We start from the raw sequence: 72,089 nt of genomic DNA, 5'->3' as shown, positions 1-72,089 counted from the left end.
CAAGTAAAGAAATGGAATGGAGCAATAGGTATCTCCCTTAAAAAAATTCTAGTCCCCACCCCCCTACACACACACACACACACTGAAGACATATAACTTTAAGTTGTCAGACTTCCTGAGACAATTATAACCCAAACTAACATTTTGCCTGTGTTGATTAAATACTGAAACATAAAACAGTAATTTTAATTATAAAAGTATTTTTCTTAGCGTCCCTTTACTTTTGTGAGGATAAAATAGGGCAGGATCTACACTATGGCTTTATAATGGTTTGGTATTGACATCTGTTGGGGCCCAGAACACATCCTATGTACCATTTTCAAATATCCTGCTTGGTGTAGATCAGGCCTAGGATAACCCCCATGTACACCAGTTTGTGCTTCCTGGAGGTAGAAAAGGCAAGTTATGCATAAGCCAAAGTAGATAAAACCAGCTTTATATTTTATAGGTAGACCAGCTTTGCTTTATGGGAAAAGAACATTCCACCTCATTAACAATTTTGATGGGGGAAATGAGTTGAAGTCACTGCAAAAAACAAAGTCGCCTGGCAATATAACACAAGAATCCTGGGGCCTAGAATGTATTGCCTTACCATGCAATCCTATGGCACAGTCATACCAGATAGACAATGACTGTCCCTGTACTGATGGGTCTTGAAGATACATTAGCATCAGGCACTCTCCATCAGCATAGCACCAGGGTTCCACTGTAACCCTGCTACTGCTGCAACTCATCCAGTACAGGGAGCCAGAAATGGGTGGTATTGGAGGCATGTCCAGGGAGGAACAGGACTTAGTCAAGATCCTAAGCTCCCTTAGAACTTAGTTCCACCCTCGACAGTGCTACATTATTATCAACTTTGGCTTGGAGACCTGATGGACCTGTACAAAATTATGCATGGTGTGGAGAATGTGGATAGGGAGACACTTTCCTCCCTCTCTTAAAATACTAGAACCTGGGATCATATGAAACTGAATGGTGAAATGATTCAGGACAGATAAAAGGAAGCACTTCTTCAAAACGATGGAATTCGTTATCACAAGATGCGTGGATGGCCACCAATTCAGATGGGTTTAAAAAGGCGTTGGATAGATTCCTGGAGGAGAAGCCTATCAGTGGCTACTAGTTCTGATGTCAATGTGCTACCTCAAGTATCAGAGGCAGTAAGGGTATATACACCAGTTGCTGGGGAACATGGGCAGGAGGGTGCTGTTTCATTCGTGTCCTGCTTGTGGGTTTCCCATGGGCAGCTGGTTGGCTGCTGTGTGAACAGAGTGCTGAACTAGATGGACTCTTGGTCTGATCCAGTATGGCTCTTCTTATGTTCTCTTATTACATCTGCGAAAGAGGTAGTGTAAGTTAAAATGCATAGGATCCTGACTATACTATACTCACACTATTCCAGTGTTAGGGATCCAAGACAGAGCTATCATTGCCTATGGACTCCTGTGTACACAAATTTTGCTTTGTAACCCACCCAGTACCAAACCTTGATCTTCATGAGGTAAGATGTGAACTCCAGTATTCCTGGTCCAACAACCACCCTGGCCCTTCCCGACTTTGCATTAGCTATCAAAGAATGTATTTGGATTCAAGAATGGTCTATTCACGTACTTTACCAATAACGTGGACATACGTTATTGACAACGTATGTCCAAGTTACAACCATCTATAGCTTTTGTTCCATTTGCATTCTTCCTGTTAGCATAGCATATACTTGAGGTACAATTTCACCATTAATTTTATGTAAATCCCATTGGCTTCAGTTGGAATTATACAGCAGTTGCTAAGTAGAGAATTGAAAATGTGATGAAAGAATGTAGGTTTGTTCCATCTCTTGCTCTTTGACCAAAACTTATTTTCCATTTTGCCTAATGATGATTTCTGGTCCATGGGTTTGATCTAGGATTAATAAAACTTGGAGAAGATCCATTGAAATCTAACTTCTCATTGATATCATTACGTCTGCTCTAAGTATGATGAAACCTGGATCTAACCCAATGTCACTTTCACATGAGTTCATTCATAAGTATATTCCTTCCTATTTCAAAATCAACCTGCGATCTTCCACACCCACTCACCCCTGTATTCCAATCTGAATATTAGTTGGAGAAATACAAATTAGTTGATTCACTTAATCCTTAAGCACCCCAAATATTATAAAGGTAGGGATACACTGGCCATAGCTAGATGGGGTGAAATCCTGGGGTTATCCCCGGGATCGTCCCTATGCATCTACATGATGCACAGGGGATCCCGGGATCAAGGAGGGATGATCCCTCCCTTGCCCCGGGATCTCACCTTCCCCTTTTGCTCTGGTTTTTCCGTGGTCTCAAGCTGAGCCTGAGACTGCAGAACATGTGGCTCCTCATGATTCCTCGCGAGGAGCTGGGAGCCGCGGATGGGGCGCAGCGCTCCTCAGGAGCACTGTGCCCATAGGGGGTAGGGGGGGAGCAGGGAAAATAATTAAAATTTAAAAATTACTTACCTTTTGCACACGAGCGTTTGTGCACTGCTGACCCTTCAATAAAAAAAAATGGCAGGCGCGACGCCTCTCCTTCTGAGGTCGTTGTACGTTGCATATAAACAGAGAAGGGATCTCGCGATAAACACATTGTGTGATCTTCCCTCCTCCGTCGCATGCTAACAAGTAGCTCTAGCTAAAGCCAATGAAAGATCTTTCAATAACGCTCAGCTTGTATCACCAGCTAGATAGCTATATGAGACCTAAATTTGTTTGGGACTAATAACCCTGTTGTGAAAAATAGATGAACTCTTTTCTTTAGAAATAGTGTGTGTGTGTGTGTGTGTTTAAAAAGAACATCATTCAGTCAAAATGAACATTTTAAAAATCTCATTGATTCCAATGGGAGCTCTTTAAAGATATACATTCCTGTCTCATTGAAATCAATCAGAATTTAAAATTGTTCATTTTGGTTGGATCATAGCCAAAGTTTCCTCTCCATTTGAAGAGCTTTTTAAAATTACCCTTGATTTTGTTTCCCCTCCCCAAGTTGGAAATTGGACTACTTCATTTTCAAAACTGAAATAAAACAAAATTTAGAGCAATTACTATCTGTGATGGAAAATGAATTATGCATGTATGCAATCTAGTATATGCATTATATACAGAAAGAGACATTAATAATGAAAACCTCATTTCTACAAAGGACAGATATTTTGGAGTGACAGGTTCTGCAATGGGAAAGTAATTACAACTTGTGTTTTTTTTTACCTCATACTCATAAAAATCTAGCACTATGTAGATACCTATAAACTGAACTTTGAATAGACTGAAAACCGTCTTCCACCAAGGCCTAAAATTATACTTTTGTTTGATAATGTTATGTTTTCATTATCAAAGAATACAATGGCAGTCTGCTCAAAAATAAATGTTTCAAATGCATCTAATAGCACGTATTTTTAAAAAGATTGAAAACGTTAAAATTTATCTAGATTAGGTTGATGATTTAAAGGCAGAAATAATTTACAATGTAGCTATTTGTATACATTCCAGTGTAACTTCACTTCAAACACAATTGGCTGGGATAAGTCCTACGAAACATATTACAACCATGCTGAATAGACTTCAATGGCTTCCATTTACTTTGGTGACTGTGTGAAAAGGAGGACAGGGCTCTAGAGTGACCAGATACAAAACAGGGCAGGGCTCCTGCAGCTTTAACTGTTGTGATGAAGAGGCAATTTCACCAGACGCTGTATGCATACAAATGACACCTGCTGAATTTCGCTTTTCTATGCAACTGTTAAAGATACAGGAGCCCTGTCCTCCTTTCCATTTGGTCACCCTACTTTATTGACACAGGTGGGTAGCTTTGACCTATGCAATGCAATACTAAAGCTGGTTACTCGAATGTAAGTCCCATACGTTCAATGAAACGCACTGTGAAGTAGGGATGCTTAGGATTGCAGCTGTGCAACATAACCCTGGCAGGTTCCCTTGGAAGTAAGGCCCTCTGACTTCAATGGGACATACTCCTATGCAAGTGTCCACAGGAAAGTAGCTGTAAAGACTGAATTGCCTGGGTTCCAGGGTATCTTACTGCATACCTTTCCGTCAGCATGCATCTTGACTCACTATCTTCATACTACCAGTTTTCTTACAGGATTAGGCAGAAGCAACTCCAGGAGCCAAATTAGGGAAGAAAGCACATGCCCGATGGCTGTTTCTGCATGCAGTTCTTAATCCATTCAGCCACAGCTCAGTTTGCCTAAGCCTGCTTCTGTATGGTTATACTTCCTAGCTGGATCTGGGTAAAAGTCTGAAATAGAGTGGGAAGGCGGCTTATGAGAAAAAGGAAGTCCCATTAATGCTGACCATAGCCAACATCTTGAGCAAGCTAGATTCACACCAATGCATAAGGTACTTCAGTTGTCCCCATATTAGGAGTGTGCCACTTCCATACAGGAAGGAGGATAATGGATGAGCCATGGCTCTCCTTTTCAACCTTGCTCCTCACTGTTGTTGTCTGTCATAGTCACCACAGCCTGGCCCTTGTTCTCACCTTCCAGGTGAGTGCGGAGACTGATCACCTCTGTCATTTATCTTGCCTACTAGAAAAGACAGCCAGCTGTTCCTTCCAAGTAGCTCAGCCAGATCCTCCATACTGCCTGTCAGGGACAGCAAAAGGTGTGATGAAGCAACTGCCTTCCCAGATACAATTCTCACCTTCATATGGCACCACTCCTCTGCATTAGAAGGAACGGGCATCTATAGCTTCAGTTGCTGTATTGGAGGGTTGTTGCAAACATTCATTTGTGTCAGCAGAGAGTTCCATCGGGCCTCTGGAACTCTCTGCCAGGGGAGGCCACGTTGTGTCAGGTTTCCCAGTCCCTAGTGCAAGCACACATTCTAGCAAACTGACACAGGACACCCAAATCAGGGAGGCTTCTTTATTGCAAGAAATCCCACGGTAAAAGCGTAATGTTTACACATTTCCAAAATCATATAGCTGATGGTCAGTAGCTAGCTATAGGCTCCAAGAAATTCCAGAACTAAAGCTAAAGTCAAAAGCTTATCACTAGTACTGTGACAAGGTCCCCATCAGTGTGGTTTCCCTTCTCCATGGTTCTGAACACAAGGGAAGGTCAATCCATACATGGGTTCCAAACCCAGACAAGGGAGGGGGATGATTCCCGACATGATTTCTCAGGCAATTAAATTCTTGGAGGGTCAAACAAACCACCCTAAGTGAGCTAGTCCAACCTTGGATCATACATTGGTAACTCAAAAAAGAACAAGGTTAAGGCCTAAACAAGATCACGAGGAAGGTAAATCCTCAAATGCAAGGAACTTTTTTGCCACAGCTTTCGCACAGCCATCTCCTCGCTGCATGAGTCCGAGCAGAGGAGAGAAAATGTCCAACGATCAAACCCAGTCTGCTGGTGCACTGAGCTGACAACTAATGGAGACACACAATCCACACAAAAAGAGAGTTCAAGTCTATGAGAAGCCTCACAGCACTTTTCATGGCAAGTTCTTAGTAATCCAAAGTTCCACTTAGGAGGGAGCATATACAGAGTGCCTCCAGAGTCTCAGACGGTGATGGATCCAAACAGAGAGGTTTTCCGGGAATGCAGAGCAGATGTTCCTAGCAAAGGCTCCTTGCCTTTGCACCATCTAAAAAAGGGAGGTGTAGGCCTTTTCCAGAACACTTGACAAGACAGGAGCTTTGGCCTCTCAGCAATGCCTCTGTCCAAACAGGGTGGCACTGCTCAGCCCACCAATCTGGGTGACCCTTCTGCAACACCCCACCCTTTCTCTATCAATTTCTCACAGACAGTTTCTTGCCCAAGGCCGAGACAAGCGGGTGGCTAGCAGGGAGGTGAGGCACTCCTATATCTCTGCACTGAGAACACTGACAGAGATCATTTCATACAAATTGTAACATTCCAGAGGCCGACCAGGCCCAAACCCTTCCAGGCTACTTCTAATTAAATCTTAGCTAAAACGTAAAAGTCCCACAGCTGTGACTTCTATCCCTGACAGGTTGGCACTCACTTTGCTGTTCTTCCACCAACAGGCAAAGAGAACAGGCCCCTGGCATGTAAGGTGATCAGTTGCTAAAACAGGTTTTAACTGTCTGGGTCTGTTTATTTCTTCTTGTTGTGTTTTTAATTGATTAGTTTTTAGTAGGGGTGTGCACGGACCCCCCGCTCCGCTTCACTTGCAGATCCGCCATTTTTCGGAGCGGGTCGCTCCGCCCCGCCCCCGCTCCGCCCACTTCCGCTCCGCTCCGCCCGGAGCTCCGGATCGGATCCGGAGCTCCGTTTTTGCCCCCCCATAGGCTTGCATTGAAAGCTAAAAAAGTAAACAACTTTTTTTCCGTTGAAGTTAGAAACCTCACGTTTGGCACCATGACACCTCATGGGCGTATACACACACACGCCAAGTTTCAAGGCAATCCCATCATCCCCTGATTTTTGGCGAATTTTTGAAAATCGGGCACCCCATTCACACCCCTTGGGATAGCTCCGTCAATTTGCATGTTACAAACCTCAAACTCGGCACCAGGGCAGCTTATCCATGTGTCCACATGCACGCCAAGTTGCAAGCAAATCCCATCATCCCCTGATTTTTGGCGCGGCTCTACCCTCTAACGCACCTCCCATAACCCTAATTCACACCCCTTTAGATAGCTCCGTCAATTTGCACGTTAGAAACCTCAAACTCAGCACCATGATAGCTTATCCACGTGTCCACATGCACGCCAAGTTTCAAGGCAATCCCATCATCCCCTGATTTTTGGGGAATTTATGAAAATCGGGCACCCCATTCACACCCCTTGGGATAGCTCCGTCAATTTGCATGTTAGAAACCTCAAACTCGGCACCAGGAGAGCTTATCCATGTGTCCACATGCACGCCAAGTTGCAAGCAAATCCCATCATCCCCTGATTTTTGGCATGGCTTAACTCACCCCAAATTGTCCCATTCTACAACTACGTCAATTTGCACGTTAGAAACCTCAAACTCAGCACCATGATAGCTTATCCACGTGTCCACATGCACGCCAAGTTTCAAGGCAATCCCATCATCCCCTGATTTTTGGGGAATTTATGAAAATCGGGCACCCCATTCACACCCCTTGGGATAGCTCCGTCAATTTGCATGTTAGAAACCTCAAACTCGGCACCAGGAGAGCTTATCCATGTGTCCACATGCACGCCAAGTTGCAAGCAAATCCCATCATCCCCTGATTTTTGGCGCGGCTTAAACTTTTTAACTCACCCCAAATCAAGTCCCATTCTACAACTACGTCAATTTGCACGTTAGAAACCTATCCTTTGGTCCCATGACAGCTTACCCATGTGTCCCCATGGACACCAAGTTTCAAGGCAATCCCATCATCCCCTGATGTTAGGGGAACTTTTGAAATTTGAACACTCCAGTATGTCAGGGATTTAAAGTTGCAATTGCAGACAGCTCAATGGGGCCAGTTCCAAGGCAATCCCAACATGCCACGAGATAACCCTAAATCTTCTGGCACATTTGAAAAAGGGATTATTGAATTTGATAAAGTCTAAGTGAGCGCAGGAAGGACTTCTCCCCTTAGTCAAAGCAAGACACATACACCATCGCTGCAAGGCGGGAAGGGGAGAATTATTATTATTATTATTTATTTATATAGCACCATCAATGGAAAGCAGGCAGGCAGCATGCATTGTAGTGCCGCAAGGATGGCTTGAGCACTAACGCATAGCAAACCAACCCATAAGTGGGCGCAAAGTGAGGCAAAGATGGCTGGTTGTTTCTTTCTAAGCCAGCAGTTACGCCTTGAGGGGCACAGAGGAGGACGATTGGGAGCAAACCAGGCACCAGGCGGGCAGAGAGGCAGGCAGAGTAGGCGAGGAGTCAGTCCTGGCAGATGCCCCACCACAGCAGCACCCCGGGGGAGGCGGGCAGGCAGGCAGGCAGGCTGCGGGCATTTCTGGGGGCACAAGGAAGTGATGGCTGGTTTCTAAGCCAGCATTGCAGTTAGTCACGCATTGCAAACGCAAACCATCCCAGCGAGTCGGTCACCGAGGAGGACAGGCTAGCAGAGGGGCAGGCAGAGTGACATGTCATAGATCTAGTATTGGGGAGGAGTCAGTCCCGGCAGATGCCCCAACACAGTAGCACCCTGGGTGGGCATTGGAAAACGCCATCTTGTGGGTCAATACTTCCCCCACCCCATGTCCTGCAGGGTTGCCTGCCTAACCCTTGTGGGGATGGGAGATGGAGAGCTTAGAGTGGCAGTGCCAGCAGCAGCCTTCGGCTTTCCCCTGGAACCAGTCGCCTTGCCCGCCTCTTTCCCCAGCAAGATCGCCTGGTGCTGCCTATGAAGATGCATCTTCATGCTGCTGGTTCCATAATGCCCTGTCGATGAACCCCTGCTTAGGCTGAGTTTGCAGTGGCGACAGACAGCAAAGCGGGGATCCGCTCCCAACTCAAAGTGGTCCCACACGATGCTTGTCTTTCGTTTCTGTGGTGACACCACCAATTGCCCGCCTGAGCTCTCTGGTGTTGCCACAGAAACAGGGGTGTGGGATGAGACTGGGGAGAGAGCCTCGGCCTGCTGCTGCTCCTCCTCAGCCCCCACATCCTGGAGGCCCACCGCCTCCTCCTCCTCCCCCCCCTCCACTGTGCTGAGGACCTCGTCTAGGTCCATCAGCGGGCTCGTGGGCTGAAAGGAGAATGAAGGAGTTGGGGATACTCCTCCTCCTCTAATGGCACTGCTGCCACGTGCCTCTTGCAAACGGGCACTTTTCCCATTCCCACCCTCAAAAAGAGAACGCCGGGCACAAGTTGCAGAAGAGAGTGGCTCTGCCTGCTGCTTGTCCTGCTTCTGTTTTGGAGCAGTCAGCCAAGGAGTTGCCCGTTTGAGTTTCACAGGAGGAGAGGAAGCCCTGCTGGCAGACTGAGCCTTGCTGCTTTCAGCACGCCTGCTTTCTCTTTTCATGATGACTAACAAAATATTAATACTACTAATACTATGTATAAGGTACTACTAAGAATATGTATAAGAAGAATATAATATGTTTAAATGTAGGGAAATGGGACAAGAACAATAAAATATACTACTACTAATATGTATGAGAATATACTACTAAGAATATCTACAAGAATATAATAATATGTTTTAGAATATTACTAATAAATGTAGGGAAATGGGACAAGAAATGGGACAACCACTACTATAAGAAGAACAAAATATGAATACTACTACTAATATGTATGAGAATGTATACTAATAGACTACTAAGACTATGTCAAAGAATATAATAATAATATGTTTAAGAATAGGGAAATGGTGTGCGTATGCTTTCCCCAAAATGCTCAATCTGTGGCTGCCTGTTGAACTTGACAAAAGCAGCCCACTCCGTCGAAGTTACACAGAGAAGAAAAAGAGAATCCAATTTTTTTGGTATATTTGGTATATAGAAGATAGAAGGAAACACAATCAGGATTTAAGAGAGGGGAGGGGGAAAAAGAACCAACCACTACTATAAGAAGAACAAAATATGAATACTAATATAATATGTATGAGAATATATACTAATGGACTATGTGAAAGAATATAATAAAATATGTTTAAGAATATAAATGTAGGGAAATGGGACAAAAAGTGTGTGTATGCTTTCAAAAGAAAGCTTTCACAAAAGCAGAACAGTCAGGCTTTAATACAGGGAAGGGGGGGGGGCAACCAACCCAACCACACACTCCAAAATTCAAAAATAAAGTTTATATTAAATCAAAGTAAGGGGAAAACACAGGGCAAACTAAGCTACAAGTCAGAAAGAAGCAAACAAACACACACACGCGCCAAACTAAACCTATATTAAATTAATCTATCTCCAAAGCAGGAGCACTAGCTAAGTAAGTGTTCCCTCCACGAACGCCAACCCACAAAGAGACACAAAACAGAAAGTTCTCAGGGTGGGTCTGCCTTAGTCCCCCCTCCAACGCTGGGATTGGAGGAGGATGCTTTCTGAGGAGATGAATTCTCATCAGGATTGGGAGTTGAATGTGCCTGTCATCGCTTCCAAAAAAATAATAATAATAAAAAAAAAAAACCCAAACCCCGATTTTTAAAAAAATATTGCACGTGAACCACAGCACGCAGAAAGTTGAGAGTGGTCTCAAAATGACCCCCATCCACGACTCTCTGTGCACAAGAATTTTCAGAACGATAGCTTAAACCCCCCCCCAGTTATCCCCGATTCTTTCCCTCAATGCAATCCTATGGGCGAAAAGCCGAAACGGAGCCCCGCGGTTGACCCTATTTTTAAAAAACTTCTAGCCCGCGACCCGTACGATGCAGAAAGTTGAGAGTGGTCTCAAAATGACCCCCATCCACGACTCTCTGTGCACAAGAATTTTCAGAACGATAGCTTAAACCCCCCCCCAGTTATCCCCGATTCTTTCCCTCAATGCAATCCTATGGGCGAAAAGCCGAAACGGAGCCCCGCGGTTGACCCTATTTTTAAAAAACTTCTAGCCCGCGACCCGTACGATGCAGAAAGTTGAGAGTGGTCTCAAAATGACCCCCATCCACGACTCTCTGTGCACAAGAATTTTCAGAACGATAGCTTAAACCCCCCCCCAGTTATCCCCGATTCTTTCCCTCAATGCAATCCTATGGGCGAAAAGCCGAAACGCAGTTTGAGCCCCGCGGTTGACCCGATTTTTAAAAAAATATTGCACGTGAACCACAGCACGCAGAGAGGTGAGAGTGGTCTCAAAATGACCCCCATCCACGACTCTCTGTGCACAAGAATTTCCAGAACGATAGCTTCAAAAACAACGTAGTTATGCGCGATTATTTGCCGCAATGCAATCCTATGGCGAAATGTTTTCAAGATGGCGACCGGAGCGCTCCGACTGAACTCGGAGCTCCGAAAAATGGTCGCTTCTCTTCGCCTTGCTTCTAGGGGGTCCGCGGTCCGCTCCTACTCCGCCTCTGGGTAAGGCGGAGCAGGCCAATCCGCTACTGCTTCTACGCTCCTAATCGGAGCGGAGCACATCCCTAGTTTTTATGTTATGTTTTAATTAAGACAAGCAGTTTTTTGGATAAGAAAGCACAGCTCTCCATGAAGACTCTCTACAGAAAAAGTGTCAATCAGTGCTCCTGATGAAGGATTTCGCGATCCAAAATGTTGAGCCTTCTTTTAAATAATTTTTTTTAAATAAAAACATTATCTTTTGACAAATACCAGCCTACACTTATCATCCTGTATAGCACCAGAGCCAGCCTTTCTTTCCACATCCTTTAGATGGTGAGCAATGGAGACTGTATGATTTGTAATTAAAAACTTCCCCTTTGAGCAGTGCTCCATAAAGTTAAATGAAACAATGCCATCTAGTGACCTGCGATATTCCCTGATAATTTTAAATATTGCATTATCTCTGATCTTTTAAAAAGCAAGATTACCAGGGGAAGGCACAGCAGACATCCTGGAGGTTGACGGCATCACATAAAGGACCTGCAAACTTCCATGAGTGGCCAGTCATGAGAGTGCAATAGATCTCTCCTGTAGAGAGGCTCTAAGATTCTGTTTGTAATATGTATTTTATTATTTTTACCTACCCTGAGAGCCAGTTTTGGTGTAAGACCAGGATATAAATATAATAAACACAAGCATATGTAGGGCCATTTGTAGAAGTAAGTGTCCCTGCTCAAATGCTCACAAACAAGGTCAAAGTGAGCATAGCTCTGCTTGCAGGGTTCATCATGCTTGCCCCAACCCTGCAAGTTCTGCTCCTGCCTCTCTTTCCCTGCCCCAAGGGCCAGGTCAGGGGACAATAGGTCAGCAGTGGTTGAGATGGTGGGTGCTCCTCAAGACCTCACAGATCATCTTTTCCTGATAGCAACTGTGGCTATCAGGGGATTCTGGGGACAGTATCCAAGGGGGCCACTCTGCCTCCATTGGTTCATTTGCACTCATGGGATCCACTGCTGGGTTAACGGGCTTGGGGGCTTCTAAAAATAAATACCCCAACATGAATGGAAACACTTGTTTCTGGAATGGAGCAGGTCAGTGGAGCTCACAAAGGGGGTTCTGCTGACCTGTCCAGATCCGGAGACTAACATTTCTGCTTGTTTCTAGGGGGTGGGTCCCATGAACACACATACAAAATAGACTACTATGCACTGTCTGGTAACTCTATCCGCAGAGTGCAAATGAGGCAAGGCAGGTGAGGCAAGGCAGGTGGCTACAAGAGAAAGGGACTTTTCAGTGGTGGCACCTCATTTGTGCAATGCCTGGCACCTACATTGTGGTTTTTCCAGCACTTTTTTGTTCTCCTGGGCATTTTAAGAAGTTGTTTAGTAGTTTATATTGCTGTTGCTTTTAATTTGGTTTTATGTGCCGAGATGGATTTATGCTTTGCTGCTGGCTTTATCTTGGGATTATTATCATTTTTGAGCTTTTCTCATTTTTGTGTGTTAATGCTTATATTTTATGTTTTTAATATATTGCACACCATCCAGAGAACTTTGGTTACTTAGAAGTGCACATCACCTCAGCTTTCCACTGTTTTGGCCTTGGAGCAGTCAAAGGGAGAGGCAGTAGCAGCAGAGGGAACTACATGAGTGCTTTTGAACCTTTTGTGACCGTTCACCCTGACCACCTCCAAAAATGTCGAGCCTTTTAGAGCATTCAGTTGGAACACTTGCAAAGGCTCAGTCCCTTTCAGGGTGAGCAGAAGGATATTTGTGCACCCTTTCTACAGTCAGGTCCAGGCACAAAGACATCAGTTTTGGACTTTTGCCAGTATTGAGCATGCTGGAACAGAGGTTGAAGCCCTAAATGCTTTCAGTATTGCAGCAGTCACAGGGTATCCCCCCCCTCCTCTAGAATAGTGGTCATAACTTTGAGAAGCTGTCCCCCTAAGGTCAGTGCCTGCAGTGGCATTTCATAAGCAACACATAATCCAGTCAGAAGCCTTTGAAATAGTTCTCTTCAGAGGAATCGGTTGAAAGTCATTCTTATATATAGGGTCATTGCGAATGTTTTATTATTCAAAACTTTCTTAACTGAGTGCTTTATTTTCCCTTGCTTTTCCGCACTATTTTTCAGAGGAAGACAACACATAACTCACTCGTGCAGAATTTCTGTCAATTTTCATAGCTATTTTATGCAATGAGCCAACACTTAATTGCTGTGGATGTTTGCAATATTCAAATTATTTTAAAGTGTCATTTGATGGCAAAATAAAAAAAGAGTAATGCTCTCCAGAGAAAATGTTTTCAATTTTAGTGACATGTTTAGTGTTATTCTCTTAGTGCCATTTCACACAATTAATTTTTTAAAAATAAATCCCATTTTCTATATTTTCCCCTCAGCAGAAAATAAATGTTTAATAAATGGGAATAAAGTTAAGTCTGACTAGGGCACCTGCAACCATAAATTTTCAGCAACCAGAGCATGGTAGATTATTGGAAAATGCAATGCTGCTATATCATTAAAGGGGGAAAAAACATTCAGCGTTCTCAATTTTTCATACTGTTTCACAATATTGGTGTGAACCGATTGCATCTAAAATATGTGTTTCGACAAAAGTAATTAAAGAGTGGACATTTTGAGTCGCTCTAAGATTTGAAACTAAAGCTTGTCTCCTTTATTACATCTCATCCATCAACTGTTTCCCACTTGGAATGACCTCAAAGCTACTCTAGTGCAGTCACCTTGAAGGCACATTCTAAAGCTCTCATTAGAAGCCAGTTCTTTATTTCCCCCACAACTTTCTTTGGCTAGAACAAGAGTGGGTGAAGCGGCTGGGTTTACCACCCCCCACCCCTTCTCCTCCTCCTTCAAAAGAGCTGAAGAATAGCAGAGCTTGGGCTCCATAATCAAATCAATGCCCTTTAGGTGCTTAATGCAAGCAAATTCAGAAGCAAATCCAAAACTGCTTTACCAAGTAATTGTGGGTTTTTTTTTAGCCATGAGAAATCATTGGGATTTGAAAGCATTACTGAATATTTTTTTAGCTGAATGTAATATTTCAGGGTTTGTTCAAGACCCTGGTGCACTCTTGATGGTGTCCCAGGGCAGGTCTAGACCAGTGTTTATCCTGGGGATCATCCCAGGATCATCCCTGTGTGTCCACATGATGCACAGGGGATCCCAGGAGCAGGTAAGGACGATCCCTCCATTTCCCTGGGATAAGTGGGACCACTTTTAGCCTGATTCTTCCCACAGTCTCAGGATTGACCCGAGACCATGGGAGGCCTGTCCCAGCTTCATTCTCCCTCCTCACAAGTAAACGCAAGGAGGCAGGAAACAGGCATGGGGCATGGAGCTCTTTCAGGCGCTCCGTGCCCATCGGGACTGGTGGGGGAGCATGAGTGGTTTTTTTAAAAAAATAAACATACTTTTTCATTGGAGCGCATGTACGCTCATCTTCTGTTAAAAAAGAAAAAAAGAAAATGGCGGGCACAACATCTATCCTTCCTCCCAGAATGTCGCACTCACATGTGGACATGGGGAGCATCTCACAAGCTCACATATCATGAGATCCTCCCCCCTCCTTCCCCTGGTCTAGAGCTGGCCCCCAGTGTCATTGACAAGTTACACCTTGTTCTCTGTGGAAGGAACTCAGGCAAAATAGTGTGCCTCACTCTTTTTTGCCTTTCCTTTCCTGTGACCTTTTCTTCTGCCACCATATGAAAAAGTCTTCTTCCCCCACTCCTCTGGCTCCCTCTACCAAACCAACCTCAAAACTTTCTGGGCCACAAATGTCCACTTTTAGGTAATGCAAGGATTGGTTTTTAGACATGTGGTGGGCTTATACAAAGTCATGTTTTGTGCTTTATGACTAAGGCTGTAATCCTATACCCACTTACCCCTGAATAAACCCCAAGGAACTCAAGACTACTTCCTTCTTAGTAGACATTTATAAAACTGTGTTGTAAAACTGTATGCATATAATGGTTTACAAGAAATATTGATCTCAGAAGACTATTACCCTAAATTTATTTGAGCCATTCTGAGTTTTAACATGTCTACTTTGTTTAATCAAAAGTCATTGTAGTAGCTGATGCAAATGCCATTAAGGCTTCTTTTAAAAACTAAAATTGTCCAAGCATGCTGTTGTGCTTCAGATCAACAATGAAAATGAGATTATAAAAATGTTGCATGAGGAATCTGCAGATGTAGATCAAGTGCAGTCTGAATGAAGTCAGAGTATTTAGGTGGAGTCGCCATGGCTAAAGAGTAGGCCTTAAGCTCACCAAGCACAGCAGATTCAGATCTGTCTGTCTCCTCAGTGTGTTTTCCTTTAGAAATCTATTGTCTACGTATGGTGGTGGAGGAAGTGGATATAAACCTTTCGTTCTAAAGAAAACTCATTTCATAACAGATCGTCTTTGAATACTGTTTCCCCTCCCTCACCTCTACACCTTCAGCACTGAAGTTAGTTGGATTAATAGACACTTCTATAGTCTCTTTTTCTGTAGGTTTGTTTCTTTAGCCAGCACTTACCTAAAAAATTGTAGATCCTTTATATAGTAAAACTAATAGCAGGTGTTGCCGCATTTTCAAGCAGGAGTCAATATTAGGCAAGTCACATTGTCAAGCTGCATTATGCAATTCATCACAATTATTTGGTGATGGAACCTCTCCATCATCAGCTCTTCTTTGCCTGGTTGCAGGTGAATCTCACCTGACGGAATGCTCTTTCATGCAACAACTCTCTTCCTATTAAAAACCAAAGCCCAGTTCAGACATTTTAACCATGGGTGATCCAAACATATACACATCAGCAATCACCCTGTTTGGTACATATGCAGTGGTGTGTGCATGTGGACTTGTTTAAGGAGCTGAAATGAATGCACATAGGTCAGTAGGACAGACCCTTCTGATGCAATATCGTCCCGTACATATGTGCACATTTATTCTACATAGTTTAGAATGATTGAATAGCCAGGGATGGGAAGTCTGTGCCCCTCCAGATGTTGTTGGACTTCAACTCCCACCAGCCCCAGCCAGCATGGCCAATGGTCAGGGATGATGGGAGTTGTGGTCCAGCAACATCTGGAGAGCCACAGGTTCCACACTATTGGAATAGGACTTAGATGTCAAGGAGGACACTACCCAAGTTTCCAAAAGGAAGTCAATGGAACATACAAAGTTGCCTTATATGGAGTCAGGCCCTTCATCCATTTAGCTTGGTACTATCTACTCTGATTGACAGCAGCTTCTCAGGCTCTGCCCCAGCTGTGCTTTGCAACTAAAGATGCTGGGGCTTGAACATGGTATTTTCTGTAAGTGTTGAGGTCTGGTCCTTCCACAGAGGATATCTTTCCTCAACTACCAAATGAGTAGTTGAGGAGGAGAATCATGTTTCACCTGCAGTCATGTTTTACATGGCATTTCCTATTTGGCACATAGAAGTGCATATATCCCAGGAGTTATTCCGTTGCAATTTGGCAGTTTCAAGATCTTGAGTAAGCAGAACTATATTTAATAAATAGCATCTTGGCTAAAAAATGGAAAGACAAGGTGAACACCTACTTCATAATCCCAATGTGTTTAAAAGCTAATGAAACAGACCTTTGTATAGGCATTTATTATGAAGAAAGGTCATCTGCAGCCAAAATATTATTAACTTACCCATATGAATTTCTGTAAGTGCATATTATTCTCTAAGCTTTTGGGAAACTGAGATGAAGTAAATTCATTTTGTTGAAAATTATTCCTTACTGTGAACTACTGTTCCCGTGTGTGTGTCTCTCTGTGTGGGAGGGGAATTGTATCTCAATTGCTTGCAGAAATGCAGGTCATATGGTCAGTACCTGAATTAATTATCTCATCGTGACTGATTGGGGTTAGACCAAATAATGGCTTGTTAGCATTCAGCACCACCAGCAAGCTGTATTTGGCACGCCAGAGCATGGACTGCCCTTTTCCATTTAACTCTCCCTCTCCCTCCCCCCCTCTCTCTCTCTCTTCTGCATGATGAGGGAATGAAATTACAAACAGGGGGAAATGGAGGTTCAGAAAATAGCAGTTGTCCTGACTTTGTATATGAACATGCATCTCTCTGACTTACTAAATTTCTCAGTTTTGGAGGACGAGCTCCTAGTTCATTTTATAGTATCCACAGAAGGCTCCGACTTTGATTGAAGCAGAAGGACTGTGTGGGAAGGTCCCTTTCTCCCTGTGCTGTTTTCCCAATTTAAATGGTTGACACACTGTTAGGCTTGCAGGGGAAAACATGGTACCTTTTTCCTCCAATGGGACTAACAACTTTGCAGGGGGACAACATTATTTAGATCAGGAAAACAGCACGGGGGGAACACTATACATCATCAAACCCAGGTGAGGCAGTAGCTGTTCTGAACCAGTGCCTGGGCATGGTAATGGACTGGATGAAGGTTAACAAACTGAGACTCAATCCAGACAAGACGGAGGTACTGTTAGCGGGTGGTTCATCTGTCCGGCAAGGTGATATTTGCCTTGTCCTGGACGGGGTTGCACTCTCCCTAAAGGATCGGGTGCATAGTCTGGGGGTGCTCATGGATCTAGAACTGTCACTTGAGGCACAGGTGAACTCAGTGGCAAAGAGCACCTTTTATCTGGACGGAGATAGCCTAGCTACAGTTATCCATGCTCTGATAAATTCTTGTTTGGATTACTGCAATGTGTTATATGTGGGGCTGCCTTTGAAAATGGTCCGGAAACTTCAACTGGTACAAAACAGGGCAGCACGGTTACTAACAGGGACTGGCTGATGAGTCCACATCACGCCAGTCCTTTTCCAGCTTCATTGGCTGCCAGTCCACGTCTGGGCCCAAACCAAAGTGCTGGTATTAACATTTAAAGCCCTAAACGGCTTGGGGCCAAACCGGCTTGGGGCCAGGCTATCTGAAGGAACGCCTCCTCCCACATGTACCTGTCTAGACCCTAAGGTCATCCTCACGGTCCTTCTCCGTGAGCCCCTGCCAAAGGAAGTGAGGCAGGTGGCTACCAGGAGGAGGGCCTTCTCTGCTGTGGCACTCTGGCTGTGGAATGAGCTCCCTAAGGAGGTTCGCTTGGCACCTACATTATATGCCTTTTGATGCCAGGTGAAGACCTTTTTATTCTCCCAGCATTTTAACAGTCTATAAATAAATTTTAACTTGGTGTTTTAAATTTGTAATTTTGCATTGCTGCTGTTTTTATCTGGTTGAGCTTTTATATTGTATTTTATATTATGGTTTTATACTGTTGTTTTATACTTTGAATGGGTTTAATTTTTGTGAACCACCCAGAGAGCTCCGGCTATTGGGCAGTATAGAAATGCAATAAATAAATAAATAAATAAATAAAATAAAATAAACCCCGTCCCTACAACAGCATCAACCAAATTTGAAGTCCTTCATAGCTGCTTTAAAGAAGATGATGGTGATGGGTGATCCAAACATGAGCCTACTGTATAACATAGTTTGGTCCTAAATTTTAAAACCTTCAAATTTTCACAATTTTGTTCTGTAGATCAGGAAAAGCACATACATGTTTGGTATCTTGCTGATATTTCTTACACATGCAATCACACCATTTTAAATAAATATATACTATGTTTAATGTGTAGTTTGGCATTGCATGATACTTATAAAAAAGAAATAGCAGTGGCTGGACCCAATCAGGATCAGGACAATGATGAGGAAAGAATGTGTTTTTTAAAAATCCTTTTCTCCCACACTATCATTGTGGCCACAAAAGAAATAAACATAAAATCCCTCCATGCCACATAGCAACTGAGGTGGGGTGCACCAGAGATAACCATGATTAATGCTAACCATGGCCGTTTCTACACCTGCCTTTTTCCCCGGGATCATCCCAGGATCATCCCTGTGCATGCAAATGACACACAGGGGATCCCGGGAGCAGGCAGGAATGATCCCTCCATTTTCCTGGGATAATCCTTAGGTGTAGAAAGGGCCCAAGATTACCTTCAATCAGGAGTTGAATAGCCTGTTTCCTAACCCTGGTTTAAGAATAAAAAATGGTTAGCCTGGTTCAGATGTAATGATGCACCATAGCTCACATTAACTAGGAAAGGAGGTTGAGGATTTCCAGAGGGGAGGGATGGGAGAGTGTACAAACCTATAGTATGTCCTCATTTGATAACAGGGGCCAATCTACACCAAGCAGGATATAACACTTTTAAAACAGTGTATATAATGTGTCCTGGGCCTGAACAGTTGTCATAACCCTTATAAACCATTATAAGCAGTAGTGGAGATCCTGCCCAGGAAATGCTTAGCATTTTGTCTACCCCGGGCCACAATGGGGAGGGAAGGGGGATAGGATGTGCTCCTGCCTTCTGTACATGCAATCTATGGGACTGGTACACTACAATACAACACAGTGCAAAAAGGATGTAGTTTGGCTTTGTTTGTATGTATACTAATGTTTCTGAAATCAATACCACTTTTTTGGTACTGAAACACGGATTAAAATGAAACAACACAAAGGCCTAATTAACTTAAATAAGTAAAATCAATTTCTCTGGTGATGCAGGGTGAGTAAAGTGCCATCCCTGCCTCCCCTGTCTCTGTAGCAGTGTGCTTCTCTCTCCCTAATGTATCACAGGTGGCCAGAGATCAGTGCCTCCTTCTTTTTATAAACTCTTGCTCTGAAACATGATTTATTTCCACCCAGGTTCCACAGGAACTTTTTGAAGTAGTATGTTTTACAGGGATGTGTTTCTAAAGGTTAAATGGAAACCAGCGCTGACCATTAAACTCTTAAAACATCCCCTCATTATGAAGTGTGCTGGCTGTCACATATCCACACATTTAATCGGAGCTAATGGAGTCTAAATTGAAAGCTATGTACACTGTGGAACGGGGTTGTATACAGCATTCTTCAGAGGAAAAAAGTGATGTTGTATATTTAATTTTATTAAGCTTTTATTCTGTACTATTTCAGACATGCTCAGAATGGTGTGTATAGTTTTTCTCCATCCGCCTTTTCTCCTCACAACACAATTCTGTGAGGTGGATTCAGCCCAGGCTGCCTCTGCTATTAGGCAAAGTGAGGCAGCTGCCTCAGGCATCAGATGCTGGGGTGGGTGGTGAGTGGGGCAGGGAGCAGCAGTAAGGTTTTGGAGGACAGAGCTGTATGTACTAAGCGGTCTGCCCTGCACCACCAAAGCTAGCCTGCTGCCTCAGGTGTGGTAGACAATACTGTATCATCAACAGCATTGAATTAAGATTCATTTTTGCCTCGGGCAGAAAAAATGTCTTGGACCAGGCTTGGGTGAGGCTTAGAGGTGGTAACTGACCCTAGGTCATCCAGTGAGTTTTGTGGCTCAGTGGGGCTTTGAACCCATTTCTTCCTGTTTCTAGTTAAACTACAAGCTACACTGGTCCCCTAATGCATTTGCCACTTGTTTTATACCACACAATCTGGATTTTGTTACCCTGAATAAATGAACTTGTCATGTGAAATAGATCCTAAACTAAAATTCAATGAATTGATTGGAAAAGATAAGGAGACAGAAACTTTACTCCTATATGTCAAATAGTTTGGTATTAAATAACAATACAAATAGGAATTCAAGGATTATTCTATGCATTACAATTCTCAGGCTTAAAAAAAATACTATTTCTCCACAAACAGAAATAACAGTAAAAAGCAATAAATATTATAAAGAGAGATCTAGATACATACTCAAGAGAGCCAAAGTGTGTCGAAAATCAATGTCATGGCTTTCAAGGCAACATTTCGAATTGTATATGTATGTGGGAGGGGGCACTGAGAAAGATGGTGTGCAATTGAGAGAACAGAACGAAGGAAGCTGAATAGGTCTGTAAGAGCAGGAAGACACTGATGAGACCAATAGGAGCTAACAGTTGTGCAGAAATAATATATTTCTGCTCCTGGCTGTACAGACCTTGTTTTGTTTTCTCTGACAAATGTCTCAGACATTAAGGGAACAAATGCCTCCTCACCAATATCACGGAGCTGCATCAGATGAGGAGGCTTTTGCACATGCATGAAGCAGCCTATAATATCAGAGAAGCTGTCAAAATCATATCCTGACATTTTCACTGGCAAAGGTGATGCATTCACAATCTCTCTTAAATTTTGGAACAGGAAGCCAGCATATAGTCTGAACAGAAAAGGCCAATGTATAGCTTGTTGTTCTTAATAACATGACTCCCCCTCCCTCTATTCACCCACAGCTTTTCCCTCCTGCAGCCTGACAGTGCCCTCCTATGTACATATACTCATAAGTAAACCCCACTTAGTTTAATGAGGCTTACTCCCCATTAGGAATAAGGGTTTATTTTACCCAATGGGGCTTACTCATCATTGGGAATGAGAACTTACTTTACCCAATGTGGCTTACTCCCCACTGGGTAAAGGCTTGTAAACTAAGTTTAAGACAGTACTTGTTTTGTAGTAAAAAAAAAGTTTCCTCCTCTTATATTAGGGGAAGCTGGAAGAATTGTATTTTTGGAAGCAGGGAAGCTCTAGGTACTCCAAAAAAGACAGATGGCGGCCACTTTGGAAAAAGATCACCCTACAGCATCTTGCATACTTCGTGAAAGAACTGAAATACGTGCAGTAGCATGACAAGAAAACAGAAGACCTAAGTAGAGTGAGAAAAATGAGAGAGATGCACAGTCACACCAGAGGCTTGGAAAACATGGATGTAGGGGAACACCCTTTTGCACAGAGGTTCATCTTGTCTAGACCACATACCAAACTGGAACCTAAGATCGTATGAGTAGAGAGTCATTTACAGAAAAAGCGCTCCTCTCATCTGTTAATGGAAGGAGTGTCTGGGGAAAAGAGATGTTTGTCAATTCTTCCAACCCCCAAACCCCTCTCTTCCAGAATGTTGGAGAAATCCTGGAATAGTTGCGGGAAGTGGTGCAAGGACCTGCAGAGAGACGGCGAAATCTGTGAAAATCACTTCCTCTCCCTTCTATTTGTGGAACCCTCTGCTGGAAGGATTTCTTAGGTTCACACAAGGGCCCCTTAGGATCCAATCCAATGCATCGGAATGTTTTGCTTTTAGCACAGTACATCACCACCATCATCACCCTTAGTACTTACATACATAGTGTATTAGAGTGCTCAAAGCATTCCACGTACTTTATCTCAGTAACTTGTAAAACAACAAATTACCCAGTGATTTGTAAAGACTGAAGCATGTGCTTAACTTTCACCAAAATCAATGGGACATAAAGGTACTTAACTTTGGCTGGATTGCATCCAATATAATTAAATACACTGTAGTGCAAGAAGATGCTTTATTTCTGCTGTAAACTGCATTTATTCCCCCTTGACATGGGTCCAGGTCAAGTGTTATGAAATTAAGCCTTTTTACAATTATCTGATGTTTATCTTTCAAGATCTCCTTAATAATTTCTGAAGAAAGTGAATGAGGTCAGCACTATTAAGAGAAGGGCCATGCAGGACACTGTTATATCATATGCCATGTAAGGGAATTGGGGTCTTATCATCAACATCAGAGAGACAATTTGGGTTTTTATTTTATAAAAGAGAGGCAAAAATAAATCAATTATTAAGCCTTGAGCATCCTTAGGGAGAGATAGTAATAAATCAGACTGATAGTCTAAACACTCAATGATTCTGCCTATTAACCAAATAAGATCAGAACCAGGCCATCATTCCTGATGAAAAGCAAAATTTAATTAGCTAATCTACCAGTGTCATTTAGTGAATCAAAAGCTTTTGAGGGGTCAATGAATCTTGCCCTCATCAGCTCATTATCTTCCATCACTAACAAGTTATCATTAAGCAACTTCACAGGGGCTGCTAATGTATGACAGTGCAGGCTACTGCCGCCATCATTACAGGGAAGCCACTATTTATTTTCAATTAGAGGCTTAAAAAAATTACATCAAAATGTACAGTACATAAATGTGTGTAAAGCACCCTGCCCTTTGAAGGCACATTCTTTGCACTCTCACATCAGCTCATTTTTATGTTCAACTTTAGTTCTGTAATATCCATTAGGTTGTAATCACATGAAGAGAAGACAACAATAGCCTTATTCAGGTGTTTGTCAGGTGTAACATGGAAATGGCAGAGGCGGGCCCACATGCTGGTTCCATCCTATCACATTCCCATATTGAGTGGGAAGGCCTGAAGGACACCCAATCATGAGAAGGGCCATAACCAAGTTCAACTGACGATGCTCACTATTTCTTTTCAGACCTTCTTACTCAATGTAGAAAGGTCAGGGTGAGAAGCACCAGTATGTAACCCTCCACAGATACAGTTCCAAAACACCAGAATTGCACTAATATTAAGTATCTTTGTAGGTATTATGTAAAAATATGTGCCTTGCTCCCATACTTTTAATTTATTTATTTTAACACTGTTTAAGTTATAGAGGCATGTAACCCAATTTTTCCTAGGAAAGTAATTGAAGACTGTCTGGGAATACACTTCTGCCTTGATTTCTAGAGAAGATAGAATTGATTTCTCTAAAATAATGTCATCAGGTGGCCCACAATCCCATGGTTCTCATTTTAGAGTGTCCTGCATAGTGACTCTATTGTCTGACTGTGCATTAAAAAAAAGACACATAGACAAGTACTTCATGATAATGTACCACTTCAGGGTGCCGGTAGGGGACTGCACGACTAAATGCTCATCCACATCAGCAAGTCCCTGCTGTGGAAAGTTGCATGTCAGAGAAAGGAATTCTTGCTTCGCTTATAGAACAGAAAGACTGGAGATTAAAATGAATTCTTTAAAGATGGTATTTTAAAAATATTTTCTCCATGAATTTAACAAACAATATTATCTCTCTTCCTAACATCCCTTCTGACAGTGGGATTGTCAAGTTCCATTCTTCCAACGAGGACAGCTCCCCAACCTCATCAGCCATCTCCATAGATACAAACAACTTCAGAGGAGCCTATGTTCACCCTGCCCACACTTGTATCCAGTTGCCCAGTGTGGCGTTACCCCACAATTGAGTATCTTGTATACATCTAGATTAGTATGTCTAGTGAGTATGGAATATTAGAACTGAGTTGGTGTGGTTTGTGATGTAATAGGTAGGGTGGGGGAAGGAATATATAAAGAGGGACTGAGGGAGTTTATATTAAGATGTTAGTGTGTTGGGTTGGTAGTTGTTGTTGGGAGTGGAGATTGGAATTGTCTGTGGAGTGAGGGGTGATAAATTGCTAGGGATTTACGATTGGTGTGTGTGGGAGGTTTGGATTAGGCAGCATTGGAAGCATTATATTTTCATTTGAAACTTTTAACATTACAATAAACTTATTATTATTTTGTTAGCTACCAATTACCATGTTAGCTACCAATTTACCTGCCACCCTCACCAGAATATACCCACAGTACATTTAAAAACAGATCCTATATATAACCTGTTTCCCTCATAGTTAGGGGAAAGGTTTTATTTAACCTGCCCTCAGGTTTTCAAGTGGTGATGCTTGGCCTGAGAAGGGTTTATGCAGTGGGCCTAGTATTGGTGTAACATTGCACCCAGGGCCTCTGCTTCTGCACCACCTACTAATTGTGTCATTAACACCCTTGGCCACATCCATGGCTCTATTCCAGACCAGGACAACAGGAAGTCATCCATCCTCTCCGATGGTGTGAACCCCACCAAACAGCTATGGACCAATTTCCCCATTTAATCACGACTACAAAATATGCTTTTCTTTCCACTCATTACAATGTGCTGCCTTATGACAGGAAAATACTAAGATAGATGTTCCATTTTAACATTTTATTTGCACGTACATTGATCTGGGCCTACGGTGTGTGAGAGTGGCAAAATAAGAGGTAAACTCTAAGGTAATACTGCAAAGATAATTTAAAAATTAAAAATGAAATAATGAAATGGGATCATTATGAAATTACAAGCAGTAATGGCATGACTATAGATAGATAGATAGATAGATAGATAGATAGATAGATAGATAGGCTATCCATCACCTATTGTTAGTGATTTCTGAACATATTCTATTATGATAGCTGAGCATATTCTAATAAGTCAGCCCAGAACAGTGGTAGAGGAAGTTTAATGATCAATCGTGGCAAAAATCCACAAATTAAAGGTCCTTAATAATACACAGTGCGAGGATAAACTGTGAGGGCTTTGGGGGGGGAAAAACTTTCGTTCTATCATGCCAAATGATCCATGGCTTAAAGGCTCACATTTATATAGCACATTCTAATGGGTCTGAGGGAACCATCACAGCCTCTCATATCAATGATCCATTAATAATAGGAGCATTGTCTGAGGAGTGTCAGAGTCCATGCATGCGGCACTGCTTCAGGGATGAATCAGAGTGTGTTAAGGTTTAGCAAGCTTTAATGTTCCTCAAGTCAGTATCTTAAACTATTTACACATTTAAAAAACACCAAGGCACTGAAGTCTATTACAAGGACTAAACAAGGGAGGGGGCGATTTTTAAAGGCAGAGATTTATTTACTTCCATTTTGAGACAGAGTTTAGTTCTCTTACCAGTTGTAGGCCAACTTTGTCAAAGCAGCCTACAACTTACAAGCTGGGCCAATATATCCCAGTGACTGGTGAAAGCTAGATGGCTGTTTTTAGGCCCTTTAGTAGGCAGTAGAGGAGTGGTTCTCAACCTTCCTAATGCCGCGACCCTTTAATACAGTTCTTCATGTTGTGGTGACCCCCAACCATAAAATTATTTTCGTTGCTACTTCATAACTGTAATTTTGCTACTGTTATGAATCGTAATGTAAATATCTGATATGCAGGATGTATTTTCATTGTTACAAATTGAACATAATTAAAGCATAGTGATTAATCACAAAAACAATATGTAATTATATATTGTGAAATATTTATTTCTAATTACAAATAAATGTCATCACGCCGGGCACTCGTATGTGGGCGTATCTGCATGTGGGCGGACCCTCCTGGAGACGGATAGAGGAGTGGTGTCTCGGTTCCTAAGACCATCGGAAATATGTGTTTTCCGATGGTCTTAGGCGACCCCTGTGAAAGGGTCATTCGACCCCCAAAGGGGTCGTGACCCACAGGTTGAGAACCCCTGCAGTAGAGGGAAGTAATGGTTCTGTTCAGTATGGTAAATCTGTAGTGACAGATCTAGCCCAAGAGTAGATCCTCCCATAAAAATGGAAAGGTTCTGGATTTAGGCCATATTGCAGAGTCTGTATAAAAAACCAGTCTCCAGTGACGTTTTAATTTGGCCTAGAAAAGAGGTGGGCAACGTACAGCCTCTGCTGCACTACCAAATTTTTTTTAATGGTGGGTGTAATGCAATAGAGTACTGCAAGGATCAAATTTAGCTAGTTTGCAAGTAAAATCTGACCCCTTTAGCACTTTGTAGCTGCTGATTCTTTTAAAAAGATATTTTTAAGGATGGACTGCGGTGGCATTCTGCAGAGTGCAGCCCACATGGGCTGAAAATGGACCCAGTTACTCACCCCTGGTTGAAAGCAACCTGAACCACTCCTGACTTCAAAGTAAGGTGGTCATGTGTCCTCTTTTATGCAGGATAGTCCTCTACCTGAAGACCTACCAGAGTACTGTCCTCTATTCTGAAGGTGTCCTGTTTGAAAGGCTTTGCCCCAGATGAACCACCAGAAGGAAGAATTGTCCATCAACACCACTTGGACAGCAAACTGAACAAGGCACACCGATCACCTGGTCACAGTCTTCCACACTATGGTGAGAGATGGACTTTATTTCTATTTAAATCATAATAATTATTTCTACATTTGCACCTATACATATAAATTAGCATATGCAAATGCAAGTCAGTGTCCTCTTTTGTCCACTGTTTTTGTCATGCAAGTCCTCTTTTTGGGCAATTTACAAGTGGCTACCCTACATCAAAGGAACCCATTCCGTCACCATCACCCCACTTTCGGTTCCTTTCTCTAGTAAGTAAGGGAAGGTGGCTGGGAGAGTAAAATCCAGATCAAGAGGCCAACTATGGAGAGGCCTCAGACACTCCTGCATATATGCAATGCACCTGAGATATCAGATCGTCATGAAAACAGGGCTGTTTCTTTGAGGGGAGGCAAACAGGGTTTTAAGAAAATTTCAATTGAAAATTATGAAAAACTATTTTTGCCATGTGTGGTAGTGGTAGCAGCAGTAGCAGCAGCAGCAGCAATTGATTTCTTATTGGCAGTCCCCACCCCACACCTGCAGAATACACCTGGAATGATGCCACAGGCAGTCACAAAAATATTTTTATTCACAATTGACTTCTTTTAATGGGGAAACCACCATTGTTCAGTGCCTTTTGGAATGTTTTGCCCCCACCCCCAAAATAAATAACCCTCCCTAATTTGGTCCCATCCCTGAAAATGAGATGGAGAACTTGGGTGGGTGTTCCATTTCAGCCATATTTATACCCATTAAATGAAATTAAATTTGCATATTACCACAAGTTTAAATAATCTTGGAGGCTATGAAGACTTAATAAAAGCTACCATGCATTGTTTTAACTGCTTTTACTGCTTTTAAATTAAATTATATATTGTTTTAACTTGGTTCATGGTTTAATTTGTTTTTAATTGTGCATATTTATTGTTTTATACTGTATGCTTTTATCTGTATGCCGCCCTGAGATTTTAATGATGTAGGGTGGGATACAAATGTTTTAAATAAATAATAAATAAATAAATTGTTAAAAAGCCACTGTGTGTGTGTGTGTGTATTCATCCTTTATTATAGTAACATTATAGATCCACAAATAACTTCAAAAATAAATGCATGTGCCCACAAGAAAGTAGTAAGGAGAAATGAACATCAATGCCCCCAGGCACTTTGAGATTTTAGGGAGCATAAGATGCCCTTGGGCTATCTACACTGCATTTCTGAAAACATCTGATCATTGCCCACAAGCACCTGTTATTACAAAATGTATTAAAAGACATGAAAAGCAACCACAACTATTGCTCTTAAAATAGAACTTTGCCATACGTCAATCTTTGATATTGGGTTGGATCCAGGATTTGATGTGTCTATGGACAGACGCTCTCCACTCAAAGAAGGCGCTTCTGACTGATTTTCAGGCCTCCTTGCACCACAAGTCACCCCATTCAGGAGAGTCCTGCACCTTTCTGTGTGGCATTTTTAGGGGGTTGGTGGGGCTGCCATGGGGAGGAGGGGGTGGGGACATCCAATTCCGCTAGCTCTAAATGTGGATCCAACCCAAAATCTTCCAACTTGGAAATTTGAATGAACTACAAATGATGAATGAATACCTTTATTGAATAAGTCTTCTGACCTTTTCAAAAAACCACAAATCCGCGTTCATTAATTCATTCCATTTCTATACCATCCAATAGTAAACTCTCCAGATAGTTTACAAGATTAAAATTTTTAAAAATACAATATTATGCATAATATAAAAAACAATTTAGCTATGAACATTCAGAGTGTCATCAGATGAGCGTTTTATAGGTGCCCATTACTGGCCACTTATGAATTTTTGCGGGTCCTTTTTATGATGCTGTCCATGTGTCTCCTGCTTCTTCTGCTCATTTTTCTGTCACAAAAAAAGAACCAGAAAATCCTCTTTTTTCCCTTTTTTTTTTACTGTGATGAAACTTGCCACCATTTCCTGTTGTGTGCAGGAGAAGCAGCACGAAAAAAAACGCCCACTGAATGGGCCACGTGGTCGTTGCTTGCTGCCTTTCTTTCCCGTGTGAAGAAAGAGGAAGCTGTCTTGTGTGATACATTTTCTAAACCCTGCTCACTCACTAACAACAGTCTGCAGCAGGTTAAAGTGTTGTGTGCAACAGCACAGTTTGCAGTTAGTGCTAATCCAGAGAACCACAGCTTCGCTATCCAGAGCCTGAAGTCTGAACAGGCCCAAGCAGAGCAGACACATATATCCAAACAATATCCCATGACCTGATCAAACGGATTGTTTTGGTCCACCTTACAAATTAAACCATTTATCAAATCACAATACAAAAAAAACCACACCACACACCTTAAGAGCTGGAAAGTCTTTTAAGAATTTGTTCTTAAAAGATTTAATTCATTTTAGTATGTATGTAGATACAGTACGAGCTTCAATCAGATTTCCTTTCCATTTGTCACTACTTTGCCTAACGTTTTATAAAAATGAAAGGTTACGCAGTAACAAAAGAATTCTGGTTCACTGCATAGAAAAATGAGTGAGTATAGTTTGTTCATGAGCTAATTATAGGAAAACCTTAAGTCTCTCCAATGGCTTGGTGAGCTTTCAAAGTAGACTTTATTGTATGATATCAAGATGGTAAAAATACTTATGGATTATGTACTTTGAAAAGGCAAGGGAACTGAGCCATTTCCTGCTTGAATACAGCTGCGAATATTTCAGGTGTTCTTAAACAATGTAGTGAAATGATCCTTTCTTTTCATTACAAGAACTATAGCTCAACTTGGAGAATTTCCTTCACCAGAATGTTCCTTTCTCAAATATCTAATTCCCCTATCATGCACAATTATAGAAGATTGGAAGGGAGGCAACCCACATTTGACTGGTGAATGGAACACATGCTATTAGCCATTGCTGTACAGTATACGTGCTGCTCATGATTCAGCAGCAGCCTGATGTGACTACAGAGAAGGTCTTATTTCTAATCACAGCCCCAAATTGCAGACTATGTTGTTTGATCTGCAAAGAAAAAAAAATACAGACCAGGCTTTCTGAAGTGGGATTTTGAAGCATGAGAGAGAACATTCCTGCAAGTCACATCATGTTCAAGCAGTCACACTGAGGATATATATATTGGAAAGACAGGGATACCTACATCTATGGCTTGGTATTTGGCCAGAGAGACCCATCTTCTCCCATATGAGCCTGCCTGGCTTTTAAAATCTTTGGGGGCACATTTGGGGAGACATAAAAGTGTTTTCTCGGTGGCAGTTCCCAGGCCCTGGAACTCCCTGCTGATGGAGACTAGGGGCTTCTCTAAACAAGCAATTTATAGCATGCTCATGACTGGCCACTCATGGAAGTTTGTAAGTTTTTAAAATGACATCATGAACAACCAGGACATCTCCCGCATCAAACGCTGCAAATTCCAACATGAAAGTGGTGGAACATCCTTAAAGATGGGATGTTCTGCCACTAGATGGTGCTGCCTCAATTCAATTCAGTTGAGGGGAAGTATTCAATTTAAACCATGTGGCTGCCCCTCTTCATCCATGTAATTTAATCCATAACAATTGTGCCAAAAAGCAGGAAGCACAAATGCCCCGGGTAAGCAACGTAATTTCCCCTTAATTCTCCCTTAACGTAAAGATGCCCTAGGTTGACCATTTCTGTATTGTCAGGCAAAGACATTTGTATTCAAGGAGCCCTTTGGCATGTAAAATCATCTGTTGCTGAAAGAGTTTTTAATAATTTGGTGCTGTTATTGGTGTGTTTTTAATTGTATTTTTAATTCATTTGTTTTTATGCTATGTTTTAATTAAGGTTTTGTTCATCTGGATTTTATTGTAAGTTGCCTTGAGCACCATTTTGTGTGTGTGGTGGAAATGTGGTATAGAAAAACAAATAAATCGATAAATGATACATCTGAGCTATTTCCAAAGTATCTTCTTTGCAACCATTTATTAGTCATGGTTTAGTTTAGTTTAGTCCATGGTGGGCTTTGCCAAAAGCAGTATAAACATTACACAAATATTTTAAAAATCATTTTGGGGTAAGGTTGAAGAAATATTCTCATGTCACTAAGGATGCTTCCTAATGAGGCTTTTATCATGCCATCACCTTGCCTCATTCATGGAATTTTACAGTGGGTCCAGATGTTGCTGCCTTCCAACGGTAACCCTCCCATTTTTTCAATGCTTATTCCAACTTCTTCCTTACTACAGAAAGTCAATTAAGGAGGAAAAAATGGAACATAGGAACATAGGAAGCTGCCTTATACTGGGTCAGATCCTTGGTCCATCTAGCCCAGTATTGTCGACACTGAACGACAGCAGCTCTCCAAGGGTTCAGATTATTATTATTATTATTATTATTATTATTATTATTATTATTATTATTATTTAATTAATTTATATAGCACCATCAATGTACATGGTTCTGTACAGAGTAAAACAATAAATAGCAAGACCCTGCCGCATAGGCTTACATTCTAATAAAATCATAATAAAACAATAAGGAGGGGAAGAGAATGCACCAAACAGGCAGTATAAAAGTCAGAGCAAAATCAAGTTTTAAAAGCTTTAGGAAAAAGAAAAGTTTTTAGCTGAGCTTTAAAAGCTGCGATTGAACTTGTAGTTCTCAAATGTTCTGGAAGAGCGTTCCAGGCGTAAGGGGCAGCCGAAGAAAATGGACGAAGCCGAGCAAGGGAAGTAGAGACCCTTGGGCAGGTGAGAAACATGGCATCAGAGGAGCGAAGAGCACGAGCAGGGCAATAGTGTGAGATGAGAGAGGAAAGATAGGAAGGAGCTAGACAGTGAAGAGCTTTGTAGGTCAACAGGAGATAGGATTCTTTCCTCGCCCTACCTGGAGAAGTTGGGAATCGAACCTGGGACCTTCTGCATGTTGTCTATCACACTGAGCTATGGAATAGCTGCACAATGATTTCCGTGTGGTAGCACTAGGAACCCTCCATCTGGAAGCACCTTAAATATGGGAAGGAGCCCTTGGCATAAGAAGCCCTTGAAGCTTCTTATCTACTTTCCTTATTAATAAAGGGTTGGATTCTCATCCTCTCTTGCTTCTGTAGTGTAAGAGCCGATGAAAGACACATTTGGCACTCCTCTGCCCACTTTGTGATGCATCCAGGAACAGTTAACAACTTGTGAGCATTAGGCAGCTATTTCAGATTCTGGTCCTTCCCTTGCATTCTGTAACCTTGCATGAAGACTGTCGGGGGTGGTGTCATTGGCATTGCTTAGCTGGCAGCCATACTCAAAGCAAGGGCCAAGCATCTGAAGATTAGGAGAGTTGCCAGCGACATCTGGCATTTTCCATATAAGGCGTTTAGCTATGTTGCACCAATCAGCAAGTATAATAACAGGCCAAATAAGGATTTGATGCAGATCGTGTCAGCAAGCTGTAGATATTGGGAGACTCTCCCTTTGAGTGGAATCATGGAATGCCAGAAACTGAATAGATTTTTCAAATGTTATTTCCCTCCCCAGATTTCTTTGGGGTTCTGGGAGAAGGGATCAATGAATCCCTTCATTTATTTGAATGGAAGATCAGCCTTTAGAACTGCTCCTCTTCTCTCCCCAGGAATGATCTTGGGGGAAAGTAAGAACTGAACCGCCCCCTAGAGTAGGCCATAAATGAAAGATCTAAACTAGGGATGTGCTCCGCTCCGATTAGGAGCGTAGAAGCAGTAGCGGATTGGCCTGCTCCGCCTTACCCAGAGGCAGAGTAGGAGCGGACCGCGGACCCCCTAGAAGCAAGGCGAAGAGAAGCGCCCATTTTTCGGAGCTCCGAGTTCAGGCGGAGCACTCCGGTCGCCATCTTGAAAACATTTCGCCATAGGATTGCATTGCGGCAAATAATCGCGCATAACTACGTTGTTTTTGAAGCTATCATTCTGGAAATTCTTGTGCACAGAGAGTCGTGGATGGGGGTCATTTTGAGACCACTCTCAACTTTCTGCGTTGTCTGGGTCGCGGGCTATATTTTTGTGAAAATCGGGTCAACCGCGCGGCTCAAACTGCGTTTTCGGCTTTTCGCCCATAGGATTGCATTGAGGGAAAGAATCGGGGATAACTGGGGGGGGGTTTAAGCTATCGTTCTGGAAATTCTTGTGCACAGAGAGTCGTGGATGGGGGTCATTTTGAGACCACTCTCAACTTTCTGCATCGTACGGGTCGCGGGCTATATTTTTGTGAAAATCGGGTCAACCGCGCGGCTCAAACTGCGTTTTCGGCTTTTCGCCCATAGGATTGCATTGAGGGAAAGAATCGGGGATAACTGGGGGGGGGGTTAAGCTATCGTTCTGGAAATTCTTGTGCACAGAGAGTCGTGGATGGGGGTCATTTTGAGACCACTCTCAACTTTCTGCATCGTACGGGTCGCGGGCTATATTTTTGTGAAAATCGGGTCAACCGCGCGGCTCAAACTGCGTTTTCGGCTTTTCGCCCATAGGATTGCATTGAGGGAAAGAATCGGGGATAACTGGGGGGGGTTAAGCTATCGTTCTGGAAATTCTTGTGCACAGAGAGTCGTGGATGGGGGTCATTTTGAGACCACTCTCAACTTTCTGCATCGTACGGGTCGCGGGCTAGACGTTTTTAAAAAATCGGCGGGAAAAATACCTTTTTCAAAGGGCTGAGGGGCAGAGTCAGCTCCCGGTCATGATGATCCCAAAGTTGGAGGAGGGCATAGGCAAAACAGGTAACTTGGGATTCTGGAAACTTCTCTTTCTTCATCTGAACGGGCTTTTCCCCGTGTTTTTTAACACAGTAGCCCCACCAAATGCACAAACACAACCTGAAATCATATACTAAGCCAAGAATAAGAGATAGAAACACAGCACTGCTCCCCACCCTAACCTTGGGGAACAACTGAATCGATGTGGTGCAAGGGGATGAGCTCCCCTAGGGCATCTCATCGTGGACGTGCCCCCACTCTCTCCTGCACTGGAAGGCCATTAGAGCCTTCCAAAGAGAGTAAAACGGTGGAGCAATGCCTATCATGAGTTGAAGTGAATGGTCACTTTTCAGTGGTGGAGCAATGCCTGTTCTGAGTCGAAGTGAGCGTTTTACTTCTTCTCAGAGCTGTGGCTGTCAGTGTCTTGAACTGGCAGCTACTTCCCCCTCCCCCGGGCACGTCCCCCTATTGCTGGTAAAAGACAGATATAGCCTTTTAAAAAAAGTTCTTCTTGTTGTTTATTGAGCAACACTGCTGCTTTTAATTCCACCCCTCCTTTGTTTATTTGTTTATTTATTCCATTTTATATGCATTACTGGCTTATCCTTGGCTCACTTCCTTATGCCCCCAGAAATGCCAGCTGCATGCCTGCCTGCCTTCCCTCCCTCCTCCCCTGCCCACCTCGCAGGGATGTTGTGTGTGGGGTGCCCGATTTTCAAAAATTCGCCAAAAATCAGGGGATGATGGGATTGCTTTGAAACTTGGCATGCGTGTGTATATCCCCATGAGGTGTCATGGTGCCAAACATGAGGTTTCTAACTTGAACAGAAAAAAAGTTGTATAATTTTTTAGCTTTCAATGCAAGCCTATGGGGGGGGGGAAAACGGAGCTCCGGATCCGGATCCGGAGCTCCGGGCGGAGCGGAGCGGAAGTGGGCGGAGCGGGGGGCGGGGCGGAGCGGCCCGATCCGGAAAATGGCGGATCTGCAAGTGAAGCGGAGCGGGGGGTCTGTGCACACCCCTAATCTAAACTATTCCCTGTTATTCAGTAACATTTTTGGCAGTCTCAAAAATTAGAGATGACAATGAAACCCTTGGGCTTGGAAATGAACCAGCCTGATCCAGAACTCTAAAGGAGTTATCTAAGGTGGTGAACAAAATGTGGGGTTCAGGTTCAGCTTGTTAGATACCTCCTTTAGAGTTCTGGCTGAAACTGATGTGACTAAAACCCAGATAGGATTCACAGCCCCCACCAAAATAGAAGCCTCCAGTAATCTGAATGGAGATGAAGTTCTCCCAAAGTCTCCTGGAATCAAAAACACTTTAATGTGATTATCTTTGGCTAGACTATGAACAGGCTTTCCATCATTTTGACTAAAGTAAACCTTCCCTAAGCTAAGCAAACTTTAACTTTTAAAAAAAACCTGTGCTCAGTTTATGCCTTATTTTGCAGCCAATGAGCCAGAAGTATTAACTGGGTAACTGATCAATTTGGCTATATCTAGGATCTAGTTGTTCTTCTGAAAGTGTTCGATAAATAAACCACTTGCTGTTTGTATTAGCAAGCTACAAATATCCACTCACAATTACCTCTGGGCAAACCAAACCAATTTTCAAATAAAACCTGTTAGTATTTTAATTTGTTCAGGAAGTGAAAATTTCCACACTGGTAAATCATCATTATGCATGTAAATGCTCTAGCTCCATTTGTCCAAACAATTAAATGACTAATTATTTCAAAATGCAATGGCAAAGTTAAAGAGCTCTGCAGTCTATCAAAGCTAAGGCCTATTTCTCTTTCATTTGGGTACACTTTTCGAAAAATGATAGCTTATCAGTTTCAGACTTCAGCTGCGGGAATGTTTGAATGCTTTCTCTATATTATAAAAACAAAAACAAAATCTCTTTGCATAAACCAGCATACGGTTTTGGCCTAGCCTGCTTTCTAACATGCTACTTTTGAATGTGCAGGAGTTTTCTATATGAAGGAGGATTCAGAAATTTGATCCTCCATCTGAAATCTGAAATGGCACAGTCCAACAACAAATACTATAATGCTTGCTTAAAGGAATATACTTTATTAGAGATCTCCAAGTTAAACCAAAGATCTGCTCTTTACAGGAACTTTCCAAATACAAAACAATAGCAAGGCGAGACACAGAAACTTAGCCAAGCACTAAGGACATTGAGGCATGGGTTATATAAGAATTACATGTCAGCTTTTCCTCTCTAAGAGCTTTTCTAAACAAGGCTATTAATCTGCTCAATCAACCTTCAGTTTTGTTGCAGAATTGAGATCCAAGCTTTTCCTTTCCTGCTTTTCTTCTACCTAACCTGTAGGTGGTGCTGTGGTATAGTGGAATAGTGCAAATACACAAGTAAAAAAAGCATTTTCTTTCATTTTTAGAAATAAATACCATATTTCCCCTCCTCTACAAATTCTCACCAAAAGTGCTCTTTAGACACAGAAGTGAACTTGGAGGGTCACAATGTCATCTGAAGAGCAGAGACTAGGGAATGATGACTACACAATAAATGTCTAAATTAAGCAACTAATCACATCTTTAGGAAGTAATATAACCTACTAACCAGAAAGAGGCAGAGCATGTATCACTGAACGGATGTCGTCTGCTAACTGTAGTTTGAAATACAGAAACATCATACTGGTAATGTACATGGCATGTAATTTTATTTTTGAATTTTATTTTCAAGTACTAAACCAGGACATAGCATGAACAAACATGTAATGCTCTTTTAGTTTTCAAATGTCTGTTTGACTCAGCTTTACAAGTCGATGTCTTTCGAGATCACATTACGCCAGTCCTTTTACAACTTCATTGGCTGCCAGTCCAGGTCCGGGCCCAATTCAAAGTGCTGGTATTAACATTTAAAGCCCTAAACGGTTTGGGGCCAGGTTATCTGAAGGAACGCCTCCTCCCATATGTACCTACCCGGACCTTAAGATCATCTACAGGGGGGCTTCTCCATGAGCCCCTGCCAAAGGAAGTGAGGCAGGTGGCTACTAGGAGGAGGGCTTTCTCCACTGTGGCACCCCGGTTGTGGAACGAGCTCCCCAGAGAGGTCCGCTTGGCGCCTACACTGTACTGCTTTCGTCGCCAGCTGAAGACCTTTTTATTCACTCAGTATTTTAACACTTAATTTTAACTTAAATTTAAATTTTACTGTTTTAACTCTGTATTTTAATCCTATATCAACTTTGCTGTGTGGTTTTATCCTGGTTGCGCTTTTTATATTGTATTTCGTAATTGTGTTTTAAACTGTTGGGTGTTTTACTGTGGTTTAAATTTTTGTGAACCGCCCAGAGAGCTTCGGCTATTGGGCGGTATAAAAATGTAATAATAAATAAATAAATAAATAAATATACATTGTTCAAATCTGAACTGTCTGTAATCCAAGCTTCTAACCAATTTTGTTTTCAGGTATTAGCCCTGTTTCTTCTGAAGGGAAAGTGAGAAAGTTGCACTTAAACTAAGATGCTAAACATGTAGTCTGCTTAATACTTCTTGGCAATGGAATACCAGTATCAGAAGAATATATATCTATATCTATATCTACATGGATAAGTAAAATGATACCTGTTCTTTTCTTGAAGCCTGATAGGACATAGATACCTTCCTAAGTCACCATTCTGTTTCTGGGCCTCCTGCCTTCTTTACATAAGTTGAATTCTTTTATGGTTTACGTATTTGCAAAACACTATAGATAGAACTGCTATTATTAAACAATCACAGTGATTATTTTATTTATTTATTTAGAATATTTATATACTGCTTCACAATTAGACAGATTCCAGAGCAGTGGGGGGGGGGTGTTAAAAAGATAATTATCCAATTCCAGCCCTCATATGTATTCTTTTTAAATTGGGCTTCTATTATGGTCAGATAATATTTTCAAAATTCCACTTTCTGTACCTGTAGGATCAGAAACAATATTTGCTTTTTAGATTAGTTATTAATACTATATACTAGTCAATCTATCATTTTCTCTGAATACATACTGGGCACTATCCTGAATCCACTTGTTTATGGGAAACCAATTCTTCCAACCTTATTATTTTATTATTATTATTTATTTATATAGCACCATCAGTCAACAACTTTTCTCTCCAGGAATGTATACAACCTGTGTTGTATAAAAATAAAAGAACAAATGTTATGGAGACATATTGACCTTCGTGTGTTCATGTCATCTCTTTTGTGAGAAGATTTCAAATTACAAATGCTGATATTTAAACTGAAAGCTACATTTTAAGTGTTCCTATCAATCCTAAACAGAATTACAATAATTTGAATGTAGCAGCCAGTTTTAAAGCATATACAGCTGCCTGTTCCTTTACCCATTATGTTATATTCAGGCATTATGCCCTAATAAAATCTACTCTGGTACCTTCTATTGTGTACAGTTCATGGCTACACCTCCCACTCTTGACTAAACCATTGTTTGGATGGTTCAGTACAAAACATAATACTGAAGACTTAGGAGAATGACCAGATTAGGAGGATGGCTACAGTTAACTAATGCATTAAACCATGGGGCTGTTTTCACAGTACCCAGTTGGTGCCACCTCCCTCTTCACCCCATGCTTTCCCTCTCCCAGGGCAGCGAGGAGGGATCGTGGGGTTTGGGGGAAGCTGTCTGGGTCCTGGAGCTGCCCACTTCTTCCTGGTGAAAGTCAACCAATCGCTGGTAGCCTTCCACCAGGTTCCAGCCCTGTGTTGACCCTGGTTTGGCCCTGGAGTGATGTCACACAGCAAAAGTGACGTGTTGACATTGGCCCCTTTGAAAAAGTTGGGGGGAAATCCCCAACTTTTTCATATCACAAGGGAAGCCCTGCAGTGGGTGCAATGCTGCACATGCATTGTCTAACCAACATGGCGCAGATCCAGAATTAAAAATTTTGTTGCTGTTGTTTTACATGCTTATATCCTGCCTATTTTCTCAAAAGGAAATTCAAGTGAAGCATATCTATGCATATCCAATGTGAGTTGACAGAAAACTCCAACTGATTCTGTGCAAATATTATAGCAGACAAAATGAGATGCTAATGATGTGTCCATTGAGGGGGAAAGTGGTGGTACCCTAATTCTAATTTGAGCGCAGCAAACTTGTAATGTTTATAAGAGTTTCTAAGCAATCAAAGAGTTATATGCAAAGATTTTCCAATAACTTTTGGTACACAAAAGCTAGACATATTGTACAAATCTTTTCAGTTTCTGGTACTTTAAAATATAAAATAATACAATATATAGTCTAATAAGTAATATTTTGCCCTGCCTTGTATTTTATGTGCACTGCGATATGTACGCTACATTTTACAAAATATGTCCCACATATTTTCACATTTTTGATAAATAAGCATTCAAAATAAAAATTGCGAAGAGGTACAATAGGTTGGAGGAGGGGTTGCTCTATGATTGCAGTATTTGATTTCACAGAAGGTAAATTCTATCAATCATCTTGTCCTTTGCTGTCAGGAAAACAGCTTCAAGTTTAATTCTATAAAGCAGGTAATAATAAAATGGGCAAAGAGTCAAAGCAGATCAATTAAATTAACAGCCAAAAAGAAGAAATATATCAATGTGGATTTTTCACATTAAAAAAAAAAAGTCAAGCGCAACGTGTGCAGTGCGCTTGGTGAGAAATAAAAAAATGTAGTCAGGAAAAATGGAGATGTGAGTGGGATTAAAAGATCCACCCTGCCATTTATCATTGTGAACCCATTAATGCCAGTTGCACAGGACACATTTGTCACGAGCTCACAAGCACTGCTGCTGTGCTAAGTGCATTCATTTCAGCAGGACTTGCGTAATCTGTCCTGTAAGCCCCATCAGAATGAATGAAGACAGCAGTGCCTGGAGGACCAGATCATTCTGAAGACCATTATACATGGTCTTGCCCTGTGGTGGGTAAGAAGGTTCTAAATTTCATGCTATTACTCTCCCCCCCTCACTTCTACGAACAGGGAGAAGTACCAGGTTTGATTCCCATTGGAAGAAGGTCACTGGATGCTTATTGGCATTTTGTAATATTGGCATTTATTTACAGGTGCAGTGTAAGTGGAGGTGCAGCTTAAACATTCCAACAGACAGCCAAAGTTCAGTGCTCCCACATCAGCTCATAAGAGAGCAACAGCCAGCACCCCCAAAATGCTTTTAGCTTAGAAAGCCCAACACTCAGCCAACTGTCTTTCTTAGAACTTTTATACAGGAGGCTGTTAATTGGCTATTTCTACTTTTGGTTTTGTTGCAGAATTGAGATCCAAGTCATAAACAGGGGGCTTTTCCTTTCCTGCTTTTCCACTACATAATCTCTAGGTGGCACTGTTATATAGCAGAAAAATGCAAATATGCAAGAGAAAATTATACTTTCTTTCACTTTCACAATTAAATGCTGCATTTTCCCTGCTCTAAAAAAACACAAAAAACAACTCACCGAAAGTGCTGGTTAGACACAGATGTGTAACTGGGTGGTCATGAAGTTGTCTACAGAACCTGTAAACAACCATGAGTAGGGAGTGATAACTGTATGATAAATGCATCATGTAGAAAAGTCTACAGTCCCTCTCAAACTGTAGCCTGTCATGTGAGAGAATGTTTCCTCAGAACCCCTATGTTAATATCTAAAGCAGAGCATCCATAAACTCATTTTAAGATGGTACTTAATGCCTAAAAGATCGCACAGTATATATACAGGTACAGATGATACATCGTGGGTTATTTAGATCTACTTTTGGGAATATAATTAACTTTGTATAGATCAGTCAAAGAAGGTGAAATGAAAATCCTGATGCCATGGCACGGTGAAACAGACAAAAGGATGTTCTTTTCAAGACTGAATTGAATACTAGCAGAAGTATTTCATTATTTCTCAACCCATAATTGTTGAGGAAGCTTAAAATTTGCATACATGAAGGACTAACAACAATACTTTTGTGTGAGGGTTTAAAGCCCTTACAGAAGTGGTTACATTAAATTGCACATGATGTATTGTCTGATGAGCGGGGGCGGGGGAAAGTTTAGACATTGATTGCTGTCCACCTTTTAAAAAAGAAAAATAATTTATTCTCCCCTTATGGATGCGCACACATATGCACACACACACACACACACACACACACACACACACTTAATGTAGATCAGCATCTGTCTTTCAGGCAAGCCCTGAAGCTGCACTACATCAAGGCTTTTAAAGCACAAGGTCAAGCAATTCATGTCAGGTCACATAGCCAGAGAATTCCACAGCATTTATTTTGAATCCACACCAGGACTTTTAAGGAGGGCTGCTATCATTGCTGGACCACAGCATCTCCCTTGACTAATTCCTGAGCAATGGAACCTCCCAGATAAAGAGAGAAAGAGTGCATTATGAAGCAAACAAGAGGGACTTTTAGTCGAAAAGGTATCAGAGTTAGGATAATATACAGAATATATTTATTGCCCTCACATACTATTAACAGATTCAATTTTTTCTTACTATAATATTCTTAAAACTACCACTTTATAACAGTAATCTGCTTCTTCAAAATGAAGAAAGAAAGAAAGAAAGAAAATAAAAAGCATGTATGTGCACATCCAATGAACATTCGATTCACAGTTGTGGTTCTTGCGTTACCTGGGGCCTTTGCGTGGTAAACAAGCAGCATGCCCCCATCCTATCACACCACAAGATAATGTAAAGTATGAACTAAGGCCTTGATGCAACCACCCATCTTGCAACTTCTCACCACCACACTGTACTGGATGAGAGAAATTGCACAAATGGGCTGCAGATGACTTGGCATTTGTATGGAGGCGTCAACCTGTATCTTTCATCTATGCAGAGTATGGAAGGGTACAGTATGTGCTGCTCCTCCATTATGTGAAGGCCCAAGGTAAGATATGAACCACTAGGACATATAGAGTAATATCCCATCGTGCCAATGCACTTGCAAGATACACTGTTTGTTCAACAGAGCTTTGGCACTTCTAAAAATGACACAAAATGAGCAAAAACATTTGTTTCTGGAATGGGGCAGGTCAGTGGAGCTCACAGAAATGAGTTCCACTAACCTATCCCAATCTGGAAAGGACCATTTCCTCCTGCATCTGGGTTTATTTTTAGATTCCCAAAAGCCCCCATTGTGCTAACGGTGGGTCTTGCAAGCACAATAGAACCAGCAAAGGCAAAGCAGCCCCATTGGATATTGCCGTGGTCTTCTTCAGCAGCTTATCTGAATTAGGACAGTTTCAATGTCCAGACCGCACTTGGCAAACCCTCTTAGAAAGGATAAGCTGTCTGTTGCCATAAGAATTACCCATCAGTATGAATAGATGCAAGTCCAACCCAAGAAATGTTACTGCCAGAGGCAAACAAGGAAAAGGTCAAGATAGTGCAGTTGACTCTTAGCTCAACACTAGGGTGACCAAGGGCGTTACTAGACGAGGCTCTAGCGCGCGTTACCTTCCGCAGCCACGTCGAGGCTTCCAGATGACGTTCACGAGGATCCGCCGTTATCCTGCGGTGAAGCCTCTTTCTCCCGACTTTAAAAAAGTGAGTTGTAGTGCGCCTTTTCCTGCTGTCCCGCGGTAATTTGGAGTACGTGTGGGAGGATGTGAGGTCACTGCGGTCGGCACTGGTCAGGAAAAGGCGTGCTAAGGGGGAGTGGTCAGCGGCTTCGGTCAAGCCGCCTCCGCCATTTGCGCGCAGTCCGGCAGCTGGGGCAGCGCGGCGGAGCGGCTTTTTTTTTTTATTTCCCCAGTGACAGTTTGCGCAGGAACGGAGGACCGGAAAAGTGGCTGGTGACTCCTTGCGGTGGGCAGCTACCGTGGCCGCATAATGGCGGTGCTGTACGCTGCCTGTTAGTGTGGGTACCAGGCTGGCAGAGGGCAGAGCTGTTTGTGGGCTGCTGCCATGGCTACGGCCAGATGTGGGTTGGCTCCTTGGGATGGGGCAGAGGGCACAGAGGCGGTCATCGCCGCCGACACCTCAGAGGCATGATGGGAGATGTAGGCACAGAGTGGCCATGCAGAGTGCCCATGCAGATGTAGGGTCAGGAAAAGGCGTGCTTAGGGGAGTGGCCAGCGGCTTCGGTCAAGCCGCCTCCACCATTTGCGCGCAGTCCGCCAGCTGGGGCAGCGCGGCGGAGCGGCTATTTTATTCCCATAACTACATTTCGCGCAGGACCGGAGGACCGGAAAAGTGGCTGGTGAGCTACTGTGGGTGTGGGTGGGCAGCCAGCTGGAGGGAACCGGCTGCCAGAGGGCAGCAAGCGAGGGTGGGCGGTCATCTTCCAGCGGCCACCCGGCAGCAGGTGAGGGAAGCCCCTTTAAAATGGTTCACTGCACTCCCCTGCCCTTCCGATGCGGAAAGTAACGAGCCCCGTTCTCTCTGCTTAGCCCCTGAATAGGTATCAGGCATGGGGCCAAAAGGGCGGGGCGTGACATGGAGACACCATGAGATCCTAGATGTGCTGGACATTTGGGGAGAAGAAAGGATTCAGCAGCAGCTGAGGGCTAGCCACCGCAACTTTAATGTGTTTGAAGAAGTGGCACGGGAGATGGCCAGGAGAGGCCATAACCGAACCGCCAAAGAGTGTCGCACTAAAACCAAGAGCTTGCGGTCAGAGTACCGGCGTGTAAGGAACCATAATGAGAGGTCAGGCAACAATGCCACCACGTGCCCCTACTATGAGAAATTACATTCCATTCTCCGTGGGGATACCACGACGCGCCCCAAACGCGTGGCAGGCAGTCTGACAATTACTCGGACACAGTCCACACGTGTAACTTCCCGAGCCACTCAGCCACCACCCTCTCTTCCTGTGGGCTCCCAGGACATGTGTGAGGACGCCAGCGAAACCACCTCACTCAGCAGGGATGTGGACGAAGACACATCAGCTGGTGAGTGTGCCCGTCTGCCTCCCCAAGCCCACCCCTACACCTCCCCACCAACTTCGGCAATGGGACTGCAGAGCCACCCCAAAGGCTTGCTGGTAGGGGGCGGGAGGTGGGGGCACCAGCACAGCATCCCATGCCAGTGGGAATCCTCTCTTCTCCACGCAAAATGCCTGGAGGAGGGGGGCCTGGAAGGGCTGCATTTGAGGCCCCTGCATCTCTGGGGAGGGGAAGCTGCCCTTCCCCCTACCTCCAATGCTTTCTCCTACATGCCACCAGATGATGAAGAATCCAGTAATGTAGCTGCAGACTCTGACAGCGAAGCAGGTGAAGGCACCAGCAGCCAGACTGGACGGAACTGTGAGTATGTGCCCACCATACAGCATCCCCACAACCATGGGCATTGATCCTTGGTAGAGGGTGGACTGGCAAATGGTGAGGTATGAGTGTGACATAGGCCTGACTTTGCCTTGACAGGCCCCCCACAACCCACTGAAGGTGGCTCCAGGGACAGCCCAGATAGAGGACGTGCTCCTGGTGAGTACTCTGCACTCCTCAGGTGTGCATGTGTGCTCCTGCAACCACTCAGACATGCTGGGGACATGGCAGCACTAACACACAGGTGTGTGGCCAGATGTAGGTAGGCAAGGATCTACACGGCACCCTGGCAGGTGCCCTGTGCTGAATGCCCTGAATGGGGGAAGGTGCAGTTAGTGTGGTGGGTGGGTGTGATTGAACTGCCTTCAGTCCATCACACCAACAGGAGGGGAGCAGTGGGGGAAGATCTTGGGAAGGAGCCTGCAATTCCCCAGATGCACCAAGGTCGATGCTGTGGGAGTGGGAGTGGGAGTCAGCGTTCCTCAGCCATGGGAACGGCTCTCACAGATAACAGAACAGCAGAAGTCTGGGGCTGGAATGCAATGTTGTGAGTTAGCCACCCACCAGCACCACTGCCAGCTGCTTAGTTGCTAAGGGCAGTTCTAGGCGCACAACCACACCCTTTCGCTGCCAGGCAGGAAGGGGCACTTCACCTGCTGTGCCCTCTTGTGCAATTGGGCGGCTAGATGTGCAGCAGTGTGCTTGCCTAAGGTGGTGGTGTATCTGTATGGCACTGCACACTCCACCTGATCCTCACCTCCCCTGTTCAGTGCTGCCGCATGTGTCTGAATAGCCAACCTTCTCCACACAGATCCAGGGGTGGCAAACCCCAGGGCCACCCTGTCACCTGCCTCTCGCCTTGCAGAGATTCGCAACCGTCGCTCCCAGAGGAGAGGAGGAGATGCTGCTCTGGAGATCATGCGCCAGGCAGCAGCAGACAACGCCCGCATCCTCCAAATCCTTGAGCGTGACTCTGACAACTTCAGCGAATATCTGGACATCGCAAGGCAGCAACTCCAAGTAGATGCTGAAAATGCGGCAGCAATGGTGCGCTGTGTGGATAGGGTAGCCACCTGTCTGGAGGAGCTGGTCGGTGGCATGCGTGGTCTGAGGACTGGCCCCCCTAGGCATAGGGATCGCCCTGTGAGGGCACTGCCTCTTACTGGCCCACAAACTGGTGGAGTGAGAGGCAGGGACCCAGCGGAACACTTACTCCCTGGCCCACTCTGGGAGGAGGCTCCCGAACCCCCACCCCAGAGGGAGGAGACCCCATCCCCACCCCAGAGGGAGGATACCCCATCCCCACCCCAGAGGGAGGACACCCCATCCCCACCCCAGAGGGAGGACACCCCATCCCCACCCCAGAGGGAGGACACCCCATCCCCACCCCAGAGGGAGGACACCCCATCCCCACCCCAGGAGCAACCTCTTTGTGCCCCATCCCAGGGGGGGAAAGGCAGGGCAAAAGGCAAGGCAGCCCCACCGGCTGTGGGGCCTGAGACCAGGGCCAAGGCAGCCCCACCGGCTGGGGGGGCTCAGACCAGGGCCAAGGCAGCCCCACCGGCTGTGGGGCCTGAGACCAGGGCCAAGGCAGCCCCACCGGCTGGGGGGCCTCACGGCAAGGGTAAGGCAGCCCCACCAGCTGGGGGGCCTGAGACCAGGGCCAAGGCAGCCCCACCGGCTGGGGGGGCTCAGACCAGGGCCAAGGCAGCCCCACCGGCTGGGGGGGCTCAGACCAGGGCCAAGGCAGCCCCACCGGCTGTGGGGCCTGAGACCAGGGCCAAGGCAGCCCCACCGGCTGTGGGGCCTGAGACCAGGGCCAAGGCAGCCCCACCGGCTGGGGGGACTCACGGCAAGGGTAAGGCAGCCCCACCGGCTGTGGGGCCTGAGACCAGGGCCAAGGCAGCCCCAGCAGCGGTGGGGGGGAATGGAAAGGCCAGGAGCAGGCACCTGGAGCCTGCAGCACCTCCCCCTGCAGTGCGTGGGGAACCACACAGCCCACCTGCCAAGCAGCAGCGCAGGGAGTGGCCGAAGCGTAATCCCAAGGAGCGCCAGCCCTACTCCCCATGAAGGGGGGAAGGTAGTATTGAGTGTGGGGTGGAGTGGGGTGGGGTGGGGTGGCTCACCATTCCTCCTACTCCTGCCAGGGACCCTGGCCAAGCACTGCATAGAAGCGCACACACACCTTTAAGCAAAATATATTAGATTTATTTTTTTTTATAAACATTAGAAAATTTGTACTATTTTATAACAACAACAAAGAAAAGCTTTATTTTTATGAAAACCAATACTTTCTAAAACAGTAATAAAAAAATAAAAACGCCACAGTCAGGGGCCTTGCTGGTCGTGAGCATCCTGCCTGCAGGATGTCTTGATGGCCCGGACGTCCCGCTCCAGGCGGGTGACCCTCCGTTCCAAGGAGCGCACTGCGAAAGGAAAGATGGTATTAGTGATGTATGCTGCAGCACCCCCCCATGAGCACACCAAACACTAGAGTCACTACTTACTTGTTCTGCGCACCGCCCCCTCTAAGCGGCTGAACGACCGCACGAGGTCTGGCGTCACAGCCACAGCAGCTCCATCACCTGTCACAGAAAAGAAGGGGTGTTGAGGAGGTGAGGGATGGGAGTGGGGAGTGCACAACCAGAACTGTAGTGAGGGAGTGGGTGGGCAGGTGGAATGGTGCACAACCTGGCAGGGAGGAGGCCACATACGTGTTCATTTGGATGCCACTAGACTGATGTGCACCACTCCCTCTCCAATGAATGCAGCCTCTTCCCCAAGCCCCCAAACAGAAGGTGCGTGGAACCAGCACCAACCCCTGCTTGTGGTAGGGCTGTGGACTTACCAGGTGGTGCGGTGGGTGGGCTGCAGGGAGGTTGCTCTGGGGGGGCCGCCTCAGGAGGGGGGCCTCCCTCCCCACTGCCCTCCTCTGCTGGGTGCTGCTCCTCCTCAGCTGGGTGCTGCTCCTCCTCAGCTGCAACAGGCTCCTCCTGGCACACAGCCCGGAGGCGGGCACGTTGAAGCCCTGTGAAGGTAATAGGCAGGTATGCATCAGTTAGTGGGCCAGGACATTCATTGCGCAATGAGATGCCACATTGGAACCCACATTACATGGGCATGGTAAGCAGTTCTAGGGGCCACTGCCTACATGGAACCAGGATGGGGGATGGGCTTTGCACCTGGCTGCCAACATGCATTATACATGGGCTGGGATGGAGAAATGACAAGTTGGCTAAGGCACTGGCATGAGGCTGAGTGCAACCACCACACAGAGGGGCAGGCAATGATTATAGCAGGTGGTGCAGGGCAGCTTCAGCATGGCTGCAGTGTTGGGGGATGGGGCACAGTGATACAAAGGGTACTTACTTGTTGGCCGGCGCTCCTCCCACGAGGGTCGCCCAGCCCGATCCCACAACTCGTGCAGGAGGGTGTAGAAGGGGGGCTGGGCTCTCCTAGGAGGGCTACCCCGGTAGCACTCCAGAGCCTCAAAGAAGGCCGCCTTTAGGCCTTTGAACTTGCTCCGGCACTGCTCAGCAGTGCGGGAGTAGCCCGCGATGGAGAGGCTCCTTGCAGCCCTCCTGAAAATATCAATAGTCTGGAGGCTGGAGCTCCTCATGAGGCGCTCCGACCTTCCAGACTGCAGGAGGAGCTCAAGGAGCATCTCCATCTCGGGCTCCTGCCAGTAGGCGACCCTCCGAGGCTCCATCTTGACCGGGGTAGGCCTGACGTACGCGCCCCCTGTTGACGTTTTTCGGAACTGCGTACATGCGCAAAGAAGCGGCCGATGCCAATAAGCACGGTTTGCCCTTCGGAGACATACGCTCCCCCTGTTGACGTTTTCCGAGATTGCGGACGTCCGCAAATAAGCGGACGATGGTGATAAGCACGGTTTGCCCTTCGGGCTACATTTAGGATGATTTCACGTTGCGCAGTTTGACTGGAGTTTATTATTATTACTAATTTATATAGCACCATCACTGTAGATGGTGCTGTACAGAGTAAACAGTAAATAACATGCATGTGGGCGTACATAGCATATATATTATTGCATACATGTGGGCGTACATAGCATATATATTATTGCATACATGTGGGCGTACATAGCCTAGAGTTGATTGCACACAAGTGGGCATACGGCTGTTACTCTGGGGTAAAGGACTGGAAGGACTGCACAGGGGAAGAAGCACAGTCCAATTTTATGAGGCAGGCTGTCAGCGGCGGTTAGCCCACAGGAACTCTCTGACAGCATCCCGCACCTTGTGCCCTTCCCGGGTGTGGCGATTGGCGTCATTGACGTAGGGCTCGCCCAGAGTAGCCAGCTCAACAGAATTGTGCTCCGCCGCCTCCACGAGCATGGCGTGCCCCTTGGTTTCGCAGATGTTGTGCAGGATGACGCAAGCACTGATGACCGAAGGGATGTTTTCTTCGGCCAGCTCCAGGCGCACGCCTATGCTCCGCCACCTCCCCTTGAGGCGGCCGAACGCCTGCTCCACCACAAGGCGTGCTCGCCTAAGACAGCGGTTGAAGTGGGCTTGCTGTGGAGTGAGTGCCCCACCATAGGGTTTCATCAACCACTCACGCAAAGGGTACGCGCCATCCGCAATAATGAGGGGTGGAATCTGCTGGCCGTGCAATCTGATTGTTGGATGGGTAGGCACGAAGACACCTGCATCCATCGTCTCACAGAGGCCTGAGTTGGCAAAGACATAGGCATCATGGTTCTTGCCGCTCCATCCTATTTCCACATTGATGAACCGCCCCTTGTGGTCGCAGGTCCCCTGCAGAATCATGGAGTACTCATCCTTCCTGTTTATGTATTCTGAGGCTTGGTGTATCGGAGCTTGGAGAGGAATATGGCTGCCATCCACCGCGCCCACACAATGAGGGAACCCCAGCTCCCCAAAACCATGCATGATCTGTGGGGCAGAAAACACAAAGGGCATATTAGTGACAGCGCCATTGTTCCGAAGTTGCGGACCTCCGCAAAAGTGAGTGCCTGTTCCCAGCGCATTCCCCCACCCCATCCCCCATCCCCCACTCACCTCTGCCACGTTCCCAATCTTGACTGTACGAGATAGGAGGGTCACTTCCATGGCAAAGCACACCTCCAGGACTATTTGTGCCGCCGTAGAGCAGCCTACCCCGAACTGCTCTGCTGTGGTCCTGTAGACGCAAGGGGTAGCCAGCCTCCATAGGGTGATGGCTAGGCGTTTCTCCACTGGGATAGGTCTACGCATGACAGTCAACCTCCTGTCCAGATGCGGCCGCAACTCCTCCACGATTTCAAAAAAGGTGCCCCTGCTCATGCGGAAATGGCTCAGCCATTGCTCATCGTCCCACTCCTTCAGGACAAAGTTCTCCCACCAGTCCTTGCTCCTCGGCCGGACCCAGAAGCGGCGGCGTGTCTCGCGGACGTAGTCGCCATACGCGGCCAGCATGGCTAGCCTCGTTCGGCAGAGGGCGGCCCGCAGCTTGCTGCGGCGGAGTAGCCACCTCCCCAGTTGTTCCCGCAACTGCCGCCGCCTGGCAGCCACCTGTGCACGGAGGCGCTGATACTCCGACAGAAGCAAGATCAGCATGGCTATGGCCGCGCAAAGATCGTCACGGTCCTCGTCAGGGAGCATAGTTGCCCTCTCTTGGCTATCGTTTCCCGCACAGACGCGCACACACAGCCACCTCTGCTGCCCTGATATGCTGCATCCGGACAATGCGCTTCCGCTGGCGCAGCTGTTTCTGCCAGATGTGGGTTGGCTCCTTGGGATGGGGCACAGGGCACAGAGGCGGTCATCGCCGCCGACACCTCAGAGGCATGATGGGAGATGTAGGCACAGTGGCCATGCAGACGATTGACCTCGGGTCATATGACACCCGCCACGACCCCCATCAGGAAGTGAGCGCATCAATGTTGACCCTCAACAGCACCAGCAGCACTTCAGCTGGCACTGGCACTGCCGCCGCTGCCGCCGCCAGGGCCGGCGGCGGCATCGCTGACGGCTGCGCAAGTTTGCGGTCTTTCGGACGTGCGCAAACCGTGCAGCGAGCGAAAAAAAAAACCGCGGCAATCAGGCCGGTGTGGCTGCGCAACCGTGCTCGCGGCGGCAGCAGCACAACCGGCGCAAACTTCCGCCATAAATCGAAGGCAGGTGTGGATGATGAGGCGTCACGGCTGAACGGGAAAAGCCGCTTTCACCGCTCCTCAACGACGGAACACCCGGTACGTCTAGCAACGCCCCAACTGTCAGGATTTCCCCGGATTTGTCCTGGTTTTTGTTCTTTCCATGGTGTCAGGGGGGATTTTCTATAATTTTCAATAATGTCCTGGAATGACACACCTTCCCCTTTAAGGCTGCCATTAGCATGGCAGGAGGGAATGACATGCTTTCTTGAGGCACATCATTCCCTCACCCCGAGCTCCAATTGAGGTCTTAAAGGGGAAAGTGGGTCATTCGTGGACATTATAGAAAAGGCCCCAATTGGAGTGGATGGTGGTGGTGCAGAATGAAATCCTTTCCCCTCCTCCACTCCAATCGGGTTCTTTAAGGTGGGGCGGGGGGAATAACGTACTTTCTGCAGGACTCAGAAAGCTGCTTCCCCACACACACACTAGGTGTCCTCTTTTTTGGTTTCCCAAATATGGTCACCCTACTCAACACTGACAACAGGACAGCATCCTCCACCAAAACTAAAGGATACAGGCTATTTTTGGGGTGTGTGTGTGTGACAACCCACCATGTGGTGCACACACAGCTCTGCCCTCCAATGTCTTGCTGCTATTCTCTGCCCCCCAGCAACCTCTGCCTGGGGCAGCTGACTCACTCAGCCTAATGGTAGAGGCTGGCTCTGGATAAATGGATGGTGTCTGGTCCAGGATCTCTCTCTCTCTCTCTCTCTCTCTCTCTCTCTCTCTCTCTCTCCCATCTAATAAGTTTGTACCAGTAAAGCCTTGTTAAGATTGTTAGGAAGGTCTATGAATCTGTACTTTCCCTTCTGTGAAGCAAAAGTATTTCCTGACATCTGCTCTTAGTTTGTTTTTCTTCATTTTGTGTTTATGCCTCTTTTCCTTACAAACTGCTCTGGAGTACTTGACTATTTACAGTGAGGTTATTAGCTCTTTATGTCCCAAGAGATACCAGTTTTGACCAGCAACTGACATATTCCTCATTTCTATGTCTGACAGTCTTTCTACACGAGGCATTTATTGTGCGCTCGTGATAGTTTGTGGGTGCTTTACACAATGTCATTATCCTCTTCTATTGTTTGCAACTGTTTTAGCATCCCCCCGCCCCCGGTAATGGGGAAAGTCTGGTATATCCATGAATGGTGGCATGAAGCCTTAGTGTATTTATGCCATTCTGCTATACCACAGTGTCAACTAGTGGTTGTGAAATGGAATATATTGAAAGGCAGAGAAGGAACTCCTCCCAGAAAAAAATGTGTAAAGGTGCTGATCATAATCCTATTTTATTTTCTAAACTGATAATACTTTTAAAAAAAAACACCCAATGAAAACAAAAAAACTATATATATTTCCAAATGGTGCACGAAATAAGAGAGTTGAAAAGCAAAGTACAAAAGCAAATCAAGACAGCAGTAGAATCAATACATCAGCAGTTAAAAGCTATTTTAATACTATACAGCTTTGGGAATGCTACACAGAAAGTGACAATTCTGTATGGATTCTATAGTAAATTTGTGGAAATAAATTCATATTTCTTTATTTACAATATTTGTGTACCACTCTACCTCCAAATGTTTTGGAATGGTGAACAGCAGAATAAAAACACCATGATATATATATATATATATATATATATAGTTTCTTTTTTAAAAGGTTTGATTGGGGAACGGCTGGGGTGGCAGTTCCATTAGGCAGACTGAGGCAGCCACCATAGGCAGGAGATGCTGAGAGTTAAGCAGCAGACAGAGCTGTGTGTGCCATGTAGTCTGCCCTGTGCCCCCTAAGCTAGACTCCTGCCCACAAGGACAGTGGAGCACTGTGTACTACGGGCAGCACAGAAGAAAGATGTAACTGCCAGTCTGGTTTGGTAGATGGAATGGAGAAGGTGCCATCTTGTCCTTCACCTGAGGCAGAAAAATGTCAGGGGGTCAACTCAAAATGTTGGCTCAGAAAGGGTTGAACACCTCTCCCCCCCTCCCCCGAAGTCCTTCCTGCATTTCCTCTTGGAAAACCATAGCATTGCAACCTCAACTTTTGTCACTGCACTTGATTGCCACCTTGAGGCAGAGAAGCAATTGTAACATCAAGGGTGGGGTGCTCCTATCTGATCTGCCACCATGCCTTGAATTGGGAAGCCTGAAAAACACCTGCTGCCTGTAAGGCTGCCCTGCAGGTGGAACTGGGGCATTATTGCTTTGCCCCCTGCTTTTCAACACCTACATGGAGCTGCTGGGAGAGCTTGTCTCAGAATGTGGGCAGAGGCACCACCAATATATGTGTGACACCCAGTTCTCTCTCTACTTCTCAACTAATACACATGAAGTAGTTGATGCTTGGGCAAAGTAATGGACTGGATAAGGAGACTGTTTATGGCTGGTTTATCTGTCCAATCAAATGATGCTCAGCCTGTTCTGGACTGGATGGAGGAACCTTCACAGGCCAGGCTACACCCACAGGCTGGAAGTTCCCCAGCTTAGGCTGATAATTCAACTATGACTTTATCTAGACAAAGATAGGCTTGTGGCTGTTATTCATGCTCTGGTAGCCCCTCATTTGGAATATTTCAATGTGTTATGTGCTGCTTTTGAAAATGGTCAGGAAACTCAGTTACTCCAAAATGGGGTGGCCAGATCATTAACTGGGATTGGCCAATAGAGGCATGCATGGCCAATACTTTGCCACCTGCTCTGGCTTCCAGGCCTCATCTACACCAAGCAGGATATTGCACTATGAAAGTGGTATGGAAGCTGTATGTAAAAGGCAGGAGCCACATTATTGCTTTAGAGCAGCATTGAAGTGCACTGACAACTGTTGTGGCCCATTGACATATGCCATATACCACTTTCATACCGCTATATCCTGCTTGGTGTGGCTCCTGCCTTTAATATACCGCTTTCATACCACTTTCATAGTGCAATATCCTGCTTGGTGATAGGAGGCATTTTCAGTGGTGGCTCCCTCTTTGTGGATGGCCCTTCTCTTTGAGTGCTTTTAGTTATTTCTACTGTTTTATTTTTGCTGCTGTTTGTACTTTGTCTTAATTTTGTATTGCATTTTCCTCCCCTTTTACTGCTGCTGGTTTTATATTGTACAGTTTTATTACCATCGTTTTATTGTGATTTTGTATCTCAGGTTTTTAATTTACCTAAAGGCGGGCCAGAATGTCAGTTACTGGGTTGTCTAAAAGTCAAATAAATAGATAAATGTGATAAAGTGGTGTAGAAATCCTATAATTTGTTAATTAAATTGAGAAAGCAGGGTAAAATTGGATCCAGAACTGTCACTTGAGGCACAGGTGAACTCAGTGGCAAAGAGCACCTTTTATCAGCTTAGGTTGATATACCAACTACACCGTTATCTGGACAGAGATAGCCTAGCTACAGTTATCCATGCTCTGATAGCCTCTCGTTTGGATTACTGCAATGCATTATATGTGGGGCTGCCTTTGAAAACGGTCCGGAAACTTCAGCTGGTACAAAACAGGGCAGCCTGTTTACTAACAGGGACTGGCCGGCGAGATCACATTACGCCAGTCCTTTTACAACTTCATTGGCTGCCAGTCCAGGTCCGGGCCCGGTTCAAAGTGCTGGTATTGACATTCAAAGTCCTAAACGGTTTGGGGCCAGGTTATTTGAAGGAATGCCTCCTCCCATATGTACCTGCCCAGACTTTAAGATCATCTACAGGGGCCCTTCTCTGTGAGCCCCTGCCAAAGGAAGTGAGGCAGGTGGCTACTAGAAGGAGGGCTTTCTCCACTGTGGCACCCCGGCTGTGGAATGAGCTCCCCAGAGAGGTCTGCCTGGTGCCTACACTGTTCTCTTTTCGTCGCTAGGTGAAGACCTTTTTATTTTCTCAGTATTTTAACACTTAATTTTAACTTAAATTTAAATTTTACAGTTCTAACTCTGTATTTTAATCTTATATCAATTTTGCTGCGTGGTTTTATCCTGGTTGTGCTTTTTATATTGTATTTTGTATTTGTGTTTTTAACCTGTTGGTTGTTTTATTATGGTTTTAATTTTTGTGAACCGCCAAGAGAGCTTCAGCTATTGGGTGGTATAAAAATGAAATAAATAAATAAATAAATATTAAAGTGATGGAAATATCCTTTAAAAAGAAGAGAAAAGAAAAGCTTAAATTTGTCCTTAAAAGGCTCCATAATTTACAATGCTCAGTCTTGTATAGTTAGTGCAGTTTTTTTCCTATTGTGAGTGCTAAGGTGAACTTAAATATCATGCAACACAGGTTGGATTGAAGCTTTCCCCCACTACGGGGACTCTTGGAGACAACATTTTTCTTGCAGATTTTAGCAGCTGCTGCTGTTTTGCAAGGGAACGACTGAAGGAAGAAAACCTTTGTCTGCTTAGCATTTTCTGTGGCTGAAATGTCGTTGTCTTCTTCAACTATCCACAGCTGAGAAAGCGGAAGCAGTAGATTGGACTCAATTAAAACTGTGCAGCGGTAGAAAACACAAGGTCTTCCCATGTGTGAAAGGGAAACTCCTTGACTTCTGGGGTTGGGGGTTGAGTCTGCAGTGACATATCCTGTTTTGCACTGTTCCTGAACCCTATGTGATAAGACAATTTGCAATTGGAAATGACATGGAGTTTTAAACTTGAGCTACAGAGTGTGAAAGATCCATGACATCTCTGCTTAGGACAGCCTATGTTTTATCTTGGAAATTTCCAGCAGTTCCATCCCATTACTACTTTGCTTATGAGATCTGACAAGACCATTGCTTGAGGTGGTTTTGCTATAATCTTATGTACTTCAACTCAGTCTATTCTGAAACCCTATATTGCTGAGCAATGAAAAATAGCACTGTTTAACTAATAGTAAAGAAAATCAAGTTCACTTAACACAATTTCCGGTGATATTATAATTTTTAATTGAGACCGAGAGCAGTAATGCTGCTTCTTTGAAAGCACCACCAAATTGATGCATGATTAAATCTCACTTTGATCTATTCCATTGCATGAAATGGCACACCCATTTCTGTCCTATAATATGCATCCATACTGTATGAACTGCCCTTCCAATATACAGGAACAGTGACAAAACCCTCCAAATTATTGAACTGTGAATGTGGGAGGAACAAAACTCACTATAATTTTGGCTGCCAGATACCAATGACTGGAAATTCCTATTACCACTTTGCATGTGAGCTTCCTTAAAATATTGGGCTGGCCATTGTTGGGACATAGTAGTGCAGTCGGTGGACCTCTGGGGGCAGCAGTTTTTGTAACATGGTATAATCTGTACCTTTGAAGATGGGCAAACCTGCCACATTTCAAAAGCCTTCCAAAATTCAACACATTCAATAAGAATTTCATTTGTATGCCACACCTTTGATTTAAAATATGAGGTCCGTCAGCCTCTCACTTACGTTTCCCACTATTGTAGTTCATATAATGGTACAACTTCAGTATGATTTTCCATAGTAATAATAAAACCAACAGATTTTAGTAGTTGTGTCTCCTGCCCCAGCCCCATTCTTGCCAAAAAAAATGTTATGAAGTGCTAGTTTCTAAGTTAAATATGACTAACGGATGTCTCATTAATTTCAGTGGGTTTACATTAATTATAATGACTTAAGCCTGGATCCAACCCCCTGTCTTTAGGAAACTATTGTCAACTCATTATGAGCATATTAAATATATATCTATCACTAGGATGTGTAGCCCAGAACCTTGAACATGTTCAGAGAAAATGCTGGTAGTTACTAAGTAATAAGAATGTTGGGAGGTGTAGGTGTGTGTAGAAAGACATTTAGAGCGGCCAAAAGAGAAAAATGGGGTGGGGGAGGAAGGCAGTCTGCTGGGAAAAAATATTTCCTGATGTGACATTTGTCTTTTCAATATAACTTTCTAAAGGAAAACATTTACCATAACAGTTCTCCTGCAGACTTTCTGAATGCAATCAAAACACTGACAGAGCTGTGCACATCAGCGACAAAACAGAAGGGTTGCTGCCAGAGATGTAAAGAGCTTTGTGCCTCAGTCAGATGTGTGAATGTTCTCTACCATGAGACAGATATATTTTCACATATATCAGTTGTCACCAGCCTTCTTCTACCTTTTTAGCCTTTTGTCAATTTGGGGGAAAGCTCATATGACTTTTTAGGATACAGGAACATTTGAAAATTGTAATGTATTGGGCTTGTTTGGTATCGATTCAGGAAAGATCTGAGCTGCCTTGATCTGTTTGATATGGGGACCAGATAAGGCTTTGGCTAAATCTCTTCAACATATGTCAGATTTGGGTCAGGCCGGGCTGCTCTTTTCACTAGGGTTGAGCCAGGCTATAGTAAATTTTAGCTCTGTTCAGAATCCCTATTCTCCAAATCACTTCTTGAAGAAACAGAGGCAAGTAATAGGAGAGCGGTTCAAAGAGAGCAGCGTAGAGGAGGTGCAACTTTCAAGCTGTGCTTTGTAAGTTTCATGTCGAGTGTAGCCTCTGTGTATCTGTGGGGAATGGCATATGGCATGTGCTACAGATGGATAGATAATGATACACGTACAGCTGGATGTCTCTGGCATAGGTGGTCCAGCTTGTGTCGTGCCAGCTGGCTAGCAGCAGCTAGGTCTGCAGGATGATTTGATTACCCACAGCTGTTGCACAAAGTCAACACAAAGTGGGAGGGGGGAGAAAGAGAGAAGTGGAAGATGCTGTGACAAGAGGAAGCCAGGAGGGGATTGCGCACTAATCCATACGCCTAGGAGGGGCTGAGTCCCTGTCAAGCAGCGATACATCCCTCCAGACAGGAACTTTCTCCATAAGCCACGTCCTCATTTAAAATGACGTGTTGAAGATGAAGGTTAAGATTGGGTAAGTTTATTTATTGATTCAAAACATTTGTATCCCACCCTATATCATTAAGATCTCAGGGTGGTGTACAGATAAAAGCCCACCGTATAAAACAATAAATATGCACAGTTAAAAACAAATTAAACCAACTTTGAGCAACTTTGTGGAATAATTCATGGCAGCCAGTTCTTAATAATGTAGGGACTGAACTCACAGCCCCCCTGACCCCCCCCACCTCCCCACCCTTTGTGTGGTACACAGAGCACAGCTGGCTTTGGCTTTGTGCTGTGTACCGTCCCTGACTGAAACAAAGCCTAAGTATATATAACTGCATTTATTACTTGGATTCATCTCTTTTACACTTGCTTCTCCCATTCCTCTGGTCTCTCTCTGCTGTTTGGTTATCCTTGCCTTGTTTCTCTCCCCTGTCTTCCACTGTCCAAGTTTAGATTGTAAGTTCCTCATGGCATGGACCTCTTTTGCTGGTATTACTTTTATCTAACTTTCTTATACTAGAGCTGTGCACATGTGGCTCGTGAAATTCTCTACCCAATTTGTGGGTAGAGAAACTAGGAGCTCCATCAGATGAGTGTTTTATTGCATGTTCATTACTGGGCACTCATAGATTTTCATGGGTCCCTCTCACGATGTTGTCTGCCTCCCGCATGCCTCCTGCCCTGTCTAGCCTTCTTCGCAGGACAAAAAACACCCTAATAAGTCTGACTTATTTTTTAAAGTTGCAAGTTGCCGCTAGTTCCTGCTGTGCACAGAAGAAGCAGCGGGATCAAAACGGCCCACTGAATAGGTCACATGTATGTTGTTTACTTCCTCTTTCAAAAGAGGAAGTAATGAGGGACAAACGCTTGCGCAGAGAAGTGACAGTAAGCAAACGTGATTTTCCCCCATGTGATGATGCTCCAAGGTCACGATTTCACCATTCCCCCCCCCCACCCAGGGAACTGTGCACAGCTTCTTTCTTTTTTCTTAAGGTTTTTTTTTTTCTTGCGCTGCCACTACAAGTGACAACAGCATCAAGTGTGTTGGCAGCCTGGCCCCCATTTTGCATCATCCAAAATGAAGGTGTGAGTGGGGGGCGGGCAGTGTTCAACCAAAATGTGTCCTTCATTTTCCTGAAAGTTTTCTTCCCCATGAAAGATGCTTCCATTGTTCTGCCCCATTTTCAGAGTGTTTGATCATTTATTTTTATGGTGTTTGTGAGCTTACCTAATCACTGTGAAGTGTCCGAGAGTGCTGTGTGCATTCCCCCCCACCCTATTACACATCTCCCCATTGCTCTGCAGCCTTCCAGCCTGCCTGTAATTCCTGATCCAAAAGATCCCTATGGGAGGAATTACCTTAAAATGTCTTAACCTGAGCTCCAATTGAATTGTGTGAAGCCGAGGACACTACAGGCTGCCAGAAAGATGATCGTATAATGAAAGACAGGACAGCCACACACTTCTTGACTACCTCATAAGTAAGGTAAACACAAGAACCCAAACCATGAGGTTTTCTCCACAATTTTCTTCTCCTCTAAATTTCTTTTTGAAAGTGATTTATTTTCTGTCAAGCCAAATGAGAATGTTAAAAAAAAAAATGTGGGAGAAATGTTTGGCACAGCACTACATGAACAATGCCACTTTCAACCAAGGATGCCCATGATCTTCTGCCTCTAGCCATGATATTCCTGCTCCTGCCACAGGCACATGGGTTAGTGCTAAGACCTCTCGGGCATCCTCGCATGAGCAAGATGCTAGCTGAAGTCTTGCTGTATCAGGTAAGCACCAATTCCTGCCTTTCGTCTGTTCTCTCCACTCATAAGGCCATCTGAAGCGGATCACTGCATGGGAGGCCCAGCTCTGATACAGAGGCCTTTTGCCTGGCCAGCACCAGCTTCGCTCCCGTATGGCTGGCACTCCTCTGTGGTATGGGGGGATTGCAAACACAAGAGCCAGATGCAGCCTATGGACTACCAGTTGTTCAATTCTGCCATAGACCTTCTTTGCTTGTCTATCAGAAAGCAAAGCGAATGGGAGCCTGATAGCTGTTAGTTCTGTAGGCATTTGATACATTGAGATTCGGAGGAGTTTGGGATGGTTCCCAGATGCTTCGGCCACTCTGGTGAACCTGTTCCAGACTTCTCATTAGATTTTATCCCTTCAGCAGAAGAAAAAAAGGCTTTCTAATGAAACTAATAAAGCAGTAAACTCCAAAATGAATTCTCTGACAGCTTGGCCATCAGGGCAAAAGCTTTGCTGCGTTTACATGGTGCTGACCTAGCTCGCTGGCACAAAGTGTCAGTCTGAAATTCCATTAAAGAGGGAGCTGGAGGACATGAACTCAGACTGACATTAAAGCTGCACATGTTTCATTTAAAAATACATTTATTCAATTAATGTATTTATTAGGGAGAACACATTTGTAAATCAATTGGGGTGGGGGCTCATCTCCTTCTCTTCATACCTTTCAGCAAAGCAATTATGATCTCACCACCATTACTTATGGGCATGTTTGTTGGCTTTGTTAACATGTAAAACGGTAATACACACATACAATATCAAAGGGGCGAAATTCAAAACTTTGCAAGTGCTTAAGGCAGAAGCAGAGTGCTGCTGAGGAAAACATAACTCCCCTGCATGCAAAGAGAGATGTAAAGAGGGCTGGCAGACTTGATTTTGATCCTGCTATTCAGTCAGCACTAATTTAATTTGAAGGCACTGGCAGCAAGAATAATCTTTGGCCACAATGAAATTAAGTGCTTACTGGCACAGTTTCAAGTACGAGGTTGATCTTTTATAGAATAATATAGTATAAAATGGACAAATTCTGGCCCGTTAGTCCTGCTCACACGCAATAGCAGATGCAAATGACAAAGGCTACAATCCTATACATGCTTACTTTGGAACAAATCCAATGGAACTCAAAGAAACTTACTTCTGAGTAACCCTGCATAAGATTGCACTGTAAGAGCTTTATCACACCGGCATTATACTGTGCGAATTGCATGCAAAGGACTCAGAAGTTTTCCACCTTATAATCTGCTTTGACTGTGAAGTACTCCCATGCATCCTGCCTTAATTGTGCAATAAACAAAAAAGATTCACCATATTTAGCCCCTACTTTTTGAGCATATCTTCCGAACCGCCGCTGGGGCGCAGGAGCAGGATTTTAAAGAAATGCTTACATCTGCGTATGCTTTAAAGATAAAGACACCAAAATTGGCAAAGTAATAGATATTAGGGAGAGCTTTAAGCATACCAAATTTGAATTGAATTGGGTCATCCGTTGATTTTTTAATTATTTTTTACATTTCCCCCCTTAAACTCACTTCCTGGTATGCAAAGGATCGCTGTCACTGGGTAGCAAAAACAACAACAACCGTGAAAGCTTAGTGCTATGTGGATAATCCAAGGGAAGCAGGTACATGGGATGAAGCTTTAAGTGAGAGAAGGCATACATACAAGATATACCACAGAGTTTCGGTTCTGCTGTCAATTCTTTCATAGTTGGAGTAATTCCAGTCATGAAGTTGGATCCAAATTTAGTTATACTTACAGTAGACCATTAAAATCAATGGAACTTAAGTTAATTTCAGTCCCATTGTTTTCAATGGGTTTACTCTAAGTATGACTAAATCTGGATCTAACATGATGCTTTTATTGTGCGATCACCCCGCCTCATTCACAGAATTTTATAGGGGGTCCAGATAACGTTTCATTTAAACCACCACCACCCTGCCCACCACCACAACCCTTTCCCTTCCCTCTGAGGTTGCCTTTGCAACCTCAGAGAAGCAGCTGACACTGTTCTCTCCATACTGGCTGTGAGGGGGAGGCGATCTCGACTCCTGGGTCCGAGGTCAGAGCACTGTCTCTGGCTTCAGATCCAGGAACTATCCTATAGTTCCCAGGAGGAACCTGGGAACTACAGACCAGTCAGTCTGACATCCATCCCTGGGAAAATTCTGGAGCAGATTATAAAGAAGTCAATTTGTAAACACCTTGAAATCAATGCAGTGATTACTAGAAGCCAACATGGATTTGTCAGGAACAAATCCTGTCAGACTAATTTGATCTCATTTTTTGATAGGATAACCTCCCTTGTGGACTGTGGGAATGCTGTGGACGTCATATATCTTGACTTCAGCAAAGCTTTTGACAAAGTGCCCCATGATATTCTGATTAACAAACTAGCTAAAAGTGGGCTAGATGGAACAACTATTAGGTGGATTCACAGTTGGCTACAGAATCGGACTCAAAGAGTACTTATCAATGGAACCTTCTCAAACTGGGGAGAGGCAACGAGTGGGGTGCCGCAGGGCTCAGTCCTGGGCCCAGTGCTCTTCAACATTTTTATTAATGATTTGGACGAGGAGGTGCAGGGAACGCTGATCAAATTTGCAGATGACACAAAATTGGGTGGGATAGCTAATACCCTGGAAGACAGAAACAAACTTCAAAGTGATCTTGATAGGCTGGAGTGCTGGGCTGAAAACAACAGAAAGAAATTTAATAGGGATAAATGCCAAGTTCTACATTTAGGGAATAGAAACCAAATGCACAGTTACAAGATGGGGGACACTTGGCTCAGCAATACTACAAACGAGAAGGATCTTGGAATTGTTGTAGATCACAAGCTGAATATGAGCCAACAGTGTGATATGGCTGCAAGAAAGGCAAATGCTATTTTGGGCTGCATTAATAGAAGTATAGCTTCCAAATCACGTGAGGTACTGGTTCCTCTCTATTCAGCCCTGGTTAGGCCTCATCTAGAGTATTGCGTCCAGTTCTGGGCTCCACAATTCAAGAAGGACGCAGACAAGCTGGAGCGTGTTCAGAAGAGGGCAACCAGGATGATCAGAGGTCTAGAAACAAAGCCCTATGAAGAGAGACTGAAAGAACTGGGCATGTTTAGCCTGGAGAAGAGAAGATTGAGGGGAGACATGATAGCACTCTTCAAATACTTAAAAGGTTGTCACATAGAGGAGGGCCAGGATCTCTTCTCGATCCTCCCAGAGTGCAGGACACGGAATAACGGGCTCAAGTTAAAGGAAGCCAGATTCCGGCTGGACATCAGGAAAAACTTCCTGACTGTTAGAGCAGTGCGACGGTGGAATCAGCTACCTAGGGAGGTTGTGGGCTCTCCCACACTAGAGGCATTCAAGAAGCAGCTTTAGGTATGCTTTAGGGTGGATTCCTGCATTGAGCAGGGGGTTGGACTTGATGGCCTTGTAGGCCCCTTCCAACTCTGCTATTCTATGATTCTATGATTCTATGCCCCCCTTAGACACTGTCTAGGGGGGCATAGGGTTGCTAAGAAAAACACAGAAAAAGCTGAGAATAGCAATATGGTGAACTTCCCCCATCTAGCTGAGAACAGCTCTGAAAACAGCTTGGCTTGTCCTAAGCCCAAATCAAGCCCTGTTGTGCTTTTTTATTATGGCACTGGGAATGCAAAATCCAATCCTTTCTCTGATTCTCCCAGTGAGTCTAAAAGCCCTCACTTAACTCATATGCTCACGAAAGTCAGTAGCAATGAGAACACTACAATTCCCAGCTTGGGTAGCCGTATGTCCTCTGGAAGGCGTTCCTCTGTGTGCAGGCATCCTCTATTTCAAAGACTGTCCAGTCCGAGTCTAGTTTAAAGGTAAAAAAAACTGAACAAGGTGCAAAGGTTGACGGGTCACATCTTCCACACTATATTGAGATGCACCAGATTTGGAAATTTTATTATATTAAGCAGTGTATAAATACCTTAATACAAATAAAGATGTAAATTTCTATTTAAATTATAATAATCCTGTCTAAATTAGCATATACAGCATTTTATGCAAATGAGCACCCTCTTTTGTTTTCTTTTTTGGTGATACGTTTCCTTTAAGTGGCCACCCCATTTCCCATTCTCCTTGGACCTGGCAAGCAGGCGCTGCAGTGTGCCCGGCATCAGAGAAGAAAGAACATACTCTCCTTTTCTCCATTCTTCTGCTACTAGAATAGTCAGAAATGTAAGTTGAAAGGGTTTAAGGTATTTCCTATAGAAAACAATTGAATGTGCTTTTTTTCTCTATTAAGGCTTGATTATGTATTTATTTATTGCATTTTCGTACCGCCCAATATCCGAAGCTCTCTGGGCGGTTCACAAAAATTAAAACCATTCAAAGTATAAAACAACAGTATAAAAACAAGATATAAAATACAATATACAACCAGGATAAATCAGCAGCAGTGCAGAAATACAAATTTAAAATGCAAATAATATGCTTATCAACCAGGCCTTTCTGTTTGGTCATGGGACAGGCGCCTGGAATGTAGGGACCATGGCCATTCCCATTTCTGTCCCATTTCTGCCCCTCCAGCTGTGCCCACCAAAAGCCTTTCACTGCAGCCCTGAACCCACCCTGTGTTCCACCTCCTGATTTGGAGGGCTCCTTCCCTCAAGAGCCACTCAAGAAGCAGAACTGTAGTTTTCAAGAAATATACTCTGGTCAGTTCTACACTAAGCAGGATATAACACTTTGAAAACGGCATATGGCATGTGACGTGGGCCAGATCTACACCAAGCAGGATATGACACTTTGAAAACGTTTTGAAAACTGTATATGTCCTGGGCCCCAACAGTTATCACTACTGTTATAAACTGTTTTAAAGCAGTAGTATAGACCCTGCCTCTGTCCACACACACCAGCCTTGCCAGATGTTCTTCTATAGATACTCAAGCATCATGAAGGAAAAAAAATATATATCTGAGCACAGAGTCAAGGAAAAATGTTCCTTATTCTTTAAGTTCTTATCCCTGTGGGGATCCACTTCCATAAAATTTAGAAATTGAAATGTGTCATTCTCCACATGAAGCACAGAGTGGATTTTTTGTTTTGTTTTTGTGTTTGGTAGTGTTGTTTTTGGAGGAAGGATGCTTCTGAGTTACAGTTTGCTTTATTTATAGAGACTTCAGTCTGAAAGCTGTTAAAAGTAATAAACCTTGTCTTTTTGAAGAATACAATTCTATAATTTAATCATGCCTACAGGCAGCAAAGACACAAGTAAATAATTGTGTTCATGTCATTCAAGTGTGAAATCGCCAGCATGGCTTGAAATCTAATTTGAACAAACCTCTAATGCTTGGTCCAATTTTGGACAACGACAATTTCATTTCTCACTCCCCTACAAACAGAGTTTAATGAAGTGTCCCAGAATCACAAAGCCTGTATGCTTCCCTGTTGTCATGTTTCCCGTTGTCTATCTTTTTACCAAACCACAAGTGTGCTAATATTCCAGCAATTCTACAAGATGTGTAGTCTTGCAATTGTTATACACTTTCAACAGATAGATTACTTAAGACTGTGGAAACTGCAGCTGAAGGCAGAAGGACAACAATGTGTCCTTCTATTAAATATCCAGTGAAAATCTGCAAGAAAAGCAGAAAAGATTTGGTAGTTTGACACCCCAGGGTACACCTGGTCCCCAGGGAAATCCACATCAGCTAAGAATGATTAGTGACTGGAGAAGAGGACTAGATTTAATGGGCTTAATTTTCAGGAAGGTAGATCAATTGAACATTAGGAGAACCTGCATGATGCTGTTTGACAATTGAACTAGTTACCTGGTGGGGTTGTGGTCTTTAAGTGAGGGTTGGACAGCCATCAACTGGGGATGCTCTAGCTCTGGGTTTCCTGCATCAAGCAGGATGTCCTTGAAGGCCTACAAAAACCCACCTCCAGCCCTATGATCCTTTAAGGAAGGTCCTGCTTAAATTTAAAGTTATTCCTGTTCAGACATTGTTGCTGCTATTCAATGTCTTTGATTTTCTGGGCAATATCCAATGCAGACATTCTGCAAACCCAAGTAACACTAGCGGAGTTACGCTGAATTTTTCCATTGTGCAAGTGGTTGCTCATCATGCTTGGTCAACAAGATGAGTGAGCAGTTGCACAACTGGTTGTACAACTGGTTGCACAGCGGGTTGCACAATGGGTGTAAGCAGTTGCATAACTCATTGCACAATGAATTCCCCAAGACCACTTGTGCAAATGTAACTTTAGTTGGATTTTACTCTTGCGCATGGTTCAGAAATTAGTTTCTGCTAACGCAATGACATTTGCACTAATGCAATGACACAGTTGGATACTGCCCTCTCTTTCCCCAACAGCAGTTTTTAAATGTCTAGATGTGCCACAGTTAAAACATCTCTAATAATATTCAATAAGAATCTGCCGTTGCCATACATACTGCTTGCACCAAGTGTCTGGGACAGCTATCCTTTCCTCAACCATTTTGAAAACATGCTTGATTGTTCCTCATTAAACACATTATATCAGTTTAAGAACCCCAGATGATTATAATCTCAGTCAGTGCCCATTTTGCTTTCTTACCCAGGTTGTGACTAGAGAGAAGGTGACTATTATCACCCCACCCTAACGATTTAAAATGTAGCAGTTTTTAAAACGTTTACTTACTTTTTTCTTTCCGTGGGAATGCATTCCTTTTGGCCACACTAAGGAAAGAAATCCGTTTGTTCTTTTTTCCAGTCTGCCAATTTCCCCTCCCACTTTCTCTTTTCTCCAAGAATCCTCCACCGGCAAACAATCCAGCAATTAGCCTCCCAAAAGTGAAACTAAAAATGTCTTCAAAAAATAGGCTTGAAAGGAAAAAAAAACAGTTCCAACTTTGGGCACAGAAATTACATAAACATTTATTTATTTATTTATTTAAGCATTTTTATGCCGCCATTCAGCCAAAAAAGGCTCTCATGGCGGCTTACAAAAGTATTTCTTGACAGTCCCTGCCCACAGGCTTACAATCTAAAAGACATGACACAAAAGGAAAGGGGATTGGGAGGGAGGAGGAGGGGGGAAAGGAAAGCAAATTCAGGCACTACAATCTTAGTTGCAAAGTTCTAACATGCTCCCAGGAATGCGATTGGCTAATTAAGAACTACAGGAAACCCATTTAATATGATGAAATTGGCCACATCATACCAAATAGAATGACTTATTTCAGAGAAGTTCAAAATAAAAACCGGAGAACAGACAACAATAAAACGTCACAAACTGAACGTCATGTGGCAAAATACTACCAAACGCACACTTTAAAATGGTAATACACGTTCTAACTTGACTAGTGTAGATCTCCTCCTGGTTTCTCTTAGGTACACCACGTATGCATGAAATTAGACCTTCAAGGGCAAACAAAGAAGAGCTTCCAGAGGATACCCTTCAAGTTTTGAATATTTTCTCCTGGGCACTTATAAAAGCCGGGCCTGTACATCTTTCACAAATAATGTAATATGTTTTCATTCAGGCTTGCTTTAGGTGGGTAGGGAGACAGTAGCAAAAGTATTTCGATTTTGCAGTTACTTGTCCAAACCGCTTGGGACAGTGGGCTATCAGATCAATCAATCAATCAATCAATCAATCAATCAATGAAAAAGACTGCAATTCTAAACACACCATTTGAAAACAAGTTCAGCTGAAATCGGAGTGAGTTTCTCCTAAATAAATGTGTTGAGAACTTACCCTTTGCATTAATCACTGCTTTGATGAATCCACCACTTCACCGTAATAAAGGAATTCAGAGAGCAGATCTACACTGACTGGCAAAAAGTGTCATGGGATGGGGGGAAATCGCGTTTGCTTACTGTGGCTTCTCCGCTCGTGTGTTGGTCCCTCATTACTTCCTCGTTTGAAAGAGGAAGTAAACAACATGTATGTGGCCCATTCAGTGGGCCGTTTTGATCACGCTGCTTCTTCTGCACACAGCAGGAGATAGCGGCAACTTCTGTCTTTAAAAATAAGTCAGATTTACTGGGGTGTTTTCTATGGTGCGAAGAAGGCTAGAAGGGGTGGGAGGCACATGGGAGGCAGACGATGTCATGACAGAGACCCAGAAAAATCCGTGAATGCCCAGTAACGAGCATGCAATAAAACGCTTGCCTGATGGAACTCTGAATGATCACCGCTTAGTGACTGTCTGGAGGAACATGATTGCTTTAGAGAAAGATAAAGCCAAAAACTATTTTGTTCTGACAAATCATTCTGAGGAAATTGCATTCTTTTCTCCCCACAGCAGTGAAATTAGACTTAATCCAGTGAAATGTAAAAACTCTATAAAATATACTTTCTACAGGAGCACCAGGGTCACAAGGTTAAAGAAAGAGAACAGCATTCTTAATGGAAGGTAAACGGCTGCTTGGATACTCCCCCCCCCCACACACACTTGTCAGATTAATCTCAGAAAGCATCTCTAAACTAAAGTTTAAAAAGACTGTTAAGGGCAGCTTCATCTCTCTCAGAAACTAATAGCTATGGCTTACCACCTATGCCCTACACATGTGAAATGTTTAGAATATTTGGCAGGAAATTTTCTTCCCACATTTGGCAAGGTTTACTCAGTGAACCCAATGTGAGATAATCCAAAACCATTCAGGTTCAGCAAAGGTTGGGAAAATATTATAGCAAACATAAAGCTTTGTTGGAAAGCTTCTTTGATCTCCAGATTATCAAACACAGTTTCTAATTTGACAAATTTTTAGTGGCAAAGCATAATATCTAAACATTCCTCTTTTGTCATAACAGTTTAATCCCTTAAGAATGTGATTTAAAAGCATGGGGGAGCAGAGGTTACCGCAAGATTTGCAGAAAAACGGAAACTTGCCTCAGACACCTATATGCCATTAAATTATATAACTAAATGTTCTATATGGATTGGCACTGTCAGGTCATACTTAGTTCAGGTGCTATCAAATATGCATTGACTTCAAAGAGCAGTAGATGGAATATAAAACCCTGCAATGTTTCATTAAAAAAACAAAAAACCTTCAGCTTGTATTTTAAATCACCCAGATGGCACGGAAAGATACATATTATCTATAGTAATAGGTTGGTTTTATTGTAATTAAAACCTATATAATTCATATAAGCCAACAAAATACCTTTGAGAAGTATTTACCTAAAAAGATTGCAAAGAAAATTAAAGCAAAGTTAGAATGGCAAAAAGAAAAAAGAAATATTGTCTATCTATCTATCTATCTATCTATCTATCTATCTATCTATCTACAACTAACCAAGGCAAAATGGACTTATATCTGAACTACTTATTGTAACCTCTGATAATAGGAACCAAAGCATTTCTCATCTGATTATACAAAGAAAAGAGGAAGGATTGCTGTGGTCTAACATGATTCCATGTCCTTGCACTGCAATCTTCCAATATTTTGTGCATTTATTTACTTATTTATTAGCTATTTATACTGCCCAACAGCCTAGGCTCTCTGGGCAGTTTACAACTAAAACCATACAATCCAATTTATTTAATTAATTATTTTATTTTATTTATTTATTACATTTTTATACTGCCCAATAGCTGAAGCTCTCTGGGCGGTTCACAAAAATTAAAAACTATGAAGAGCATAAAAACAACCAACAATTTAAAAACACAAATACAAAATACAATATAAAAACCACAACCAGGATTAAAACCACACAGCAAAGATTGATATGGGTTAAAATACAGAATTAAAACAGCAAAGTTTAAATTTAAGTTAAATTAAGTGTTAAAATGCTGAGAAAATAAAAAGTTCTTCAGCTGGCGACGAAAGGAGTACAGTGTAGGCGCCAGGCGGACCTCTCTGGGGAGCTCATTTCACAGCTGGGGTGCCACAGCAGAGAAAGCCCTTCTCCTAGTAGCCACCTGCCTCACTTCCTTTTAAAACTTTAAAATCAAATAAAACCAGAATAAGTTACAGTCCAGGGAAGGCTTGTTTTAAAAGTTATGTTTTTAGGAGATGGTTAAAAGATATTACATTTTCCGCCTCCCAAACTGCATGAGGGAGGGTTTTCCAGAGAGTGGGTGCCATGTGTTGGATTGCTGCACTAGGAAAGGGATTTGGTTAGTGTAGCTCCCCCCATCCCCCGAGCGGCCCAGGAGGCTCATTGTCTTGGGAGGCTTCAATACCTGTGTCAAGGCTTCTTTGTCTAGAGGGTTTTACACCCCAGAGCTGAGAGTGATGAAACAAAATAGGAGATAGCTTGAGTGCATATGGAGACCAACTCCTAGTGGATGCAATCAAACAGTGGTATGTGCCTATGGTAAGCTGTATTCAGGGGCAGTGAGGGCAGCAAACATATATATATATATATATATATATATATATATATATATATATATATATCAATCAGAAATAAAGCTGTGGAAGGGGGAGGGGAATACTGAAATGGAATAGGCAACAGGCTAAAATGTGCATCCTGCTTCTGTAATACTCAGTTCACAACCACAAAGGAAAGTACACCTAAGAATCCCCTTCCTCCCTGCAAAAGATTCTGGTGTATGTGTGTGTGTGTGTGTCACAATTTCAGTTTATGCAGGGACTGAATGCGCAGAAGGTATGGTTATCAAGTTACAGAGGCAGGATGAAGGCTACTGTCCCCAGGACAGTAAGCGAAATGGGAAATAATTCCTTAGCCTCCACAGAATCACTTCTATACAGTTGCGTATCCTGATCCCGGGTTTACTTGGAAGTAAGCTCCACTGTGTGCAATAGAGCCTAAATTCCAAGTAAACCTGCGTACATTCAGGATGTATCTGTTTGAAAGCATTGAAGGTATTTCCTCCTTCCCCTCTCTAGGTAAACTCTAGTACAAAGTGTATTATCCTAAAGCACCTTTAAAAAATAAATTGGGAGTTTAGAATGTTAACGCCAAAATGGCTTGCAAAGCCTTCTTGGTATGGATTTATGCAAATATTAAACCTATAAGCATTTAATCTTCTTTAGAATCAAAGAGTGGTCAAAGGAGGGGCAGGGAATAAAGGGGATGGACATGGGTCAGAGAGAACATTTAAGCAGAGGTAAGCTACACAAAACGCGCACACACACACACACTCATGGACACACACACACATACAGAGAGACCTGGCCCCAAAGCATTCCAAATGATGCCAACACAGCTGCTTTTGCAGTCCGCCAAACCACCACCCCCTGCTGCCAAAGAGAACATTAGGGGAAACAGCTTAGGCTTTGGGTGCTGCAATTACCTCAGCCACAGTTCCAGATCTATTGTTTTCCTTTTTTGAGGCTATTCTTTCTGGAACAGATGTTTTGCTTCTGAGTTATCAGCATGGTTCTGTCTCTGGAATATTAATGATTGCCAACAGCAAAAGCAAACTCCCTTCCCTGTACCCTCTGCCAAAGTTGGCTGTCCTAAGTTCCATTCATGCACACACACCCTCCCCGCAAATGCAAAGACCTCTCCTGATTTTTTATCATTCCATACATTTCTAGCATAGATGGGGGAAGAGAGGGAAGAGGGAATATCCCCCTATCCACATATGAAAATGTAACTCTGCTCCACCCGCCCATTCTAAAAGAAACCCTCCAAAAGCCAGGGATTGTGCATGCTTCTTCCATGGAATAATCTTGACCCAGAGGCCAGCACGCAGGTACTAGCCCTGTACTGGGATGAAGAAAGTTAATCGCGTTGGTTGAGGGAAGTGACTAGGAGTGTCATCAGCTTAGCGTTTGATTGCATGCTCATTACTGGGCACTCATGGATCTTCACGGGTCCTGTTCATGTTGTCCGCCTCCTGTGCATCTCCCGCACCTTCTAGCCTTCTTCCCACAACAAAAAATCCAGTTTATTTTTTAAAATGGAACTTGCTGCCATTTCCTGCAGTGTGCAGGAGAAGCGGTGCAATAAAAATTAGGGGTGTGATCCGGAGAAGCAACAGCGAATTGGCCTGATCTGCCTTGACCAGAGGCGGAGGAGAAGCGTGTCAGGGGCTTGGAGGAGCATGGCGAACAGAAGCAACCATAAGAGGAGCACTCCTCTTTTCGCAGAGTGATCCGCCCACCATTTTTGATTTTTTCGCCCATAGGATTGCATTGCGGAAAAGATTATTGGATAACTTTTTTGTTTTTAAAGCTATCTTTCTGAAACTTCGTGTGCTTAGAGAGTCATGGCTGGGGGTCATTTTGAGCCTACTCTCAGCACTCTGCGTGGTGCAGTTTGTTTGCTATAATTTTTGGAAAAATAGGGTAAAAAAAGCAGGAGAAGTACCTTTTTGAAGTGCTGAGGGGCAGATTCAACTCCCAGTCATGATCACCTGATGAAGCATCCTCCAATCCCAAAGTTGGAGGAGGGGATAGGCAAAACGGTATACTTAGTAACTTGGGTTACTGGGAAACTTCTCTTTCTTAGTCTGAATGGACTTTTCCCAGTGTTTTTTAAAACAGTAGCCCCACCAAATGCACAAACACAACCTGAAATCATAAACTAAGCAAATAAATAACAGTCAGATAGGAAACACAGCACTGCTACCCACCCTAACCTTGGTGAACAACTGAATAGATGTGGTGCAAGGGGATGAGGTCCCCTAGGGCATGTGGACGTGCCCAGTGCACACACACTTTCCTGCTCTTGGAGGGTCATCTCACACTATTGCCCCGCTTGTGCTCTTCGCTCCTCTGATGCCATGTTTCTTGCCTGCCCAAGGGTCTCTACTTCCCTTGCTCGGCTCCGTCCATTTTCTTCTGCTGCCCCTTACGCCTGGAACACTCTTCCAGAACATTTGAGAACTACAGCTTTTAAAGCTCAACTAAAAACTTTTCTTTTTCCTAAAGCTTTTAAAACTTGATGTTGTGCAGACTTTATACTGTTAGTTTTACCCTACCCTGTGCCTGCTTACCCTACCCTGTGCCTGTTTGCATTCTCTTCTCCTCCTTATTGTTTCATTATGATTTTATTAGAATGTAAGCCTATGCGGCAGAGTCTTGCTGTTTACTGTTTTACTCTGTACAGCACCATGTACATTGATGGTGCTATATAAATAAATAAATAAATAATAATAATAATAATAATAATAATAATAATAATAACAACAAAGAGTAACCATTGGAGACTAATGCCTGTCATGAGTTGAAGTGACAGGTAGCTTCTTAAAGACTGGTACTTACTTAGGGCCAGTCAAAAATTGGCATATCCCCCTCCCCCTGGGCACGTCCACTTTCCTCTTACTAGTAAAAGACAGACATAGCCTTTTTAAAAAAATTCTTCTTGTTGTTTATACAGCAACACTGCTGCTTTTAATTCCACCCCTCCTTTGTTTATTTATTTATTTATTCCATTTTATATATATACACCCCATAGCCCAAGCTCTCCTGGTTTTTCCTCTTCAGTGAAGTCAGGCAGGCTTTCATTGTGGTTCAACTCCTTATTGTTGTTGTTATTATTATTATTGCTATTAATATTAATTAGTACTGCTATTATTAACGTTACTATTGTTGTTGTTGTTGTTGTTTAATAATGGCTGTGATCACAGTGCAGTCAATCAACTCTGAAGCAAGGATCACAAAGCTTTACTCTTATCCTCTTAGCCTCCTAGTAGTTATGGGATGCAAAAGAAAAGGCATCTCTCTGTGCTGCTCCCGCCTCACAGGGATGGTTTGCATTACTGGCTTTGAAACAATCCTTGGCTCACTTCCTTGTGCCCCCAGAAATGTCTGCTGCCTGCCAGCCTGCCTGCCTTCCCCCCCGGGTGCTG

The sequence above is a fragment of the Elgaria multicarinata genome, chromosome 5 (genome assembly GCF_023053635.1).
Source record: "Elgaria multicarinata webbii isolate HBS135686 ecotype San Diego chromosome 5, rElgMul1.1.pri, whole genome shotgun sequence".
Lineage (NCBI taxonomy): Eukaryota > Metazoa > Chordata > Lepidosauria > Squamata > Anguidae > Elgaria > Elgaria multicarinata.
Note: the sequence above shows the minus strand (reverse complement) of the source record.